This window comes from Haliotis rubra, unplaced genomic scaffold, assembly GCF_003918875.1.
Source record: "Haliotis rubra isolate DU_JTF1 unplaced genomic scaffold, ASM391887v1 Scf1372, whole genome shotgun sequence".
In the NCBI taxonomy this organism is placed as follows: Eukaryota; Metazoa; Mollusca; class Gastropoda; order Lepetellida; family Haliotidae; genus Haliotis; species Haliotis rubra.
In genome coordinates, this window is record NW_025765306.1 from 108,186 (window position 1) to 180,274 (window position 72,089).

At 38.7% G+C, this 72,089-nt stretch overlaps 3 protein-coding genes across 3 annotated transcripts; all 3 read right to left on the bottom strand.

Annotated features, from left to right (window-relative positions):
• Nucleotides 1-6,642: 6,642 nt before the first annotated feature.
• Nucleotides 6,643-11,402, bottom strand: LOC124268348 (acyl-coenzyme A thioesterase 2, mitochondrial-like). Its single transcript, XM_046703324.1, has 6 exons — nucleotides 11,246-11,402; nucleotides 10,803-10,916; nucleotides 10,403-10,491; nucleotides 9,534-9,615; nucleotides 8,208-8,409; nucleotides 6,643-7,002 (listed from the first exon to the last, which is right to left on the bottom strand). Exons 1-6 carry the CDS (start codon nucleotides 11,384-11,386, stop codon nucleotides 6,875-6,877), a joined length of 756 nt encoding a protein of 251 aa, XP_046559280.1. The 5' UTR covers nucleotides 11,387-11,402; the 3' UTR covers nucleotides 6,643-6,874.
• Nucleotides 11,403-11,506: 104 nt separating this feature from the next.
• LOC124268349 (acyl-coenzyme A thioesterase 1-like) lies at nucleotides 11,507-46,473 on the bottom strand. The gene is made up of 6 exons (XM_046703325.1): nucleotides 46,333-46,473; nucleotides 45,421-45,534; nucleotides 45,076-45,215; nucleotides 44,330-44,553; nucleotides 11,754-11,984; nucleotides 11,507-11,511 (listed from the first exon to the last, which is right to left on the bottom strand). Exons 1-6 carry the CDS (start codon nucleotides 46,471-46,473, stop codon nucleotides 11,507-11,509), a joined length of 855 nt encoding a protein of 284 aa, XP_046559281.1.
• Nucleotides 46,474-64,805: 18,332 nt separating this feature from the next.
• On the bottom strand, nucleotides 64,806-70,845 carry LOC124268350 (acyl-coenzyme A thioesterase 1-like). The gene is made up of 5 exons (XM_046703326.1): nucleotides 70,593-70,845; nucleotides 70,156-70,325; nucleotides 69,649-69,762; nucleotides 65,859-66,060; nucleotides 64,806-65,320 (listed from the first exon to the last, which is right to left on the bottom strand). Exons 1-5 carry the CDS (start codon nucleotides 70,843-70,845, stop codon nucleotides 65,220-65,222), a joined length of 840 nt encoding a protein of 279 aa, XP_046559282.1. The 3' UTR covers nucleotides 64,806-65,219.
• Between the last annotated feature and the right edge of the window lie 1,244 nt (nucleotides 70,846-72,089).

A 72,089-nucleotide genomic window follows, 5' to 3' on the forward strand; every position in this document is an offset into this window, starting at 1 on the left:
CAGAGTGGAAAACTCAATCAAGTCCTCTTTGATCAGAGGAAAGTCGGTTGTACACGACAACAAGCACTCTGTAAGTTCATTTGGGTTCATGTTGTGAAGTTTTACGCTGAATTCGATTGGCCCAACATTGATAAGGCCTGTCCACAGTTCGTCCCGAGTTGCATCTGTGTATCCACACACAACTACGGCGTGCGTGAGGGGGTCATCGTACATCATCCCACACCGATGACACAGACCTGCTTCACATAGGTCTCTCACTGTAGCACAGGCTTTGATGACAAAGTTAGCTTGCCGTCTGAGTGATGCATCAAGCAATGACACCTTCCATGCAGGGTGGACTTCAAGCTGGCGATGTATCCGCTGGAACTTGTGAAGATCAGAGTCATCTGCCAACCGACTGTTCCATTGTGCTACATGATACTCTCTGACTGAAGTCTTCACTATTCTCCTCCACTTCGAACGCCCTAGGAAGGACCCTGATTCTAGGAATTTTTCCAAGTGACAATAGAGTAGGTACTTCTTAAGCACCCTGACTACATCAGGCACATATCCAAACGATGACGATGAGACGTTGTGCAAGTAGCCCATCAACCGGGATATGAACAGCTTGTGAGGTAGATATCTGTGGTCCATATTCAAGAGACCACCCAGGAAACACAACTTCCGCTAGTCTATAACTGCCTCTAGAGGCAACACTCCAAGGAGTCCAAGACAACTATCAGTTCGAGTGGTACGAGGCAAGTCTTGGATTGATTTAATGACGTGTCTGTAAGATCTCTCCAGAATTAAGATCTCAACTTTGGAAAGGTTAGCCCACAGTTCCGACCCGTACAGGGCTTTGGGAAGAAACACACGGTTAACAACTGTCAGGCTGATGATTGGGTTTGTAAACCGTGGGTGAAACCCACAAGCTGTCAGTGATCTCACACCGGACCGCAAGGAAATGGCAGCTAGCGTCACATGCTCTATGCTTGACATGTTTCCTGACAAGACTATCCCAACATGGCGGATTGATTCCTTCCACGGGAGAGGTTGGTCATACAACCTGACTTCAACCTGCTCTAGCTGCTGAGATCTCGGCCGGTATGGAAAAGTGACAATTTCACTCTTGGAGGAGGACAGTACGTATCTCCAGTCGTTGCTGTATTCCTCCGAAATCCTCACCATCGATCTAAGGGCAGAGAGCCTTGATGAAATGAGTGCTACATCATCTGCTTGAGTGGGAGAACACACGCTTAAGTCCATCACGACAGCGCCGAGATTCGACTCAGAGAGTTTCTGGAGTAGGAGTTTATGTACAGCAGGTACAACTTCCTGACAGCACACCACCTTGTCTGATACCCTGCATCATGGGGATAGGCCTAGAGCACATTGAGTCAAGGAAAACTCGACACATCATTCCCGTGTACATGTCGTCAAGAACAGTCCACAAGGAGCCTTTAACTCCACACTCGAATAACTTGTATTTGAGACCACTGTGCCATACTGTATCAAAGGCCTTTGATGTATCCAGGAACACAACATGGGTATCCTCCTTCCGCTCGTGGTAATGGCGTATCGTCTCTTGCAAGTTGAAGGATGTGTGAAGGGCAAATAACTGAGATTGGTATGCCATTTGTTGTGGGTGAGGGAAGGTATCAGATTGATTAAGTCCGTCCAGTCGAGACAGGAGCACCATCTCAAACACTTTTGACAACACAGGGGAGAGTGATATGCCACGGTAAGAGTTCGGGTCTTTCTTTGATTTATTCCCACCTTTGTACAGAGGCACCAGGATGCTCTCGTGCCAAGCTGTCGGGATATGTCCGGATTCAAGAATGATGTTGTAGAGGGTTGCCAAGTGAAACATCAAGGTTCTGTCACCATACTTTAGGTGCTCGTACACGATCTTGTCAGCACCACCAGCTTTATTGTTCTTCAGCTTGGCACAGCACTCAGCGACTTCCAACTCTGTGAATTTCATTGGCTGTGGATCACGTTCTTCCTTGCATTTAACGCGGATCTCCTCAACTAGGGATTCTATCTGCTCACAGAAGGAAGAGTTGAAATTGTCGTGGTCTTTGGCAGCATATACATCCTGAAAATGGTTAGCCCAAGCATCAAATATAGCCTCTGGATCACTGTGCATATGAGTACCTTTCTTTAGCTATAATATATTTTTGACAACCAATGCAGTTCTATCGCTAAACGTGTTTCTTTTCAGTATCGCGGACAGTGTTTGTCACAAAACATATTTCGGGAATCAATGACATGGTTAACGTAAAATGCATTTGAGTAATATGCATTTATATTGAATTAATAAAACTATTAATTAATATACTGCAATTCATAAAGCAGCCATGTGTTACCAACTTTATCAAGTTGATGTTCTATTCATATTTGGCCACATTGACTCTGTCATTTCCCTTTTCAATAAAAGTATGTAATTCCAAATTAGAATATTTTTGTTTGTTTAATTTGTTATTTATTTTCTAAATACATTTGTTCTGCATCAGCAATATTTTGCCAATTTAAATATATTTATATTTGTTAGGAACTATTTGAGATCAAATAGTTTCTAACAAATATCAATATTGATATGTGCAAAATAGTTTTTAATTTGGAATAGTTACAAAATATTCAATAGAGACAATTGGCTTTATGCAATGTAAAATGCATGTGTATAAATACTTGAGGTACTAATATAAGCACTATGTAAACTAGTTGGTAGGCTTAACAATTTTACTCTTTTCAAGTCCAAGGGATGACTGTATGCCAGTTCAGGTGACAGAATGACTCAAAGATACATGAAATAAATTGTTTGTTGTTTTGCAAATGTGAAAGAAAATGCATTATAAATTTTACTTTGGATAGATGACAGGGATCTGCATGTGTCAAATTGTTTCTTTGCCATGCTGTAAATATACTGATAATGATATATTGAATACAGGGATTGGGATGGAGACCTTCGACATTTTCAGGATTATTAGCCATTTTCTGAATTTAGAATGGGCCACTGCCCTTGTATCAATAGTAAACTTCAAAATTTTAATGGGGCATTTTTCTTCTAATGTGCAAAATGGCCACTGTCTTTCCCAATGCCTGGAATAAATAGCAGTTCTTGTAACATTATAATTTTTTTTATAAATATATGAACTTTCCCATTTATGATGACGTTTTTATTCACACAAGAAGTCATAGTGTCACGAATCAATCAACAGCTCGACAAAATAACCTTGATGACATGGTTACAATTATTTCGGTTACTACTGTCAGATATTCAAAACAAAAATGTGAAAACCCTCAGCCATATGAATATTCATCATGAAGCAATTATTTATCAAATTATGTAAACATTATTTTAGAGGTGATTTATAAAAACTGGTTGTTGCACAATATTTATTACACTTTGTACTGGATGTCTTGGAGTGAGTGCACACTGTACTATGATCTAAAGTACATGAGTGTTACTTAGTTCTTGGTTATGCAGGGGTGAGGTTCTGCTATGCTGTAAGCAAAATATGAAGCAGCACACAACACCTTCAAGTCACAATTGGCAAAAATGCAAGACCAAATACACTCAAAATTTGGAGTAATCACTCAAAGATATTTCCTGTATTGTAAAATATACTAATCAATACATGGGGAAACTAAATGTGCATATATACTATGTCATGACTGTAGATTCTGCAGACACTGGCTGATAGCAGCATGAGTATGATTACTTGTCATGTATTGTAATATAGTGTTTTTCACCCATATTTAGTAACTTACATATTCCAAATATTCTGCCGATGAGGCCAAGGTTGGTAACTGGCATTCCATATTTTCCACTATACAGTTAGACCAATATGTTTTAAAATAATGGATAAGAATAATGTGTACTGGTTATTGTGCTATGAACCAGTGTTGTAATCTTACAGCAAATAAAAACAAAGAATTTCATATTTCAACAAAATTCCATGTCATGTAGAATCACATGCCTATGCCATTGATTAAGTTTAACTTTTCATTGGAAAGCATGTTTTTTTCATGGAAACTGGAGTAGTAGGGTAACCTAGTGGTTAAACTGTTGACACTCGTCACACTGAAGGCCCGGGTTTGATTCCCCACATGTGTGCAAAGTGTGAAGACCATTGCTGCTCTCCCCAGCATTATGTTGCTGGAATATTGCTAAAAGCAGTGTAAAACCCAACTCTCTCACTTGGAAACCTTTGCTATATACACTGAAAATCTAATCTCCTACATCCATCGTTGTATATTTACTGTCAAATCAATATCATGGCTAAAAGCAAAAATCTTCCAAACCATTCAATTTGTGCTTGCTTTATCCACACTTAAAAAACAATAAACAAGTTTTAGAACTATTCTGCAAGTTTATTCCCAAGACATAATTACTCGTAACATATCAAACATTCTTTGCATTTCCCAGATGCTAAACCTGAAAAAATACTGTAACAGTATCATCTGGAATACAAATGTTCTTTCATGGTCACTCATCTAAATTCTCACTGAATTATCTGAGAGTCCCAAGATGTCACAAGACTTTCCAAAACACCTTGCTGGTTACAAGCATTTCCTGTTCCAGCAAGTTTCCAAAGGATGATGTGTAGAGCTTTAATATGTTTTATAACTGTATATACAACACTTCAATGACTTGCCGTTTCTTCATTTGCAATGTATATTGCTTGACCACCAGATGTTAAAAGAAATCTGAAGATCTGTTTCAGTTTGTGTTGCTCTTGATGCCAATGGTAATTGTGGTGATAAAGAAATCTATTCCTCCTTCTTTCTCCTCTTAAAGATATGCATCTGTTCCAACTGAAAAAAAATACATAACACACGTTAGACCAAGTATGATATACTAAATAAAATGTAAACACTAAAACAGTTCCTTACAATGTTGACATCAAGCATGTGGATGTTATGTTTAACTGAACATGCTGCACCATAACCAAATGCTAAATGGGGTTGTAATAATACATTAATCAAGCTCATATTACAGAATACATTTGTGAGAGACACCTATTCAGAGCTATTGGTATCAATCAAAGTGTGGATATAATCATCATTGTTTACGCACTATTAAATTATTATTTAATTCATTACATTTATTTTTTTAGAATTACACCTGGATTTTCATTGCACATTAAGTTATCTTCTGGATAATTCCAACTGCAAGATACTTTACTTATTAACACAGTTTTTTGGGTACACATGCATTATACTGGATACCTGCCTGTCCTATTTTATTAGGTCCCCTCTCCGGGGGGACAATAAAATCCCACTGTAAGATATCAAATGCAATCAAACGATTAACTAATCTGCATATATGTCAACTCCACCCTTATTGTGCGTGCCATGCTTAAACAATACCAGCCTTTAAATCAAAACAAAGAAATCCATGTAACAAACTTACCTCGACTAATGAACAGGACCTGATGAATGGGCCAGCCTGAAGACGACGCTGTGACAACTCTGCATCTGTTTGGCAAATATTCACGTGCTGTTCATGCAACATTGCCTTAGTGCTTTAGCAGTCCATAGTCTGTTACATGGCATAGGTTTATGATTCACACAGCCAGTGTCGAGTATGATTATCCACGGCATACCCCATGTAACAGTGTTATCGCCATTGAGGAAAAACGTTGTTTGTCACCGGAAGTACTAAACAACGTAATCTCTCGCGAAGTGCCGTGACCTACTTACGGGCCCTATACTGTGACACGTCCCTGTGCATAGCGCCAATACTCAGAAGAATATTATATACCTGTAATACTGCGACGATCTCAAGCACTTACTGCAATACTGCGATACGCCCCAGTACTTAGCGCCAATACTGCGAAGAACACCATACCATCAAAACTGTGACAAATCCTAGTATTTTGTTTGTGTGTTTGATGTTGAACGCCGCGCTCAGCAATTGTCCAGTTGTCTGTTAATATCCGAGTCTGGACCAGACAACCAAGTGATTGACATCATGAGCATCGATTTATGCAATTGGGATACAATGACGTATGTCTGCTACATCAGCGAACCTGACCACCCGATCCCGTTAGTCGCTTCGAACGACTTGGGTTGCTGAAGACAATTCTAAGTCGTTGCGAGTACTTTACGTCAATACCATGTAGATCCCCAATACCTACCGCAAAAATATCATAACTCCAGTACCTAGCTCAATACGGACAGAAACAAACACATGTATTTGACACAGCAGTTTCATTAATTTACATGGCAATGTTTACACCAGAATATTCCATGAGAATTTGTCGAATATGTCGAATTTTATCGTATTTCCCCATCTGATCATCCCTGATGGCAGTACGTGTATATACTATACAACCCATCAAAAGTTTAGACTCTCTTAAAGCAGTCACTATGTGTTATGTATTTATTTTTTATGTGGTTACATCGAATATGAATTTCTCCACTAACTTGGGTGAACTAAGTGCAAACCTTATGCAGATGAATTGCACGAAGATCATGCATCAACTTGCTGAAGAGCATGTGCACATATCGTCCATGTAAATAGCTGCGTTTTGGTGTAAAACTTTGTTAAGAATTCACTAATTTTCACTGAGTTTCATCATTTATTGAAATCATGGCAATAATCTTTTCAACGTTACGAATTTGTTTTACAATACATCAGTTCATGTATAAACAGTTCCTTTAAACAGTATGGAATAGTTTGCAAAATCAAGTTTAGAGCAGTTGACTGAAGTAAGTGGCTACATTTACACTAGTGAGTGTAAACTTTTGATAGGTAATACAGTTTGCACTCGAAGTGACGAATACAGTTGGATGTTTGTTTATAGATCATGACCACACAAACAAGCGATAAAAAACATTGACACCTTTTGTAACGCGCTTCAGACGATAGAACAGTGTCTTTAAGCTATATTCGACTGGATGTGTGATGCTTCTGTGGCAGGTGCTTGTGGAGGAAGTGGAGGATTCTTTTCCAGGCATCCTCCTGGGCTGCAGCATGGGCTTCAGGTTGTCCTCCCATTGATATCGTCATGCCTGTTGGCGAAACGAACCCAGGGCCAAATAACGAACAAGGTGTTTTTTTTAAGAATACGTCATCATGTTTTAAACCATCAAATATATCCACAGGTAGTAAACGTGACTTTAATTCTGAATAACTGCCTTAATGTGAGCAGAAAGATAACGTGAGTGAGTGAGTTTAGTTTGACGCCGCACTCAGCAATATTCCAGCTAAAAGTCGGCGGTCTGTAAATAATCGAGTCTGGACCAGGCAATCCAGTGATCAACAGCATGAGCATCGATCTGCGCAATTGGGGACCGATGACATGTGTCAACCAAGCCAGCGAGCCTGACCACCCGATCGCGTTAGTCGCCTCTTACGACAAGCATGGGTTACTGAAGGTTCATTCTAACCCGGACCTTCACGGGTGAGAACGATAACGTAAGGATCGTGCATATTTCCAGGGATAATGGGTTTTTTTTCGGTTTTTTATTGTTTCGTGACGCTGAACCTACCGCTATAACAGGAACTTGACGGCGGTCTGTAAATGATCGAGTCTGGCACAGATAAACCAGCGTACGACATCATGAACATACATTAGGATACGATGACATGTGACAGTCATGTCAGTTAATATGGGCACCGATCCCATTAGTCGCTTCTTATGAAAAGCATGGTTAACTGACGATTAATTCTAACCCGGATCTTCACAGGGTCGAGTGGTAAAAGTCACAAATTGTTTTAATATAGTGTGTCTGCTATCCACAAAATAGATGCACAAAACTCATTATAATCGTCCTTTTGCAGAATTGAATCATCTGTCGGTCCAGATTTGAATAAATCATTTTATGACGACAAGACACCAGCCATACCAGATATACACATGATCAGTTATCAAATAAAGCAGAACTACAGAAAATTATACTGTAGTTGCTGATAACCTATTGCGCTCTTTTATAAGGTTTTGTAACGTTTATGGTGATATGATAGTTTGATGTAATATTCTAATTTTATTTTACAATCGTTTGGTTACATGTTTTCATGGGATATATGTAGTTATTAACATATTTTCAATTTCGTATGCTAAAACATGCATATATGACATTAGTTATTTTAGCTCACTCACTGCAAGGTTGTTCTGAGTGATTGGATTGTTTCGTATGGTACTTCGATATCTTATACGCAACATCCACAAATAATTGTATCCAATAAGTTGGCATGTCTTGATACAAATACTCACCAATGGCTTTCATGAATAATGATGTGAACAACGGCGTATATGGCGGTTCGATCTCATGTCCTGCCCCTGGATAGATGATGAGTTCAATGTTCTTCTTCTTCTCTCCAGGACATGTCTCAATAACTGTGTTAGCAAAGTCAGTTCTCCATAAGTCGTCATCTTCTCCACACAAGTATAAGATCTTGGCATTATTAGTCCAGGCCTGAAAACATGTCAGCACTCTGCCATATAATCATGAAGCATCAGTATCTTATTTCCCAGTTTACAGAACACTTCAAAGTGAAGATGTGAATTACAACTTATAGTCACATAGCAAACTTTCAGCCATATCTTGTCTACCACAGAACATATGCTACTAATAGATACTATTATAGTATCATAAAATCTGTCGTCAAAGGATAATCAAATAACAAGAAAATCACAGATATTTAAAACAAATACAATATGGAAACGGGCTATTGATCCCCAGCAACCGAAGGTAGATTACCACACAAGGGACCGTGGGGACCCATAGTACTTTTGGTGCCTGCATGGACCCTCAGTGGATTTACATTCACAGAAAATGAAAACTACTTTACTGCAGCAGAGTTGGTAATGTTTGACGGAGTTGAAGTTTGATCTGTGGGCATTTTTGGCATCAGGGTACGAATGAAATGTTTTTGTTGGACATTTAAGTTATTTTATTTGTGATTACCTTTGCCACAGGAGGCAGGATGGGTGCCATCACATTTAGCGCACTTACATGTCATTGATCCTTGTATAATGAACTTTGCTTTTTTACAAAGACTTATTTTGATTGTGAAAAGTAGTTTGGCGACTATTTGTGACCAGTTTAGCATTTTGATTAAACCTACAGGTGACAGTTATAAATAACTAGAAGCATCTCTAATGGTGGTGGTGGTGGATTTGGGTTTAACGTCGTGCTTGAGAATATTTCGCTCATATGACGACGTGCATGCGTGTGTATGTGTATGTGCGGCTGCTTGTACTAGCCCAGACTGAAGCTGGTTTTTTATAGTGCTAGCCCACTGAGATACCATGCCGCAGAGAAGCATGAATACCCCACTAAGACACATTATACTGACTCCGAGCCGACCAGTCCTTGTTGTACCCATTAATGCCGAGCGCCAGGCAGGGACCAACAAGTACCATATTTTAACGTCTTGTGGTATGATGACAGGTTTCTGTTAGTTCTAAGTGACGCAACTCGTCACTGGGGATTGGGGCAGGTGAGCTGTTCTCCCGAAATATGTTAAAACGTATAGAAACTAATAATGCAAGCAATATGCTTTTTAACAGATAAATAATGCAATCAACGCTACTGACCGGAATGATCTCATTGTCATAGGAGAAGCTGTTTTTCAGAGAAACACCTTCATCCCGGTGCATCATCTTACTTTGATTTAACCTGGAAATGAAATTTAAAAAATCATGTCATTTTACATCTGCTTTGTCACAGTATCAAGAATAATTTAATAAACGTTAGATCTAAGCAAACCAATGATGACGGAAAGGTGATCAGATAATTTGACCCATAATGTTATAATTAGAAACTGGGCGCAGAAAATTTGAAAATATAGAAAAGTATGCATGAATCAAGGTGTGTGTGCCAACAGTCAGGTAAATTTGTCATGCGATATTTTATGGCAAAGGTTCATAAACTCACATATTTGTTTTCTTGAAAGTTCGTTCTTGATTTTGAAAATGCAGAGTTGCGAAAACATTTTTTACGCGTTTGACACTAGGTGTTCTCTGGCAGTTTGGTTTTGAAGGAATATAGCGATATGTAGAAATGTAATTGAGATTATGAAAGAATCAAAAACGTATTTCATTCGGATATCATATAATACGATAATACCTTCCTCAGTTAAGTGTGATTTTTTCTGTGTGATTTCTACTTAGAAAAATAAACCACACATTCATATTTGTCCACCGTATAAGTCACAAGTTGTAAACATGATACAAAATATGACTACGATGCAATGGCTGAGAGGTGGACATTGCAATATGAAGAGTTTCCATTTATTTATGTTTTTACTACCACAAGATGGTTATTCTATTCCATAACCATTTCAAAATAGAACAGTTGTTGTGTAAACATATTTCGATGACACTGAATTAACCATTTTTATCCATTTCAAATAATAACCATAACCACGGGACATACAGTACAAACCAAACGTGTAAATACTTACTTAAACCCTTTCCAAAAATACTCTCCAGACTTCTTTACATCGGCAAGTGAATACATTGGGACACCACTAAGATTCACCAAAGCCTTCACCTGTTGAACAAATGTAATGAATGTTTACATTGTTTGTCCTAGCCCTTGTCATATTTCGGAAAAATGAACAGAAATAGTACATGATTTTCTTAATGTAATTGATAGTTGTTTGTTTGTTTGCTTAACGCTGCACTCAACAATATGGCGTCAATATGCGCAATTGGGATAGGATGACATGTGTCAAATCAAGTAAGCAAGCCTGACATTCCGATCCTGTTAGTCGCTTCTTACCACCAGTTCTTACACGGATCTTATCAGGTCTAAAAATTCATAGGTGAAAAGTGTCTGGTCTAGTGATAAATCCCGCTCACCTTATCAGTTGACATGCCAAGCAGGAAGGCCAGTTCACCTCCTTTGCAGTTACCAACCACACCAATACCCCCGGGCTGGACATCGGGATGAGAAGCGAGCCAGTTTACAGCATCCTGCGCCAAAAACACAAATATTATTGATACGTCATCCAGATATCTTCAGCCGCAGTGATGCCTTAATATATTCCATGAGATCTTTTTTCCCTTCTTATGGTACCTTATACCGCCAACATTACTTTGTGTTAGAAAATACCGTTTAACCTTTTGAAATATATAATGTTGGCTGCACATGATGCAAGACACACACACACACACACACACACACACACACACACACACACACACACATATAACGCTAAGTATTTAGCTTTTCGGTACGATTAATTTCACAGTAGCATTCCTGCAGTCCACCGTCTAAGCATGTTCAGGGTGAAATAACTTACAAGAAAGTAATCAAAATCAATGTCTGCTATTGAAGTCGGCAGATCATCATATCTAAAGTAGGCAAGAGCAAAGGACGCAAAGCCTCTAGAGGCCAACAAGGCAGCACGGAACTCGGCCAGACCTCCCGTTATCCCAATCATGTCGAGCACTCCAGGAAATTGGCTTTCACCTGTAAACAATCTATGATTAGTAATATAAACTGTGATGTAAAAGTATAGAATCATTATATAATTAAATTGCATTCTCATTCAAATTATTAATCATTCTGAGATGTGAATGTTCTTTGTGACTCAATATATTTCATATAAGACATAAAGGAGTGTTACATTGGATTGGTCTTCAGGGACCCATGCTTGTCGTAAGAGGCAACGAACGGGGTTGGGTGGTAAGTCTCGCTGACTTGTTGTATAGCTATTGTACAGCTAATCATTGTTGACTGCGGCGTTAAATAACAAGCAAACAAACAATAAACAGAATTAGGCATAACTTGGACTGTGTGGGCCTTACCTGCAGGCAAGAAGAGAGTTCCTCTCAGGGAACCTTCACGAACGACAATTCTCCTCACAGTATTGTGTTTGTACCAGCGTTCTAACCTGTCTGAGGCCAGCACCACTGTCGTGGCCATGTGGAAGTCAGCAAAGGGAACGTGGTCATCTATCACAGACAGCTTCAATACAAAAGGTGTCGTCACATCTCGCTTTCTAAGAAGCGGATCCTTTGAAACTCCTGGATCAACACCTGAATAGAAAGTAATGCATGGGGAAACACGTCATCAAATGATTTAATTCTGACTCACAAAAGTCCAGAAACTCTCGGGAGCACTGTGGGCACTTTCATGTGACAAGGGATTTGACCTCGCAAAATTAAACATGCAGTTGTTATCGAATATATGCCAAGGATGTTAAAAAATGAAAAAGAACATTCTTTCGAAAACTTTAAATTTACTGTGGGCACTTTCTGACTCGCCCATGCAGGCAGGCCCATGGGCGAACAGTGGCCCATGGGCCGGCCCATGGGCGAGAATGTTTAATTTCGATCAGAATTCATGTTTTGGAGGTTGTAAATGAATGAGTGTATGTTTGTAAGCATCATGAAACAAATTTCAACTCATTTTGACTTAATTCGACTAATTTAGAGCGATATTAAAAAATCTCGCCCATGGGCGAAAAACATTTTGGCCCATGGGCGAGAATATTGACTTTTACTCAAAATATGTGTTTTTCCATGTTTTGGAGGTTGTAAATGAATGAGTGTATGTTTGTAAGCATCATGACACAAATTTCAACTCATTTTGACTTAATTCGACTAATTTAGAGCGATATTAAAAAATCTCGCCCATGGGCGAAAAACATTTTGGCCCATGGGCGAGAATATTGACTTTTACTCAAAATATATGTTTTTCCATGTTTTGGAGGTTGTAAATGAATGAGTGTATGTTTATAAGTACCATGAAACAAAATTCAACTCATATTGACTTAATTCGACTAACTTAAAACGATATTAAAAAATCTCGCCCATGGGCGAAAAATAGGTAGGCCCATGGGCGAGAATATTGACTTTTACTCAAAATACATGTTTTCCCATGTTTTTGAGGTTGTAAATGAATGAGTGTATGTTTATAAGCATCATGACACAAATTTCAACTCATTTTAACTTAATTTGACTAACTTAGAGCGATATTAAAAAATCTCGCCCATGGGCGAAACACATTTTGGCCCATGGGCGAGAATATTGGCTTTAACCAAATACATGATTTTCCATGTTTTGGAGGTTGTAAATGAATGAGTGTATGTTTATAAGTACCTTGAAACAAAATTCAACTCATATTGACTTAATTCGACTAACTTAGATGGATGCTAAAAATCTCGCCCATGGGCGGAACACATTTTGGCCCATGGGCGAGAATATTGACTTTACTCAAATACATGATTTTCCATGTTTTGGAGGTTGTAAATGAATGAGTGTATGTTTATAAGTATCATGAAACAAAATTCAACTCATTTTGACTTAATTCGACTAACATAGAACGATATTACAAAATCTCGCCCATGGGCGAAAAATAGGTTGGCCCATGGGCGAGAATATTGACTTTTACTCAAAATACATGATTTTCCATGTTTTGGAGGTTGTAAACGAATGAGTGTATGTTTATAAGTATCATGAAACAAAATTCAACTCACATTGACTTAATTCGACTAACTTAGAACGATATTAAAAAATCTCGCCCATGGGCGAACACATTTTGGGCCCATGGGCGAGAATATTGACTTTTACTCAAAATACGTGATTTTCCATGTTTTGGAGGTTGTAAATGAATGAGTGTATGTTTATAAGTACCTTGAAACAAATTTCAACTCATTTTGACTCCATTTGACTAACTTAGAGCGATGTTAAAAAATCTCGCCCATGGGCGAAAAATAGGTTGGCCCATGGGCGAGAATATTTACTTTTATTCAAAGTATATGGTTTCCATGTTTTGGAGGTTGTAAATGAATGAGTGTATGTTTATAAGTATCATGAAACAAAATTCAACTCATATTGACTTAATTTGACTAACTTAGAGCGATATTAAAAAATCTCGCCCATGGGCGAAAAAGAGGTTGGCCCATGGGCGAGAATGTATAATTTCGATCAGAAGTCATGTTTGGGAGGTTGTAAATGAATGAGTGTATGTTTATAAGCATCATGACACAAATTTCAACTCATTTTGACTTAATTTGACTAACTTAGAGAGACATTAAAAAATCTGGATTATTTACGGTAACATGGATTAGCTAATAGCGAATTGCCGGGAGACCCACTTTCACTCAACCATACCCATTGCCGGTTGAGCCAAACCATTTTCAACTCTTGTTCTCTTAAAAGTGGCTTTCCCGGACTATAGCTATCAGCACACCCCAATCCGACCATCTGTCATTAATTACCTGTCATGAGCTATCAGTTGTATTGAAAGCTCTCGCCTATTGTTTCATTACTTAATTGTTTCACGGATTGGTATGTAGTCACTCCAAATTCACCCATATGTGCGTGACTGTCCTCTCCGACGTCCGCGCCCACCTCTCAACCTAGCAATCTCGATCCACTTTCTGCTCACTATCAAGCCATCTACAACTTCACCTCTCTCTCCAACCACCTGTCTTCTCAGAGGTCCGCGCGCCTCTATATTCCTTCATTTTTTCACATCAACTCTACCTCCCAACAACTACTGTCTCCTCCGAGGTCCGCCGCCTCTCAAGTACCATCCATAACAAACTCCACGGTCAAGGCCGCCCATAGCCCCTCAATTACTACATTCGCTCAGCCTGCCTTGCCCCCCTCAATGCTCCCATACCACCCCTTCACCCCACCCACCCTAGAAGGACTTACAAGGTCCTTTCATACGTTGGCGACTGTGCACAAATTTAGCCATCACTTAAAAACACAAGTATCCTACTATTATAAACCTGGTGTATCTAAATTTACTTCAAATGTTTTTAGACATACGTACCCTCTCAAGAAGACAAAACTGTGAAACCCGTGAAGGTCCGGGTCAGAATTGGCCTTCAGTAACCCATGCTTATCGTAAAAGGTGACTACCGGGATCGGGTGGTCAGGCTCGCTGGCTTGGTTGACACATGTCATCGGTTCCCGATTGCGCCGAACCCGTGAAGATCCGGGTTAGAATTGATCTTCAGTAACCCATGCTTATCGTAAGAGGCGACTAACGGGATCGGGTGGTCAGGCTCGCTGGCTTGGTTGACACATGTCATCGGTTCCCAATTGCGCTGATCGATGTTCATGCTGTTGATCACTGGATTGTCTGGTCCAGGCTCGATTATTGGAATATTGCTGAGTGTGGCGTAAAACTAAACTGACTCATCCAACTGCTTAGATCGATGCTCAATTTGTTGATCACTGGATCGTCTGGTATAGACTCGATTATTTACAGACCGTCGCCATATAGCTGGAATATTGCTGAGTGCAGCCTAAAACTAAACTTACTCGCTCACTCACTCCAAACTGTGAAAATTAGGAACACCTCTAGCTACCAACAATGTCAACAAGAACATAATGGAGTCCCTGCATCAATACATCTTCAAGACTAAACGAATCGATAAATTATTCTAGACCAATATCTGTACGCAAATAATTAAATGTAACTGCAAGTTCAAGGTTCCTAAGCACGTACGTACAATGCACATTTACCCTACCTCATGTAATAATGTCCATCTCTGATTGATTCACGTGACCTTGAACAAATGGTGGACGGAAAAAAGTCATAGGAAAAAAAGTCATGAAAAAAAAGACATAGAAAAAATAACTATTATAAAACATCATGTCCTCCAGTTATTTACTTTGTTTATACTATTTCAAGTTAATTATTCCTTTAGTGTGACGCTTTAAGCAATTGGATCTTATCAAAACAGGAGAGATGAACAGATTGTGGGATTAAAAGTCACAAGTCACCTGATTGTTTATTTAACTAGCTTTGAGCTTGACGATATCACAGCGATTAATGAACTCATGGGATTATCAGTTAATGCTCTTACTCAAATGGCTCCCTTCTAGCAGCTAATATAAGACTCGCTGGCCGTCAGACTGTGATCCAAACTCTTCATGGCATTGGCTGGAACATTCGGTTAAATATAATAAAAATATGCTGGGACAACTGACTGATGTAGTGCTGTTGCAGATTAAAGTGTTATGATGACAGTGCATTTTCTGATGTCATGTATTTTACTTGAATGATTACATTAATTTTATAAGTTAGGTTCAAATGTGGTAGTGCTGTTGATGATAATATTGTTATGACGTGTTAAAAAAAATACATCATCAATACTGACCTTTTTGAGTTTATGACTTTTTCCTATGACTTTTTTCCTACCCAAATCTATTACTTTTTCCCTATGACTTTTTCTACAACCGACCAAATTACAATGTATGCCGGGTGCACGGTTGTGCACTGCTTGGGTGGTGTTGTACAAATCATTAGGCAGAATAAATCATTTATATCCCGCCCCATTGAAAAAACGGTATCTTCCCATAAGACAGACAAAATAGTTTATTTATGTGTCACGTGAATGTACATAAGATAGACCTCCCAAAAAGACAGACCGCTTAAAACAGCACGTTTTATGGTTGGTTGCATAAGGCTTAATGAAGCTGTACCCTTGAAAATGTGCATCCACGGCAGTCAGTAAACCGTGAAGCAGTGGTTCAAATCGACTGGTCAATACCTTGTTAGTGAAATATATGACTGAATTTCAAGCTATATTTACATGAAGAGAGATTTAAGATATTTTGCCTAAGGTTATGTATAAATATGGTTTTATAAAAATCTTTCTATGATGTATATTTTGACCCTCTAGATAACAGTGTTTCATAAGCCTGTCAAGGCTGGATGTATGTAAAACATTATGCGTTTATGTTATATGTATTATATATCTTGTTTACATACATGGGGCACTTTGATAAACTATGTCTAGCTGTCTGTCTGTCTTTAAACATTCGTTAAGATAAATTCTGTTTACTATTGTGATGCGGTGTATTCGAGGATTTTTGCGTCCCGTTTTATCCACCTAGCCGAAGGCGTCAGCGACAGTTTGCTACTACTTATGATAGGAATTAATTTGACGTTTTTGTTTATCCAGTTCTTGTGTATTCTGTTATATTTTATATGTACCGGTGAGGTATTAATAAAAGCAATGTTTTGCTTGTTTACCAAACCAGATTCTCTGATAATATAAATATGTTTAAACCATATGTTCAAAACTGAAATACAATATGAACATGCACACAATAGCAAAATTGAAAAGCACATCTTGCCAAACAAGGTTTTCAAGAGCATATACGCATAAATGTGCACGTCTTGAGAAAGGTCAAAGTTCCTATTCCTGTCTCAGTAAACAGGGTTGTTCAATCACACATATATACACACCAATTTTGCATGACAAATAAGTTGATGCACAAAAGAGAATTTAACACCATTTCGACACCTTATAATACAATCAATTCGAGATTTCCTTAGAATGTACGATATTTGGCTGCGCGATAAGCGCAGTCAGTCTTTTTTAAAAAAACACCCTCACGAGCACCTGTACATCTCACACCTAGCCCAGAGTGATCAATGGATTGTATATATTTGGAAAGCAAAATACACTTGAAAGTCGTGGCTGTATAACTCCAATACACAAGACCAACGGATGGGGACACAACGACTTTTTCGACGCAAATTGCCGCAGGCGCTTTGCGGAAATTACGTAACTGAACGCGGAGATACACTAAACGTCATCGTTCCGCTCCGTGACCTCGTCTTTGCGAGCTACACTGAACTACTCAACTGAGGTGAAACTCAGAATGATGAAATTGGAAATGAGGAAGAAACCAGCTAAATCAACATGTGGATGACAACACAATAACTTGAAAATCTCTCTTGAATTCTTATGACAATGCAATATCTGTTGAGACCATGATAATTTGAACAACGGAGAAAGTTATATGGATATACAACTTCTTTATTATATTGTAAGCGGCGTTTCGGCGCTGTACCCCCAACAGGCAGCAGGGGTTACCTGGGATACGAGGACACACATGAATGAGCGTGCAGGGCAGGTTGTTCCGTTTGTAATATGGTCCAGGATATTTTGGCTGCCCATAAAATTGACGCTGTGACTTCATTCATTCATTTATGTCAATATACATATTATCATCATCAATCTCATCAACAGTATTATGAAATACAACCATTAGGCAATGTTAGCACTACCACCATGATACAAACATACATTATTATAAAATATCACATTATACACAATATCACAAGCATACATCATTATTCATAGTCCCACAAGGTGAGACACACCGTAAGCAAGTGGAGTCTCGACATCATCTTGCAGCAGTCTACCCTAGCCGTTCTTCAAGCTGGCGATATTTGTTTTTCTTAGGTCTCACACAACCACGACCCTGCAACTACATCAATGTTATTTCTGTGTAGTTCTGTTATGACCTTATCAGATTGATATGTCAACGAGATAAGTGATGTGTTCAGTTTAAACATAACACCAATCATTAATTTAATGACTCACTCGTGTTAGTGTCAGTTCAGGTGAACTCTGTTCACGGGCTCAGCGCAGTGGTAAGGTGAACCGTAATCCCATAAAACCAGTGAGGCATGAAGTCCCACATAGCCTAATGAGCGGTATCTGCCTAACTGGATAATTTTAGGCCTAAAAAGTGTATCACCTGTTGTTTCAAGAGATTAGCATGGTTCAGTGACCTGAGACCTTTAAAAATATCTGCTGGCAAACTGGGGACACCCCGTTTCGGCGTAGCTGCTAAAACCGTTATCAAGCAACTGATGTCTACTGGGTAGACTCAGAAAGTTAGACCAGAGACCATATAATAGATCTATTTTATGGTCTCTGGTTAGACCTTTGGGTCGAGGTAAAAATCCTTGGATGTTTGATGTTGTGACGACGGTGTTGTTTTAAGGGAATAGGACACTAGCTTTCTACCAAATGTAAAATGTGTTAATTCAGCTCACCCTACATTTCGTGGTGAAAGATACCTTTGTGTAAATGGTTATAAGTTCATAGTGAAAAAGAGGAAAAGGGGAGAATGGATCTCGTGAAAATGCATGCAGAAAGACTGCATACAGATCAACACTCTCAACTGGCTTAACGACATAGTTTCTAAAATACCGAGAGACCACATCCACGGACCTGTGCATAACGAGGTCAAGGTAAATCTTTTCGGCTGTTGCAAAAATATTGACAATTTTAAAAAGGTAAAATCAAACTCAGTCTTGAATATATTGTGTATTCCTCATTGCCTAATGTAAAGACTACATATTAATACTATGGATAGTTCAATGTATAGTTTAAACATGTTTTCTTCAAGTAATCATGACGGATTGGCAAACAAACATAAACATGCATGTCAATGCCGCTCCATAACAATAATACAATTACATAGATAGTGATGTACACTGTCTGCAAAACATAATGTGTGCAAATCATAATGGCAATCCACAAGGGCAATATTAAAATATTGCATGCAACTTACTCTCTGGTGTCCTCCGATCAGTTAGACGTCCCAGACACGTCAAATCAACATAAGTTATGGTTGGTTGCACGCAGGTACACTGCACTGTTACCTTTAACAAAGTTATGTGCTTAAGAATATATTAAGCCATATAATTAATAGGGCTGTAATGATGATCAAACTATCGATGAATTGCAATTATTCCGAAAGCAATTAATCGATGGTAGAAATGAAAAATTATCGATCCATCAATAGAATGTGTGACTATCGATAGCTTAGTGATGGTTATTTATTCTTATTAAATATTTGTGTTGTTTTGATTTTTTATTGTTAAGGTGCAAACCTGCAGCTTCATTGAGTTTATGTTTTAACTGTTTACTCCATCTTGGTTTCAAGTTTCTTGTCAGTTATTCATAGGGGGAGCAGAGGAAGCCCAACAGCCATTCGTATCCACCATTGTACCGCTGGGAGTAACTCAATTAGTTACATGGGAAATCTATAATCCTGTTTTGATCAAAGTGAACATTATGAACACAAACTGTGAGAAGCCGAAGTCAATTAATATTAGTATTCTGATCAAAGTATTTCTGCACAAAAAGTAACAAACTCATAATTAGTGTTAAAATATACCACTAACCACTAATATGAAAACATCTCGTTAGTCTATGGGACGGGTCTATTACGCCACTGGGTAAAACTAGGTTTGTAATCACAGTCACGCCTGATTGATCCAAAGTTGTCTGATAATTGGCGTGTCTGACAAATGGGATGTCTAACTTATGAGAGCAAAAGCATACATGGAATTTGAGACCCCCCTTCTTCATCTCGGTTAAATGTGTGTTTAGCAATAATAAATCCTAAATAAAAAAAAAACCCAACTTGCTTATATATACAGGATGTACAGGAGGACTGCAACAGTCACAATGGATTGACATGAGAGTGACGATGAGAGCTATCGGGATAGGTTTGTATGTTAAGGTACAATATCTTCTTATAAGTTTTCATTACTATCAATGCATCCCACTAATAGATGATAACATTCATGATAACAGCACTCCGTGTCCAGCTCGTTAAACGACACAATAAAAATACAATTAATATAATAGACTCACTCCCTTAAACCTCGGACGAAGAATAGCCGTGACGGGCAGACGGGAATTACAAAATAATTGATCACAAAATATTAAAACGAAACGTGCGAACCTGGGTAGGTACACCTCGCAAGTGTGGGGTTGCCCACGATAGAAGTTATTCAACAATGAATACTATGACGACATACCGAGTGTCACGTAGAATAAAAACACAGTTTTGATGCTTTTTGTTTCCTTTGTGAGGAGGTTTGACAAGGCCATTCGCTCCCGAGTGGTGACGTGTGACGTCCTGGGCAGGAAGTGACAGTGTATTGACTTCTCTCCTTAATTACCCAGTTGGGGCTCCCTAATTGACCTTTATTTGTTCTGAAGCAGCATGGACTATTTATTTTATTTGGAAGTGGTTATTGGCAAATGTCAATAGGATTGACAAGACATATTTCAATGCAGTTACATTTTTAAGCTCTCACAATACTGTTTATGTTCCAAGAATTACAAATTAACAGTAATATTTCATATTCAACAATTTCTTAATTTTGACTGTTCTGACGTGTATGTTTTGATATTATCCGTTCGTACACGCATACCATTGACGAGCCACATTTCATGGCATTACTTCTAATGTTTTAAGTGCCTAGTGACTACATATGATGAGGTAGGTGAGAGCTAAAGTAATAATTAATATGTTTATAATTAGGGATAAACCACCATACCCCCAAAACATGGAAAACATATATTTTGAGTAAAAGTAATTATTCTCGCCAATGGGCCAACCTATTTTTCGCCCATGGGCGAGATTTTTTAATATCGTTCTAAGTTAGTCGAATTAAGCCAATGTGAGTTGAATTTTGTTTCATGATACTTATAAACATACATTCATTCATTCATTTACAACTTCCAAAACATGGAAAATCATGTATTTTGAGTAAAAGTCAATATTCTCGCCCATGGGCCAAACTGTTTTTCGCCCATGGGCGAGATTTTTTAATATCGCTTTAAATTAGTCGAATTAAGTCAAAATGAGTTGAAATTTGTGTCATGATGCTTACAAACATACACTCATTCATTTACAACCTCCAAAACATGGAAAAACACATATTTTGAATAAAAGTCATTATTCTCGCCCATGGGCCAAACTGTTTTTCGCCCATGGGCGAGATTTTTTAATATCGCTCTAAGTTAGTCGAATTAAGTCAATATGAGTTGAATTTTGTTTCATGATACTTATAAACATACATTCATTCATTTGCAACTTCCAAAACATGGAAAAACATATATTTTGAGTAAAAGTCAATATTCTCGCCCATGGGCCAAAATGTGTTTTCGCCCATGGGCGAGATTTTTAATATCGCTCTAAATTAGTCGAATTAAGTCAAAATGAGTTGAAATTTGTGTCATGATGCTTACAAACATACACTCATTCATTTACAACCTCCAAAACATGGAAAACATATATTTTGAGTAAAAGTCAATATTCTCGCCCATGGGCCAAAATGTTTTTCGCCCATGGGCGAGATTTGTTTTTTAATATCGCTCTAAATTAGTCGAATTAAGTCAAAATGAGTTGAAATTTGTGTCATGATGCTTACAAACATACACTCATTCATTTACAACCTCCAAAACATGGAAAACACATATTTTGAATAAAGTCATTATTCTCGCCCATGGGCCAAACTGTTTTTCGCCCATGGGCGAGATTTTTTAATATCGCTCTAAGTTAGTCGAATTAAGTCAATATGAGTTGAATTTTGTTTCATGATACTTATAAACATACATTCATTCATTTGCAACTTCCAAAACATGGAAAACATATATTTTGAGTAAAGTCAATATTCTCGCCCATGGGCCAAAATGTGTTTCGCCCATGGGCGAGATTTTTTAATATCGCTCTAAATTAGTCGAATTAAGTCAAAATGAGTTGAAATTTGTGTCATGATGCTTACAAACATACACTCATTCATTTACAACCTCCAAAACATGGAAAAACACATATTTTGAATAAAAGTCATTATTCTCGCCCATGGGCCAAAATGTGTTTCGCCCATGGGCGAGATTTTTTAATATCGCTCTAAGTTAGTCGAATTAAGTCAATATGAGTTGAACTTTGTTTCATGATACTTATAAACATACATTCATTCCTTTACAACTTCCAAAACATGGAAAAACATATATTTTGAGTAAAAGTCAATATTCTCGCCCATGGGCCAAAATGTTTTTCGCCCATGGGCGAGATTTTTTAATATCGCTCTAAGTTAGTCGAATTAAGTCAATATGAGTTGAATTTTGTTTCATGATACTTATAAACATACATTCATTCATTTGCAACTTCCAAAACATGGAAAAACATATATTTTGAGTAAAAGTCAATATTCTCGCCCATGGGCCAAAATGTTTTTCGCCCATGGGCGAGATTTTTTAATATCGCTCTAAATTAGTCGAATTAAGTCAAAATGAGTTGAAATTTGTGTCATGATGCTTACAAACATACACTCATTCATTTACAACCTCCAAAACATGGAAAACACATATTTTGAGTAAAAGTCAATATTCTCGCCCATGGGCCAAAATGTTTTTCGCCCATGGGCGAGATTTTTAATATCGCTCTAAATTAGTCGAATTAAGTCAAAATGAGTTGAAATTTGTTTCATGATGCTTACAAACATACACTCATTCATTTACAACCTCCAAAACATGAATTCTGATCGAAATTATATAGATATTATAAAACCTGCCGACGAAGGACAGTAAAAATACTAGATAATCACAGATATGAAAATATAAAACTAGCAAACAAAGCTAAAATATTCCTATGAAAGAAGACAATACAATGTAAAATGGGCTATAGATCGCCAACACCAGAAGGTAGATCACCAAACTAGGGACCATGGGGACTTACAGTACCTTGGCTACCTGCATGGACCCTAATTGATTTACACCATCCCTTCAGCTGCTGGCGATTGTAAGGAATGTTAGCTACAATTAAAATTACAAGAATGCTACGATTAAAAACCTGGTACTCTTAAATTGACTTTGAAAGTTTTGGGACTTACGTACCCCCTCAGGAGGACAATAATTTTACGCTACGTCAACCCCCTTTGAGGGTACAGCCACTAACAATCTCAGTTACTAATTTAAACTACCAATAATAAAATATTTAACTATTTACAAATCAGTCAACAAATCTAATTTTTTTAAAAATGCAATAATTAAATGAGGACTGACATTATTAAAAAGATCCTTCAGAGTTTTGGATGTGAAATAGATATCCCTTGTGATGGAATATTCAATGCAGTCAAGCAAGACATGCTTGACTGTGATCCTTTCATCACAAGGGATACAAAACGGAGGATCTTCGCCTTTCAATAAATATTCATGAGTATATCTGGTATGGCCAATGCGACATCGTCGCATAATGACCTCCTCAAATCTGGACTGACAACCCAAGTAGGTGTAACCAATGTAGGGTTTTATTGCATGTAATTTATTAATACCTACTTGGGTGTCCCACTTCTTTTGCATTAGATCGCGGATGTATGTTCTAATGCTGGCTTTATAATCAGAGTATGGGATAAGAAGTGGTGTCACAGATTTGTTGAGTGCTGCCTTAGCAGCAATATCAGCCATTGTGTTCCCAGAAATTCCAACGTGGCTGGGTAACCAACAAAAGACGATGTCGCATTGGCCAGTAGCAAGTTCATTGTACAATTCAATAATTTCTAATAAAAGTGGATGTTTGCAAGAAAGATTTTTAATAGCCTGAAGACACGAAAGAGAATCTGAAAAGATGATATATTGTTTATATTTACGGTGTTTATTAATATATTTAAGAGCTGTTAAGATGGCGTTTGCTTCTGCTGTAAATATAGAGCTGTTATCCGGTATTCTAGAAGATATTGTTCGGGATCCCAACGACAGTGGCACATGCCACTGCGCCACCATCCTTGGACCCATCTGTAAATAAGGATTTGTATGTATTATATTTATTTCTTAATTGACTAAATTCTTGTTTATACTGTAATTCATTTGTTTCTGATTTTTTAAATGTAGTTAATGTTAGGTCAACTTGTGGCCGAACCAATTGCCAAGGCGGAGAAGAAAGAAAACGGGAAGGAGCTATATGTTCTAGCTCAATGCCAGCAGCAGAAAGAAAAGGTTTCACTCTTATACCAAGAGGCGGAACAAGAGAAGGCTTCTTGTTATACAGATCTTCATATAGTGGATTAAAGACACAGTTATATGCAGGGTTTGACTCATTGGAATAAAGTTTTGTAATATACTGTAAAGTTAATTTTATGCGGCGTTGTGTAAGAGATGGCTCATCAGCCTCGACGTAGAGGCTGTCAACAGGTGAAGTTCTAAAGGAACCAAGACATAGTCTTAGACCTTGGTGGTGGACAGAATCTAAAAGTTTTAAATTACTGTTGCAGGCTCCACCATAAACGATGGAGCCATAATCAAGTTTGGAACGTACCAATGATCGATATAATTGTAGGAGGGTAGCTTGATCCCCTCCCCACTTAGAATTGGAAACGACTTTCAACAAGTCAAGTGCCTTCAAGCATTTAGTTTTTAGGGACTTGATATGGGGAAGAAACGTTAGATGCGAGTCAAAAATTAAACCCAAGAACTTGGCCTCCTTTACAACCTTAATGGGAGTGCCATTGAGAAACAGTTCCGGGTCTTTATGCGGTTTATATTTTCTACAAAAATGTATACAATTAGTTTTGGATTTAGAAAATTTAAAGCCGTTTTCAAGACACCATTTATGTATTTTATTTAAACACAGCTGCATTTGCCGTTCAATAGTATGCATATTCTTACCACGACAAGAAATATTAAAATCATCCACAAAAAGTGATCCATCAATTGAATCATTTAAAACCTTGGATAAACTATTAATTTTGATGCTAAACAGTGTTACAGACAAAATACTGCCTTGCGGGACTCCCTGATCCTGATTATAATGGTCAGACAGGGTTGAACCCACTCGGACTTGAAATTGCCTGTCATTTAAAAAGTTGGATATAAATTGAGGCAAACGGCCTCGTAATCCAAAGTCATGTAAATCCTTTAAAATCCCATGTTTCCATGTTGTGTCGTATGCTTTTTCTAAATCGAAAAAGATCGACACTGCATGCTGTTTATTAATTATGGCATTTTTCACAAAAGATTCTAAGCGCACTAAATGATCGATGGTACTACGGTTTTTTACGGAAACCACATTGTATATTAGTTATAAGGTTATTGGTTTCCAAGTACCAAACAAGTCGATTATTTATCATGCGTTCCATGGTCTTGCAAACACAGCTAGTTAATGAAATTGGCCTATAATTGGAAGGATCAGTATGATCACGTCCAGGTTTAGGGATGGGCACAATTATAGCATCGCGCCACGACGAAGGAAATTGTCCAGATGTCCAAATGACATCAAAAATAGATAAGAGCGTCTCTAAACATGATTCAGGTAAGTGTTTCAGGAGTTGATAATGTATACCATCAGCTCCTGAAGCAGTATCGTGAGCTTGGTCAAGAGCAGTATGAAGCTCATGTATCGAAAAGGTTTCATTGTAGTCTTCCCCATTGTCTGAATTGAAATTAATAGATTTCTTTTCCTGCTGTCTTTGATATTTCTGGAATTCAGGTACATAGTTTGATGAGGAAGAATGTTTGGCCAAAGTTTCTCCAAGTTTATTTGCTATGTCAGATTTATCAGTTAATAATTCATCTCCATTTTTTAGATGCTTAATGCTAGATTTAGAGCCCTTACCTTTTATTTTCTGAATCATGTTCCACACCTTTGATATTGGAGTGCGCGAATTGATGTTTGAGACATAGTTTCGCCAAGATTGGCGTTTATTTTGTTTAAAAGTACGACGTGCTTTGGCGTTTAAAATTCTAAATTTGTTTAAATTGTGGACCATAGGATGGCGACGGAAATAATGTTCAGCTTTCTTCCGTGCCTTGCGAGCTTGTTTGCATTCAGCGTTAAACCATGGTTTACGTACATGAGGAACTGCAGAGGATTTGGGGATACACTTGTCAGCTATGTGTCTGAGCTCATCTGAAAAACATTTGATGGCATCAGGAAGATCATGAAAAAGTTCAGGTTTGAGTTTGTCAGCACAGAAAGTTTCATATAAAGGCCAGTTAGCCTTCTTAAAGTTCCATCTTGATGATGGAGGAACATCAGATGGATTCACGGGTTTGAGAATTGTTGGGAAATGGTCACTTCCACACAGGTCGTCGTGGACTGACCACTCAAATTCATTCAGTAAGTCTGAGTCTGTAATTGATAAATCAAGGGCTGAATAAGTTCCTGTGCCAGGATGTAAATATGTGCTCGAACCATCATTATATATGCATACATCATTATCTGAACAAAAGTCTTCTAATAGTTTACCTTTGGCATTAGTTGTTGTACCACCCCAGAGCGGGTTGTGGCCATTTAAATCTCCCATAATGATACAAGGTTTTGGGAGTTGGTCATATAAATTTTGAAGGTCAGACTTCCGAAGAGTTGAAGACGGTGAGAAGTACAATGAGCATAATGTGAACGCAACATGTAACGTCAGTCGTACTGCAACCGCCTGGAGACCAGTATTAAGTATCACAGGGCTGTGGATAACACTTTGTTTGATAAGGATCGAAGATCCTCCAGTTGCCCGATCACCTGGAGGTGAAAAGGAGTGGTATGCATTGAAATTACGTAATTCAAATGTATCCGTCTGTTTTAAATATGTCTCCTGGAGACAAATGGCTGATGGTGTGAAGTCCTGGACTAAGAGCTGCAAATCATTGAAATTATTCCTTAGCCCTCTGCAGTTCCACTGTACAAGATTATTAGAAGACATTATCTTTTGGGGGGATTTACTGGGGATCTACCCCGCACTTGTTTGGAGGGCGACAAGCTATGTGCCCTAGAATGGACGTTTTCAGATACGTCCATGGCCTCAAGAGATCCATATTTGTTGTATAATTGAATTTTGTTTTGCGACCCTTTTGGGGCTCTGCCACTCAGTTTTTTAGATACATCTGGCTTGTTACTTTTGGGTTTAGTGATATCTTGTTGAGACTTCGTTGACGACTGAGAAGATGGTTCATGATCACGGGAGGACGTCTCTGACTGGATTCGAGATGGACCAGGAGGTGAGTTTCCAGTTTGTGTAGTTGTAGCAGTCGAGAAAGGTTTAGGAGATTCTGTATTTACCCAAGTTAAGTTTGTCTGACAACTTGTAGACACTTTAGTTACCCTAGATGGTACCTCAGCCGTTGGTCTGGCAATAGAAGCATAACTTTCTGTTTGTTCTGAGCTGTGGACTAGCTTCTTGGCATCCGCAAAACTAATGTTTTGCGTGAATTTTATTCTATTAATTGCCATTTGGTCTTTCCATACGGGGCAGTCCTTAGAGTAAGATGGGTGATTCCCTGCGCAGTTGGTGCACTTTTTGACATTACTGACACAATCTTCAGTTGTGTGTGTCTTTTCACTACAGTGAGCACACACAACAGACAATGTGCAAGTATTCACGCCGTGGCCAAACTTTTGACACTTGAAACACCTAAGAGGGTTTGGAATATATGTCTCAACATTGAGGTTACAATAACCTGCCTTCAGTGATTTTGGAGCATTTGGTAGAGAAAAGGAAAACAGATAGGTGTTGGTTTTAATAGTTGTATCATTTTACGTGTTGAGAAACGTTTGACATACAGTACACCCTGATCCTTCATCTCGGATACGATATCAAGTTCCGACATGTCAGCCAGCAATCTATCGCGGTCTCGCACGATTCCCTTGCTTGTGTTAAGTGTTTTGTGGGCCGTGACGGTAACCGGAATGCCAACAAAAGTGTCAGTGTTCAACAGGTTGGTAGACTGTGGTTTTTTGCTGCACTCTATCAACAGCGCACCAGAACGTAGTCTTTTGATGTTCTTTACTTCGCCAGCAATGCCTTGAATACCCTTAGACACAGCAAAAGGATTTAGCTTTAAGGGTGTGCTATCTTTCGTGTCAATGACAACAAAACGGGGCCAGTAATCAATTTGTTTGGACAGTCTGAGGTCGTTGTCATCAGGATCAATTTCCAGAGGACGTTTGCTTTTTTTTGTTGGGGTTTCATAAGCCATGGTAAGTGTTTAGATTTCATCATCCGAGCTCCCCACCCACCACGGAGTATCACAAAGGACAATGCTAAAAACAAGTGGGTCTCCGACTTGCAGCACCAAGGATACTCGGATGATATACTCAAGCAGAAAAAACAAAAAGTAATTTTTCCACCAGATTGGCCCATGAGCCACCGCCTTCTGGCACAAGCATCTAGGCAAATTTTCACAAATTTGAAAATCCATACATCACATAGTAGATATACAAAATCAAAACATGTCAATATTGTTACCAAATAAAACCAAGCCAAATAATATTAGAGCAATGAAATTTAGTGCTCAGGGCTCGGCATGACCAGCCGATTGGTTGAACCGGGCCAATTCAACCACCCGTCTAGGTGAAGTTAGGGCCGAAGTGGTGTGTTGGGCAAAGGAACACTGTTCCCGGAACCAGTGCCCTCAACCACCAGAATCCCTTCCTCCACCGACACAGGGGCGCAACCCACGGCAAACAGGTTGGTGGACCTAATATCCCCCCGGATCCACAACAGGGGTTGAAGGGCTCTTAGCGTGACCCAGCACCCACCACGAGGAGGTGGCCCTTCACGGGTGCCGTGATAGACGTATGAGTGTTTTGGAGTTAACGTTTTATAAAATCTCTAGAGGCAAGAAAATAGTTAAACGATGACTTGAGATCATTTATACGACCTTCAGCGAGAACAATTGATTTACCAGGTGTTGCGCAGTAGTAATATCCCTAATTTGAAAATAAGAGAGATAAGCTCAAGTCATCCTGAAAGGTTGCAGTTATTGTATTACTTAAATGTATCAAGAGCCATATGAATCAAAGTATGCACAATGTGTATCCGACATCGGAGGGTCCCCTCAATGCTAATTAATATGATTCGTGTCTAAAGCTGTCTATCATAACGATTATTAGAGTGTTTAAGTGAACCCGCCCTTTTTGCATACCTCTGTATGTTCCACCTAGAGAAGCATGTTGGGAAACGTTGACCTGTCCCTGTTGGTCTGCCAGAAAATGGCCACATGACTTGAACACTGCCTTTCCTTCTTCCACCCATAACAGTATCGTCACTGGCTGTTTTGGACGAAGACCGCTGACTGTGATGGAGACTTTTTCGTCAACAAGTGCCACACGAGGGTTGACATTCACACACACCATGCTGGAATATCTTTGGCTTTGACTGGCGATGAGCCCTGATATTGCCTTAATGTAACACTTATTCCGCACCGCAAACATGACACATGCATTAGAAGCAACGTCATTGGTTCTAAATACGAGAAAAGCATGCATGTGTACCTTGACGCGCTAATAGTGAAGTATAATATATGAATAAATTACATTCACGCAAAGCATGCTGGAGTATGCTTGAACCCAGCTGGCGAGTTCAAAGTTCAAGCACAATATCCATATTTCCATGACATACTAAAACATATTAGTAGATCCATATCAGATCCAATGTACTTTTATAAGTTAAGGTTTGGGGCATTTTGTTGAAACGGCAGCAGCCAAATCACAGTGCCATAACCACTGAAATTTTCATGCAAAACAGAATGTTCCATCAAGAACCCATAATCCTATAATCAATAACATTCCCACAACTGAAAGGACATACTGTTTGCGACCCGCGAAGGTCCGGGTTAGAATGAACCTTCAGTAACCCATGCTTGTTGTAAGAGGCGACTAACGGGATCGGGTGGTCAGGCTCGCTGACTTGGTTGACACGTCATCGTATACCAATTGCGCAGATCGATGCTCATGATGTTGAGCACTGGATTGTCTGGTCCAGATTCGATTATTTACAGACCGGCTCCATATAGCTGGAATATTGATGAGTGCGGCGTAAAACTAATCTCACTCGCTCACTCACATACTGTTTGCGGAAAGCCAGCAGCAGTTCCAAAGCTACTCAAACGACATTGGAGTCTGGAATGGTATCATATGATGCAATGATGACAAAACATGTTATGCATCTTTTCTTTCTCCTTGAATATATACAACTGGGAAAGACTTAGGTAATTTTTACAAAGTTGCATGTTTTGATGTTCACTCACAGTATGTTGGTACAAAGCCTTATTTTCTGTAAGATCATGTCCATGAGATAGAATTAGCTTTCATCCGACCGTTGTATTTTTCAACAAGTCTTCTGATTCAAGCGTTGCAAACGTTGTGTCAAACGTGCTTGACGCTGATGATAGGTCAGTAGGGGATGTTGAATGACCTTTCTGATTCCAGACTCCAGATGATGATATATTGTATGGTTACATGCTAGTTTGAAATCTCTATCTGGGACCATCTAGTTATTTTCCTGTCCTTTGTTGACAGGTTTTAGTTTGAAATGTATTGTTTGAAAATATCATATTACGGTATAACTTGATTAAGTCACAATAAGGCTGAGATAATGCCGACGTTACTGAAATTAAATTCACTCAATGATGCCTGTATCATATTTACTTCATCTGCCGTGCCTCTATATTTCCAATTGCGGCGGTGGAGTAGCCTAATGGGTAAAGCGTTCGCTCGTCGCGACAAAGATCCGGGTTGGATTCCGCACATGGGCACAATGTCTGAAGCCCATTTCTGGTGTCCCCCGCCGTTATATTGCTGGAATATTGCTAAAAGCGGCGTAAAACTAAACTCACTCACTATAATTCCATTTTGAAGGATGGGTCAATTATTTAATCAAATATTTTGAATAAAATATGTCATAGTGCAACTATTGAAAATGATTCTTCGCAGACTATTATGATTATCGAAACTGTTCTCTGACATTTAAGGTATGCCCTGTTTTCAGCTTACATTCATGTCGGAAGACCAGGACGAATAGGAGCGGACTCGTTATAACTGAACAATCTTCCTGTGCACATGTGCCACAGATGCATATTGGAACAACAAAATATATGCTTCATGTTTCCTCATTATACCAGGCATATGATGACAGGATTCCAGTGTAACAGCCATTTAGGGAGATTCATTAAATCGCCATGACTCATTGTCAGGCAACAGCTGCGTGTTGATATTGGAATTTACTTATGCCTTGTTAGATAACTGGTTCTCACTCATGAGGGCAGAAATACAGATCTGGCAAAATCTTCTGACGAGTAATCTGTATTAAATGATGTCTTGGTAACGATTTCTGGTAGTTACGGAATTGATGGCGAGCACCTCAACATCCTCCGATTTGGAGATCTAAACTCTATTCTCATATGGATACATTGCGTGAAGCACATTTATAGTGTTCCCCGCCGTTATAGTGCTTGAAAATTGCTAAAAGCAGCGTTAAAAACCACAGTCACTCACTAACTACAAACGGTTAAAGTGGCACTGCTGAAAACGTCTCCAATCGCCATGTCGTGACTATATAAGTTACACAGTTAGACAACAAAATTTGAAATTAAAGGAGAGTGAAGTTTAAACATTTTAAATATTATTACACTTGTTAAAACTAGTGTGCTAACATGAAAAAAGATATCGCTAAGTGCCCATGGGAATGCCTACATCATGTATAAATGTTTTACTTCCAAAATATACATATGTGAGGAAGTCCAGCATTTCACATACTTCAAGTTTATATAATATTTTGTGAGTGCACTTCAACATGAATTTTAAATGTGCTGACACAAGGAATTTTAGTGTTAAAGTGGTATTATTTAACACATGCTTTTAAATGCTGCAACAGCAGCAGCCATAGTTTTGAAAATTCACACAATATGCTGCAACTAATCATCTGTCTAATTTTTACGGCATGTCGGTTGGTAATAAAGCATACTGAATTTGCAATAACCCTTCCCATGGATAAGCCCAAACAGGCGCATTTGAATACCGTATGATATAGTCTATATAATTACAATTAAACAGCACATTATCAGTGAGTGAGTGAGTGAGTTAATATTTAACGTCACATCGGCAATATTTCAGCCATATCGTGACGAGAACATGCGATATTAGAATGAAATATATGTATATTATAAAAACCTGCCGACGAAGGACAGTAAAAATACTAGATAATCACAGCTATCAATATAAAACTAGCGAACAAAGCTAAAACATTCTAATTAAAGAAGACAATACAATGTAAAAATTGGCTATAAATCGCCAACAACTGAAGGTAGATCACCATACTAGAGACCATGGGGACTTACAGTGCCTTTGCTACCTGCATGGACCCTAGTTGGATTTACACCATCCCTTCAGCCATTGGCGACAGAAGAAAAATCTAGCCATAAATTAAAAACACACTTATTCTACGATTAAAAAGCAGGTACACTTAAATTGACTTTGAAAGTTTTGGGACTTACGTACCCCCTCAGGAGGACAATAATTTTACGCTACGTCAACCCCCTTTGAGGGTACAGCCACTCACAATCTAAGTTGCTAATCTAAACTACCAATAATAAAATATATACCTATTTACAAATCAGTCAACAAATCTATTTTTTTCAAAAATGCAAGAATTAAATGAGAACTGACATTATTAAAAAGATCCTTCAGTGTTTTGGATGTGAAATAGATATCCCTTGTGATGGAATATTCAATGCAGTCAAGCAAGACATGCTTGACTGTGATTCTTTCATCACAAGGGATGCAAAACGGAGGATCTTCGCCTTTAAGCAAATATTCATGGGTATATCTAGTATGGCCAATGCGACATCGCCGCATAATGACCTCTTCAAATCTGGACTGACAACCCAAGTAGGTGTAACCAATGTAGGGTTTTATTGCATGTAATTTATAAATATCTACTTGGGTGTCCCACTTCTTTTGCATTAGATCGCGGATGTATGTTCTAATGCTGGCTTTATAATCAGAGTATGGAATAAGAAGTGGTGTCACAGATTTGTTGAGGGCTGCCTTAGCAGCAATATCAGCCATCGTGTTCCCAGAAATGCCAACGTGGCTGGGTAACCAACAAAAGACGATGTCGCATTGGCCAGTAGCAAGATCATTATATAATTCGATTATTTCAATTAAAAGTGGATGTTTGCAAGAGAGATTTTTAATAGCCTGAAGGCAAGAAAGAGAGTCAGAAAATATTATATATTGTTTATGTTTGGGATGTCTTTGAATATATTTAAGAGCTGTTAAGATGGCGTTTGCTTCTGCTGTAAATATAGAGCTGTTATCCGGTATTCTAGAAGATATTGTTCGGGATCCAATAACAGTGGCACATGCCACTGCGCCACCATCCTTGGACCCATCTGTAAACAAGGATTTGTATGTATTATATTTATTCTTAATTGACTAAATTCTTGTTTATACTGTAATTCATTTGTTTCTGATTTTTAAATGTAGTTAATGTTAGGTCAACTTGTGGCTCAACCAATTGCCAAGGCGGAGAAGAAAGAAGACGGGAAGGAGCTATATGTTCTAGCTCAATGCCAGCTGCAGAAAGGAAAGGTTGCACTCTTATCCCAAGAGGCGGAACAAGAGAAGGCTTCTTGTTATACAGATCTTCATATAGTGGACTAAAGACACAGTTATATGCAGGGTTTGACTCATTGGAATAAAGTTTTGTAATATACTGTAAAGTTAATTTTATACGGCGTTGTGTAAGAGATGGCTCATCAGCCTCAACGTAGAGACTGTCAACAGGAGAAGTTCGAAAGGACCCAAGACAAAGTCTCAGACCTTGGTGGTGGACAGAATCAAGTAGGTTTAGGTTGCTTTTGCAGGCTCCACCATACACGATGGAGCCATAATCAAGTTTCGAGCGGACCAATGAGCGATATAGGTGGAGGAGTGTAGTTTGATCCCCTCCCCACTTTGAGTTTGAAACAACTTTCAACAAGTCAAGTGCCTTCAGGCATTTAGTTTTAAGGGATTTAATATGCGGAAGAAAGGTTAAATGGGAGTCAAAAATTAAACCCAAGAACTTGGCTTCCTTCACAACTTTGATGGGTGTGCCATTTAAAGATAGTTCAGGGTCTTTATGCGGTTTGTATTTACGGCAGAAATGAATACAATTAGTTTTGGATTTAGAAAATTTAAAGCCGTTTTCAAGACACCATTTACTTATCTTGTTTAAACACAACTGCAGTTGCCGTTCAATAGTATGCATATTTTACCGCGACAAGAAATGTTAAGATCATCCACAAAAGTGATCCATCGATTGAATCATTTAAAACATTGGATAAACTGTTGATCTTGATACTAATAAGGTAACAGACAAAATACTGCCTTGTGGAACACCCTGATCCTGATTGTAATGATCAGACAGGGTAGAACCCACGCGGACTTGAAATTGTCTGTCGTTTAAAAAGTTAGCTATAAATTGAGGCAAACGGCCTCGCAATCCGAAGCCATGTAAATCTCTTAATATGCCATATTTCCACGTAGTGTCATATGCTTTTTCAAGATCAAAAAAGATAGACACAGCGTGTTGTTTATTAATTAGCGCATTTTTTACAAATGATTCCAAACGCACTAGGTGGTCGACAGTACTTCTGTTTTTACGGAAACCACATTGTATATCTGTTATAAGGTTATTAGTTTCCAAGTACCAAACAAGTCGATTATTTATCATGCGTTCCATGGTTTTGCAAACACAGCTTGTTAGTGAAATCGGTCGATAATTAGACGGATCCGTATGATCACGTCCAGGCTTAGGTATTGGTACTACTATAGCGTCACGCCATGAGGAAGGAAATTTCCTGACGTCCAAATATCATCAAAATGTGTAAGAGCGTCTCTAAAGATGACTCTGGTAGTGTTTCAGGAGCTGATAATGTATGTTATCAGCACCTGTAGCAGTATCGTGAGCTTGCTCAAGAGCAGTATGGAGTTCATGAATAGAAAATGTTTCATTATAATCTTCCCATTATCCGAATTGAAATTAATAGTTTTCTTTTCTTCTTGTTTTGATATTGTTGGAATTTAGGCACATAATTAGAAGAGGAAGAGTGGTTGGCGAGAGTTTCACCCAGTTTATTCGCAATATCTGATTTATTTGTAAGTAATTGATCTCCATGTTTAAGATGATGGACACTAGATTTAATACCTTTACCTTTAATTTTCTGGACCATGTTCCAAACCTTTGACATGGGCGTTCGAGAATTTATCTTGGATACATAATTTTGCCAAGATTGGCGTTTATTCTGTTTAAAGGTACGCCGCGCTTTAGCATTTAACATTTTAAATTTATTTAAATTATGCACCATAGGATGGCGACGGAAATAATGTTCTGCTTTTTCCTTGCCTTCCTAGCTTGTTTGCACTCATCGTTGAACCATGGTTTTCGGATATGTGGATTTGCAGAGGACTGTGGTATACACTCATCAGCTATGGTAGTCAGTTGATCGGAAAACAGTTAATAGCATCCATAACGTCACTAAAAAGTTCAGGTTTCAGTTTTGTAGCACACAGTGTTTCATATAAGGCCCAGTTAGCCTTTTAAAATTCCGCCTTGATGATGGAGGTACATCAGATGGAGTTACAGGTTTTAGTATGGTAGGGAAATGGTCACTTCCACATAGGTCATCGTGAACTGACCATTCAAATTCATTTAGTAGTTCTGAATTAGTGAGTGACAAGTCGAGAGCAGAATAAGTTCCTGTACCAGGGTGTAAATATGTGTTGGAACCATCATTATAAAGACATAAATCATTATCGGAACAAAACTCCTCCAGTAATTTACCTTTAGCGTTTGTATTTGCACTACCCCAGAGTGGGTTGTGCCCATTTAAATCTCCCATAATAATACAGGGCTTCGGGAGTTGGTCATATAGAGCTTGAAGATCAGTTTTGTGAAACGTTGAAGACGGAGATATGTAGAGAGAGCATAATGTAAACGCAACGTGCAAAGTTAGTCGCACTGCAACAGCCTGAAGATTAGTAGTAAGAGCAACAGGGCTATGGATAACGTTCTGTCTGACTAGGATTGAAGATCCCCAGTGGCCCTATCACCCGGAGGTGAAAAATAATGATATGCATTGAAAGAACGCAGGGCAAAAGCATCTGTTTGTTTTAAATAGGTCTCCTGCAGACAGAACGCTGATGGAGTTAAATCCTGACTAAAAGTTGTAATTCACTGAAATTAGTCCTCAGTCCTCTACAATTCCACTGTATAATATGATTGTGATAAACTATCTTTGGGGATTTATTGGGGATCTTCCCCGTATTTTCTTGTTGGGCGACAAACTGTGCGCCCTAGAACGGACAGTTTCGGACACATCCATGTCCTCAAGGGAACCATATTTGTTATACAAGTTGATTTGATTTTCTGACCCTTTTGGGGCTCTGCCACTGAATTTTTTGAAAGAATCTGGCTTCTTACCTTTGCCTTTAAGGGGCTGTGTAGACTTTGATGTCGACTGAGATGATGCGTCAAGATCAGAGGATGTTTCACATTGGCTTTGAGACGTACTAGGAACTGATTCAGTTGTTTGGGTCGATATTGCAGGTGAGAATAGCACAGGAGATTCAGATTTAACCCAGGTCAGGTTTGTCTGACAGCATGCAGTTGACTTTGTTATTCTAGTGTTTGCTTCTGACGGTGTTCTGGTGATAGAAGCATAACTCTCCTTATGCTCTGAACTTTGAACGAGCTTTTTTGCATCGGCAAAACTAATGTTTTGGGTAAATTTGATTCTATTTATCTCCATTTGATGTTTCCAAACAGGACAGTTTTAGAGTAAGATGGATGATCCCCTTCACAGTTGGTACATTTTTTTACATTACTGTCACAATCTTCTGTTGTATGTGTCTTTTCACCACAGTGAGCACATACAACAGACAATGTGCAAGTATTGACGCCATGACCGAACTTTTGACATTTGAAGCACCGTAGAGGGTTCGGAATGTACGTGTCAACATTGATGTTACAATATCCTGCCTTTAGAGATTTTGGAGCATTTGGTGAAGAAAATGAAAACAGGTAGGTATTTGTTTTGATAACAGTATCATTTTTCCTGGTCGTGAAACGTTTGACATAGAGTACGCCTTGTTCTTTCATCTCAGAGACGATGTCAAGTTCAGACATATCTGCAAACAATCGATCACGGTCTCTGATGATTCCCTTGCTCGTGTTTAAAGTTTTATGAGCAGTGACGGTGACCGGGATGTTCACAAACGATTCTGTACTCATGAGGTTGGTGGCTTGGTGCCTTTTCCCACACTCAACCAACAGAGCACCGGAACGTAAACGTTTAATATTCTTGACATCACCAGCAATGCCCTGTATACCCTTAGATATCGCAAAGGGGTTCAACTTCAATGGAGTCTTATCAACAGTTTCGATGACAAGAAATCGTGGCCAGTATTCAATGGACGTGGACAGTCTTTGATCAGTATCAACTGGATCAGTGTCTAGTGGACGTTTGGTTTTTTTATGGGGGTTTCGTAAGCCATGGTTAATTTTTCAAGGTTCGTCATCCGAGCTCCCCACCCACCATGGAGTATCACAAGGACAATGCTAAAAACAAGTGGATTTCCAACTTGCAGCACCAAGGATACCCGGATGATATACTCCAGCAGAAGAATTAAAAGGTTAATAATTCCACCAGATTGGCCCATGAGCCACCGCCTTCTGGGCATAAGACTCTAGGCAAAGTTCATAACGTAATAATTCAAAATCACAAACGTTTTAGATAAACAAGTAAGCCCGAAATTAAAACAATTCCAAATGTAATTTGTGCAATGACATATATAGATATAGTCTATACACAGGGCTTGGCGTGACCAGCCGATTGATAGAACCGGGCCAGTTCTACCACCCGTCTAGGTGAAGTAAGGGGCAAAGTGGTGTGTTGGGCAAAGGAACGCTAATCCTGGAACCAATGCCCTCAACCACCAGCCTCCCGTCCTCCACCGACACAGGGGGCGCAACCCACGGCAAACGGGTTGGTGGACCAAATATCCCCCCGGGTCCACAACGGGGGGTTGAAGGGCGCTTAGCGTGACCCAGCACCCACCACGAGGAGGTGGCCCTTCACGGGTGCCCATTATCAGTGTATAATACTTTGTTTAAATCAGGTGTTAGACATTTTCAGAGGCAGTCATCTACAGTGCTTCCCGTAATGTCTTCCAATAAATACGAATGCACATATATCATAATCCAAGTCAGACCTAAAATTCTCCTCATAAAGAATCTCGCTTCTGACAACACCAAACATTCCGGGGAATGTTTACCCACTGTTCCTGCATTGCTTGTGCCAGTTGTTGGAGGTTGGGCGATATTGGCAAAAAAAATCAGTTATTTTTAATAAATGCGCTTAAGATAATGATTCATTTTGGAAGTGTCATATATACTCCAGGGCACAGAGAAAACATTATAGCATGGTCAAATATGATACTTTTATCCATTGTAAAATGTTACATGTATCATCTTACATGTGAGGTGACATTCCTATAACAGGGGTAAGAGTAATTACCCCAGTTAGGTTTCAGTTACCTGTAAATAATGAAATCTCTGAAGAAATAGAAAATGATTCTTTGACTAATTTAGTACTGTTTCATCTGATCAATCTCACTATATGAAGAGTCACACATCCTTCAATTTCAAATTGAATACAGAACAACATTTCGCAGGTAGGTGAAAGCTTTGGCGAATATATCTGTCTCCCCGTTTTACTCATTTGAAGGTCACGATCGCCAATAGCTGAAGTGGCGATGTAAATTTAATAAGGGTCCATGCAGGTGGCAAGGGTACTGTAAGTCTGTATGGTAAATAGTGTGGTGATCTACCGTCAGTTGCTGGCGATCTACAGTCCGTGCTAAAAAAAAAAAATACTTGTTAGTTTTAAGTTCTATATCTGTGATGTTCTAGCTGATTTACAGTCATTGGTTATTGGACTATATAATGTAATTTTATCTATTATCAATTTCTGACTTCATTTAGTCATGATATGGCTGAAATTGGACTATATAATGTAATTTTATCTATTATCAATTTCTGACTTCATTTAGTCATGATATGGCTGAAATAGTATTGAGGTTACTTAAAATTGTAACCCACTCACTCATTTGAAAATCTTAAGACATCACGAAAGTTGTTTTTCTCTTTCACTGTGTTCTGATTGAAACAGTTGTATTGTCGCTAATAAATTAAATTGAGAGTGGGTTGGTCAATCTGGTTATAAAGTGCTTCATTTTGCAACAGTCTAAAAGATATATACTCATTCCAATAATGGTTGTCACCCCCTCCCCGCACACACCTCACACCCCCTCCCCCTCTCCAATTAAAAAAAATTGAAGGGGGTGACAACCATTATTGGCATGAGTATACATGTACACACAATTAATGAGTTTCAACGAACTACATAGTCGAAATCTTGTTGTGGAAGGACATTCCATTGCTTAAGCTGCAATCCAGGGAGGATTTATATAATGCACAGTTTCCACGTGTGGCGAGATTCTTTTGATGGCCAGTAGATATGTGCGGAATACTTGGTCTTTGTGTGTTCTGAACTTTTCACAAATAATTGTCGTCATCACGATTTGATTTAAGCTTAAGATATCGCACGAATCTTATATTAGACTTAAAGACACACGATTGTTGAATCTCACAGACATAACAAATCATTAGGAACATCTTGGTACAATTTCGATTGAAGCATATTTCATAGTTCATTTCATTCGCAACTCTCATAGTGCGTCTGATCGTACAGTGCCTGATGAAAACAATGTTCTCTTTCTGTCATAGAACGTCATGTTTTAACCCCTTTTAAAGTATATGAGTTAACGACTTCCACATATGAGGGTCCAAATTGCTCGAAAGGCAACGCATTATGCGGAAAATACAAAAAGAGTAAGTAGCATTTTTACATTGTTTAGTAGGATGGTTCGTCAATACTACAGCGTTCCTGACACAAGGAAGTTTAAATTGACACCTTTTATGGGCCCTTCGGTGACCATAGAGTAAACCAGACGGGTTGTATCATTTCTTTGATGTGATACAAACATTTGCTGAGAAGAAGATTTACAGTTTACATTCTGTGGGGGGTATGTAAGTCCCAAAACATTCAAGGTAAAGTTAAAGATACCATTGTCTTTAAACGTAGAATATATGTTATTTTAATTTATTGCTAGTTTGTGAAAAATTGCTAATAGCGGAAGGGATGGTGTAAAACTAGCTAGGGTCCATTCATGAAGCAAATGTACCCATGGTCACTAGCATGGTGATCTACCTTCAATTGTTGGCAATCTTTAGCCTCCTTATATATTGTGTTGTCCTCTATAGATAAAATGTTTTAGATTTAATTACTAGTTTAACATTTATATCTGTCATATTCTAGTTGTGTTACTGCCCTTCGTTGACGGGTTTTTCGAATTTACCTTTAATTATTATAAATCTATAACTTGATTTAGTCACGATATGACTGAAATATTGCCGATGTGACTTAAATTTTAAATCACTCACTCATTCATTACAGTGTACATTTCTAAATATTGATGTAGTAGTGATCGAAGTAATGTATGATTATTCTGAACCTACCATAATATGATCAAGTGTTTGTTCGGTGGCATGCTTGACTTGCATGCGTTTGTGACAGGTGCAGAACAGTTCCAAATGTTCATGCATTGGTGACAGATGAAATATGAGAGCATTTATTATAGCATAACATACTCTAATGTTTCACTTGCCTTTGCATTCCTTAAACGGTACGGATAATATTTTCTCCCACCCCTGGTATAATCACTAACTGATTATTCATAAACACATGCATGTCGGAATCGAACAGTGGACACTTGATCATAATTATGAAAATGGTTCAGTCGGCATTAATGCTTGTCTTAGATTTCGGTAATATGTTTAAGTGGGACAGGGCTATGTATTATATCTCGCCGCACTAAAATAGAAGCGCCTCCAGTAGCTTTATCCCCTGAAGGGGAAAAGGAATGATAATCACTGCACTGTCTTAAGTTAAAGGTATCAGTATTTTTAAGATATGTCTCCTGAAGACACAGTGATGACGGTAATATCTTGTATTAGTAATTGTAATTCATTAAAGTTGGTCTTCAAACCTTTGCGATTCCACTGAATTATATTGGCCAACTGAGTCATGGTGGCTCAATTGGCGATCTCTCTCGAGAATGTGAGTTGGGTAGGCTCCTCCGTCTGTCCTGTGAGTACGGAGTAACCTCCATATCTAGAGGTCCAAACGAGTTTTGTGTTAGAACCTCTGAAGGTGATGAGACATTAGGCGATTTGTCTCTATTTAGTTTTTTGTCCCTTTCGTCTTCTTTTGTTGATCTCCAACTGGTTTTAGAGTTGAGGATTGTGACGGTGTAGAGGGCTGAACTTCTGTCAGGGATCCAGACGTAGACTGGGTGACTCGGGAAGTAGGTGGAGTAAGTAAAGTGATTGATGTAACAGGTTTTTCTGACGGGTCAAGTCAAGTCAGTCTGACATGCAGTTGAGGACATTGCTACAGAGCGGGATACTGCAGCTGAATATGTGATATTCTGAGGGGTTGAAGGCTGATTATTGAACAGTCTTTTCGCATCAAGGTATGGACTATTCTTTTCACATTTTATCTTCATAATTTGTGATTCCCTTTGATACACGGGGCAGGACCTGGATGAAGCAGAGTGTAGGCCATTGCAGTTTGCGCATTTGAAATCATTCTGACAATCTGCACCATCAAGATTGTTTCCCACAACGGTGACAAACTGCAGAATTACGGCATAAGTAGCTCCCATGACCAAAATGCTGACACTTGTAACACCGGAGTGGATTGGGGATATACACATCCACCTGCCTTGATCGACTGGGGCAGAGATGATCTGGCAAAAGTCAAGAGATAAGTGTTGTTTTTTATTAATATCCCTTCTTTTTTTATCGTAAAAGGCTTCACCGCCGTAACAGCCTGATCTTCAAGCTCTGCCGCTATGTCCTCCTCTGACATGTCAGAGAGACAGCGAGCCCTGTCTCGTATAATGCCACGGCAAGAATTGAGAGTCCTGTGCACGGACACAGCAACCTCCACATGGGCAAATGTTTTGACAGACAAAAGATTTAGAGATTGCTGTTTCCGCGCGCACTCCACCAGAAGTGAACCACTACGGAGCCGGGTGACATTTTTAACCTCATCACATATCCCAAGGATAGCTTTGGATATGGCAAATGGGTTCAGTTTTATTGGTAGAAAATCCGAAGCTTCAATTACTAGGAAACGAGCCCATGAATCAATGTTTGGCGAATTTGTTTCAGTAGAGTGATCAAGTTCATCTAGTCGTCGCTTTTTCTCGTATCGAGATGAACCAGCTTTTTGGGATGCCATCGTGAAAGGAAAAGAATTCAGCACCCCTGCTCACCACCCACCATGGAGTGTCAGCAAGGACGGTGTCAAAGAGCACCGGATATCCAAGATGCTGACACCAGGGATACAGGAGTGTTATACTCCAGAGACAACTACACAAATAGCTGTATTTATCTACTAATTCAGGCTGGTTCGGCCCATTACATTAAATTGGAGACATACACCATTTGAAGGTCATTATCACCAGATTGGACCAGGAGCCACCGCCTTCTGGCATAGGACTCAAGGCAAGTTAACATAATAATTTGAACATTGAGGATAAAAAAATAACCAACGCCCAAAATAAGTAAAGGTGCAAATAATAGATTCACCATGCACAGGGCTTGGCGTGACCAGCCGATTGATAAAACCGGGCCAGTTCTACCACCCGTCTAGGTGAAGTAAGGGCCAAAGTGGTGTGTTGGGCAACAGGAACACGGTTCCAGGATCCTATTGCCCTCAACCACCATAATCCCGTCCTCCACCGACACAGGGGCGCAACCCACGGCAAACGGGTTGGTGGACCAAATATGCCCCCGGGTTTACAACGGGGAGTTGAAGAGCGCTTAGCGTTACAGAGCACCCACCACGAGGAGGTGGCTCTTCACGGGTGCCCGTTCTCGATGAACTAAAATAAACAACATTACAGCAAACGTTGAAGACTATTTCATGCTTTTTTACATAATAAACGTATTTCACAGATAATAACCACATTTTATACTAAATACCATCCTCAACGATACCATAATGAACAATAAGGATGGCCTTTCGTGTATTTGTCAAAGCACTGATTGTATTTCTTTCATAAATTCACACATTAATGTATTTGAGTTCTATAAAGAGATACCACTGTAATATCCCTGTATCGTTTTTATGACATTTCCCAGCAGTGGCCCTCTAATCAGTTTTTCTAATTATTAATGATTATAATGTGCATTGAAAACATAAAATCCCATGAGGGCCGATTCGCCACAAGCTCGCAGTTCAAGTAGGTTCAGTTCATCCTTAGGACAGACCAAGGAACGACCATCTTTGTACCCTCAGAAAGTATTTGAGACATGTATAATTAATACCACGTGGATTCTTGAAAATCTTTGTACGCCCAATAAAGAATGAAATACGATTTTTTATAGGCACTTTTATTAATATTATACAGTACCACTGCACACGACAAGGAAAGGCATAAATACGTAATATATCCATGGATCATTTACCGCTATATCTGATGAGATTAAGTAACATCTCTGTGTTCAAAGGTTCAAGAGAAAAGTGAAACTGTCTCATTTGCTTCACATTAAAGTATATGCATAAGCATTCAATCTAACAAAACATATACTCTCCTCAAGACGGTTTGATAATGTACCCTTCCAATGGTTAGCTTTCCCTGTACGGCGGGCAATATTCCTACATCATCACCCCTTTGTTGTCTTCCAACCCGTGAAGGTCCGGGTTAGATCTGATCTTCAGTAACCCGTGCTTGTCGTTGGAAGTGATTTGATTGATGCTTGTTATCGTATCCCAACTGCGTAAAACATTTTCATGAGGCAAAAACTGGATTGTCTGGTCCGGATTCCCTAACTCAAATTATTATTGCCTTTGTAAAATACTCACCAAGGGTTTTGTTGTTCCAGGATGTAAACACAGGCACATATGGTGGCTCAATGAGATGTCCTGTTCCTGGATAGATAATGAGCTCAATGTTCTTTCTCTTCTCTTCAGGACATGTCCCAATAAACGTGTTAGCAAAGTCAGTTCTCCATACGCCATCATCTTCTCCACACAAGTACAAGATCTTGGCATTATTCGTCCAGGCCTGATGCAGCAGTATCTGATTCCTGAGACGACAGAACACATTTTAATCTGATACATATATCAGTTAAGGATTCTTTGTCAATGTGACAATACAGAAGAAGAAAAGGTAAATTCATATATTTCTATGTTCATATTCACTATCTAAAGGTGTTAATGACACTTCTTTATTACTTTTATCACAATGTTATTAAATATACTTTATAATACAAATATTTTCAATTATAAATTGACCCGTGAAGATCCGGGGTAGAATAGGTCTTCAGCAACCCATGTGCTTGCCATAAAAAAGGCGACTATCTTGTCGTAACAGGCGACTAACGGGATCGGGTGGTCAGTTTCGCTGACTTGGTTGACACATGTCATCGGTTCCCAATTGCGCAGATCGATGCTCATGCTGTTGATCACTGGATTGTCTGGTCCAGACTCGATTATTTACAGACCGCCGTCATATAGCTGGAATATTGCTGAGTGCGGCGTAAAACTAAACTCACTCACTCACTCACTCAATTATAAATTACAAATTACAAAGACATATAAATACTTACTCAAACCCTTTCCAAAAATCTCTTCCAGACTTGTATAAGTCATCAAGTTGAATACACCGGGGCACCACAGAGCCTTCACCTATTGAGGCAGCTGACGGAATATTTACATTGCTCGTCCGTAGCCGTGAAAACTCGGAAACCTGACAATAAGAAATCACCCTTTAAATGTTTTCGATCTCAAGCACTATTACACTCATATTTTGTTACAGAGTGTTACATCATGTTCACCTAATCCGTGAATGTCAGTTCGGAAAATTTAAAAAGAGATTAATTATGTTTTATGTTATTTATGTTTTTTATGTTTATAAGTGAAAAGTGATTGATTCAGTGTTGAATCCTGCTGACCTGATCAGTTGCCATGCCAAGCAGGAAGGCCAGTTCACCTCCCTTGGAAGTACCCACCACTCCAATACCTCCAGGCTGGACACTGGGATGAGACGCCAGCCAGTCTACAGCATCCTGAGCAAAACATATTTTCAAAGAAATCCCAAATTTTAAAATACATATCTCACAGGAACATCACATATTGTGCACTGCTTGATGTGTTATCAATTTTAATTTCTTTAAAAATCAACATACCTGTGAATTAAAACAAATCACATGTTATAGTTGTCAGAAACGGCGTGTCTACACACAGACCATGGTAGTGTTACAAAACAAGCATAAAGAATGTCTCAAGTTATGAAGTTTTAAACTTTCGAAGAATGATGATAATTTCATGGATATGCAACTTCCTTACTCTGTGAAAGGCGACGTTTCGACCTAGATTCTAATATCATTGTCATTGTCAAGCATGACTGTTATAAAAGCAATGTTAAGTGTCAACACATACCTCTGCCTATTTCTCGTAACACGTGGGTCTTCAAAACAAAATACTAACTACAATTAGCTTTAACATCATGAATATCTGGTACAGGACCCATTGTGGGTTCAGATAAAACTATTTAAACATTTGTATCACACTATTCAGCATTCAGTCAACACTCACTGAACATAAAAGATAATTACAACAAATCACTTGCTATTTATGTCTAACATGATGTGTACTGGGCCCTCAGCACATGACGTTTTAAAAGGATCACGTGACCTGCCTCAACAGTTAAGATAAGTTTCAGCCAAGATCAGTTAACAAGCCAGAATTACGGTAAACACTTAGCAACGAATCCTTAACTGATCAATAAAAGTCTAGCCATTTATAACACTTATGTCCCAAAATTGCCAATTTACAATGGTCAGTATAGCACAACAAGAAAGTACGAGAAAGTAATCAAAGTCAATATCAGCTAGTGAAGTGGGCAGGTCATCACATCTTAAGTAGGCAAGAGCAAAGCAAGCAAAGCCTCTAGAGGCCATCAGAACAGCACGGAACTCCGCCAGACCTCCCGTTGAGCCAAACATGTCGAGCACTGCAGGAAATGGCCCTTAACCTGTATAAAATCAATGAAGGGCTTATAGTGAGTGAGTGAGTGAGTTAAAATTTTACATCGCATCGGCAACATTACAGCCATATTGAGGGGCTTATAAATGATGTGAACACATTCAGACAATTTATCATGATTGGCACACATGAATGCTTCCAATGATTCAGGTATAATATATATATATTATCTTTTTCCTGTAAACCTTTTCCGAAAACCTTTAATACACTAATGTTTGCCGCAAATATATCCACTATCGCGTCCTTGATATTATAAAAGGAACCTAACTAGACTGATCAAAAGCACTACATGAACAAATGCCATAAACTTTCAGACTGTCGGCCTTTCGCCTGCTTTTTATAGGTTTATAATATATGATGCTGCTACTTCAGGTAAATATCCAGCAGGCAGAAAAAGTAACAGTAATAATAGTTTTTTTAGAATTAAATGAAGCAGATGTTCAGTGACATATGACATATCCTCCAGTTTTAAAAATTGTTTCTGTCTTGTAATATTTGCAGATTGGATTGTTTTTCCGTCATTTGTATAGTATTTCCAATTACACACCGATATCTTTAACCAGCTGCGTCTGTAAAACCAAAACGAATTAGAGATAACGTCATGTGTTGGCCAATTTCCGGGTGTTATTGAGTATTTGAAGCACGGGAATTGAAGCACGGGAAATCATTTGGAACCGACGGCGTCAGCCGGAGGTTTCAAATTAAATATTCCCGTGCTTCAAATACTCAATAACACCCGGAAATTGGCCAACACGTGATGTTTATCGACATTGTAAACACAAAAGTAAACCAAAAGGTCTACACACGTTTTTGTGTCTGCACTCATTGACACCGAGTATGGGTACAGCAATGAAATGTCATCAGCCGGCCGTTTCGGCTGTCTCCCATGGTAGCATCTGGAACTGTTCACTTGTGACGTTATTCGGACTTTACGTCACAATATGATTTTAATGACGTCATCACAGCTGACGACGTAACAATACAATGGTGTGAGCGATGTTTGTATGTATTAATACGCAGCGAATTTCCGGGAATCGAATACCATTTGATCATGTTTTTCAACCAATCAGATTAAAGAACACAGTGACTTTTGGTTTACAATGGTAAATAACAGATTAATTTGGTATCTGGAAACCAATAACCTCATTACAAATATTCAATGTGGTTTTCGGAAGAATAGAAGTACTACTGATCATTTAGTACGGTTAGAATCCTTTGTCAAAAATGCTACTATAACTAAACAACATGCTGTATCAATTAGGAGATAAACATCATGCGTTGGCCGATTTCCGGGTGTTATTGAGTATTTGAAGGACGGGAATTCATTTGGAACCGACGGCGCTTTCGATGGATTCAAATTCCACCCTTTTCACGCATCATCAGACCATGTGGCAGTGATTGGAACAGGAAGTGCTGGGTGAGTTGAAAATTTGGATGGAGGTACGAAACGAAATGTGATCTTTAAATATATCAGATTATGAATTCGGACGCTGTTTAATTAATTCCTTCAGCATAATGAGTGACTATATACCTATTAAATGTTCTGTATCACTCGTGATACGTTGAGACATCCACTTTTATGTGAAATTATTGAATTATATAATGATCTTGCTACTGGCCAATATGACATCGTCCTCTGTTGGTTACCCAGCCAAGTTGGCATTTCTGGTAGCAAATGGCCGATCTGGCTGCTAAGGCAGCAGCACTCAACAAATCTGTGACACCACACTTCTCATTCCATATTCTGGTAACAAAGCTGTTATTAGATTGTTCATCCATGATCTAGTGGAAAAGAAGGACACTCAAGTAAGTACCAATAAATTACATGCAATTAAACCAACTATCGGTTACACCTACTTGGGTTGTCGGCCCAGATTTGAAGACGTGATCATGACGATGTCGCATTGGCCACAGCAGGTATAGTCATGTGTATTTGTTAACAGGCAAGGATCTTCCATTCTGTATCCCTTGTGATGAAAGAATCACGGTCGAGCATGTCTTGCTTGACTGTATTGATTTTAAAAATAGTGAAGGATCTTTTTAATCATGTTGCTCCTCAATTAGTCCTTGGATTTTGAAAAGAAATTGAATTAATCAGTAAATTCTGATATTGTGTAGATAGTTGATTTTTAATATTAGTAGAGTTTAAGTTGCAACGTAGATGGTCAGAGGCTGTATCCTCGAAGGGGGTTAAAGCATTGTAAAATTATTGTCCTCTTCAGAGGATACGTAAGTCCCAAAACTTTCAAAGTCAGTTTCGACCTACATAATTTTAACCGCATTGTTGTTTTAGATGATGGCTAAATTTCACTACAATCACCAGGGGCTGAAGGGATGGTGTCAATCCAGCTATGGTACATGCAGGTAGCCAAAGTACTCTAAGTCCCAAGAGTCCCTAGTATGGTGATCAGCCTTCAGTTGCTGGTGATCTATAGCCCGGTTTTATATTGAATTGTTATCTATAGTGATATATACGTTTTAAAATAAAAGCTGTGATATTCTAGTAGTTTTACTGTACTTCGATGACAGGTTCTTTTTTCTCAATTTATACATTGTAGTTTGTATAAGTAAAGACAAAAACTAATCAGTAGTTTTATTCTAATAAATAGGTAATAAGTCACTGTCTAACAATATTTCAGTTAAATACGGCATACGGACACGGCTTCACAAGCAAAAATACAAAAGAAAAGCAACTTGATATCGTTACAATTATAATTTGCCATCAGTTAACAGTATCTTACATAGTTTGAATTGTGGTTAACGAATGGGTTAAAATTTAAGGTTGCATCGGCATTGCATCAACCATATAGCGGTGAGAATATTTTACTCATGTACACGAATGAATCACGAATAATACGTTTGTCATACACATATTTTCATTACAATATTAAGTCCGACAGAACTGCTCCTAAAACAGGACCTATACGCCACCAGCATCTAAAGGCGGGTCAATTCCGGTTTAAGCATGATACCCCAGCAGGATTTGCGTCATAACGTTTGGTGCAAGGTGGTTGTACGAAAATGCTAGCTAATACTTTAAGAATGCTTAGCAATGCGTACGCTTACAACAATGGTTGATGACAGTTGAATCAGTTATGATAGCAATTAAGCGTCAGCATGATTGAAAACCAAAACACCTTCTAATTTGATCAAATCTCTAATAAATCAGAGTCAATCGTACGATTTCGACAAGTATTTGTTTATAAATTATTATCAAATAGTATTCACAGAAAGAATATCATATTCTGCTTCACCAGTGTCATCCATCAGAAATGGTTCATATAAACGGGGTCTCCTTATAGTGTAGGCACCTTTTGTTCATAACTACTGAAGCAATCAGGCATGTCAAATAGCAAAACAAAGTGATTACTGGGGCAACGTATCAGTATAAACCTGTGACACAAAGTTAAAACTTATATTTTTCAATACAGTAGCATATAAACAAAACACGCGAATAATGTCTTGGTATCATATGAGATTTGCCAGATGTGAAAAAAACACTCTATTGAGCACACTGCCACATAACAGGAGTCGACTTCATCAATATATTCCTTTTTTTTATTTTCTTTTCGGAGTGGTTTCGTCATCAGCCCTAATGCTGCTAATGGGTGGACAAGCTGAAGCCCACCAGGTTAACATAAATCTCATATTCAGCACATCCTAAAGACCATAAAGTAGAGTAGACCTACCTGGAATAGACTTCTCGCTGCCCTCCACTAACACCTTGAATGCATGTGTACCATGCACTTCTAGAAAATGTCCAGTTCAGTTTGGAAGTAAGCAGGACAGATACGGGACCACTGACTTACACAGATGGATCTATAGATGGATACCGAATTGCCGAAACCGGGTGCAATATCTGATGGACGTATTTAACTAGCGTCCTAGATAGGACATGATACAGGTCCCTTTTGACCCCCAGATGCATATGGAAGGAACTAAACACACGTTCGAAACATGAAATGAAATAAATACATGTTCATTTACCAAAGACTAAGACCTTTTTCATTTCAGCAGGATACGCACTGAGATGCGTTTCAGGCTAAAATGTATCAAATGATAGGGTTTGAGTAACGTGTTAAGAAAGTCTTTCACTCAGTCAGATGATCTCAGATGTAGACCAAGAATGTAACATTTGGTGAGCCATTCAATGTTTGTTAGGTGCTTCTCTTTTTAGATGTTTTGTCCATTTCAGTTAGGATTAAGAAACCATGTTATCATTAATACAAAATTGGACCGAAACATTATTTAAACATATCTAACATAAAATGTGACACATACAATGACCTGAAAGAGCCCCGGTTCAATCTCGTGCTCAGACAGGGACATTTTCCAGCCAGATCTCCTGTATATATATCTGATGTTTGGGACTGAAAGTGTAAGCGCTCCAAACCTGTTTCTTGTAGTAAAGGTGAAGGCCCTGGCACTCGTTTGCTTCAGATGTCTCATTATGGAAATTGCCAACCATAATATTTACAATATCTGTATAAATCATACCATTGTATCACGTTGTGTGTCCTTTATTACCTATACAAATTCCAATATTAATTGGCGACATGAAATTGTTATTTCTTAATCAGTGAAATGCACAAAACAACAAGAGCGAAGCAGAGGTAGGAGAAGTTAAGTGAGTTAATACTTACTTGCCGTCAATATGTAAGCCATATCGTGGCGAGAAGAAATTCGACACTGATAAGCATAACATGTATTTTAAGAGGAAAGCAGAAGAACAATACCCTGATTAAATGTCAAACTGATGACGATGTTCAGTTTGAATTGAGAGTATACCCCACCAATGTTACATAAATGTTTTCGTTAATTATATCTCTCTCAGAATTCAAATAGCCCGACCCTTTATGATGACTTGTGTGACATAAAACATGTCTGAAATAAATATTGGCATAGAAAAGTGTGTTTACACTAACGACTTTTAACAAACAGATATACATTGATTCATGACTAAGTAATTTTTCCAACAAATTAAAATATTTAGTTGAAGTATCAATCGATATTAGTGCATGTTTAATGTGTTAATACATGTACATAAAATTTCATTTCTAGGGATGAGAGATGAACACATTAAGGAGCTGCGATCTGAATTCACGTCTTGAGATGAATTCTAAATGTAAATAACACTTTATCGGCGATTTCAATTGTTTTTGAGATTCTGACAATAAGATTCTGACATAAGATCATCACATAATGACTAAAGCAAATTAATGTCGTCTTTCACACGTTTGAAATTGTTCACCGCTGTATGAATGGCTTGCCCTCATATCGCCTACAATAATTATAATGGGCAGTTTTACCACACCTATCATAATAATGGGTATTACCCAACTGGCTGTTAACATTAAACAAATAGATCTTGTACATTGTCTGTGTGACATGACTTACTCATCTACTTACATTAGTATCATTTGATCAAACATACATGTTTTCATCGTATAAACGAACTCACCATATTAATTGGGATACTTTGATCACCTAAGCTGTTTGTCTGTGTTAACAAGACCTGCTCATCTCATCTTATTCTCTTTTGCAATGTCGTATTTAAACCTCTGTTTCACACTCGGCGTCAAAATGGCAAATCTTCAGAGAGCTGAGTTCGTTACTTCACAGAGAGGCGGTCAACAAATGCTTCTTGCTGGATACCGATACAGACGCAAGATTTCCTGTAATATCTGGAACCAGCAGCAGGCCTCGCTCAAACAACCACATGGAGGGGTTTCACAATCGACTAAAGAAGAGAATACCCCGGTCACATCTAAACATTTGCCAGTTCATAAAAGAAATCAAGAAGATTCAGACAGCAGATAAACGGTTTAGATTACAGACAGGTCTGTGTGGTGCTGTGAAATACCGTGCACGAATTGGGAAGGACAGAGATGCCCGAACTGAGAGACTAACTCTTTACTTGCAACTGAACGAAAACCTGTGATGCAGTTTCTAGATGTTGTTGGGCGCTTAGTGAAATTACATCAATTGTTCTGTGACTGAATTATCACCTCTGATGATGATGGATGTGATTGACGTATGTGACTGACCATGGTGATGATATTAGTATTTACACTTGTTGAATATATGACCTATTAAAGTATAAATCATCAAAGCAAGAGTTTATTTTCATTAGTGGAAGTATATCTCATTAGTGGAAGAGTCTACTTTTCTAAAGGTATAACAGCATTTACGTGATGTGCAGTGAGCCCTAAATTTGTTTTGATAAGGGTGTAGGCGAAATGAGGTGAGTGATTGAGGTCATACCGTATAAATAGAGTCGGTAATTAGAAATCGTCAAAATCATATTGATGGTAGTCCGATCACTTGACCTTTGCCTGTAAAATTATGAAGGACTATTCTTTGAAGATGAGATCAAACTTTGCAATTCTCAAATGTTTGCTCATTATCATTGTCAAACATGTACAGTACGATATTATCTTCTTGTACAGGTACAGGTAGATCATGGCAAAGTGGTACACCTCTCTTTAAGCAAAATGTACCATAATCTGTAGTACTTTGTCAATTCATAAAGTAGACGACACATGGTGCTGACAGATTCTGGAGTAACAGCTATTGCAGATAATAATACATTATTCATGGAACATAAATAATCAAGAATTCTTTTTTTTTAAATACAATGCAATCTACATTGTTTTTCACATTCTTGACTCCAAGGCTTTGTTTGCAAAATGAGCAAGCAGTGTCTGATGCCACTTTCAACACAAAAGGCTTTCCTGAGGTAAGTTAAAAGTCATAAGCTATAATATTCACTGGACAGGATAACACAAGTGATGAAAGTTACCCACATGTGATTTGAACCACTTTCTCACAATACTAGATACTGTACTTACATAACAACGTGTAATCCCAGATATGACACATTTCACATTTGTCCATTTTGTGAAAGCATGCTTTCGGCAATTCGGAGCGGGCTAATTTACATTTGTCAGAAGGAGACACAAAGTACAGCGGTACATGATATGAAAGACCTGTTGCAAGATTTCTATTTTGTGGACACCACGGTGGTTGTGTGGGTTAGATTGCAGCGATGTTACTGTGCAATTGTTGGTTCGAATCATGTCAGAAAATACGGGAGATTTTATTGCATGTGGATCTTGACAAACACATAAAAAATACCCACCAGAGTTTTATTATTTATATCAATTGGTTACCAAGGACAGACAAGGGAACATGCTATACGAGCCATTTCAATGGTCCTACTTTTGTCAAGACGTATCTATAGAATAGAGCGAACTCATTGCAGAAGGATTTGCCTCAATATCAACCCTAATATGGCTTTGGTCGACGAAATAATCTCCATCACAGTCACTGGTCTTCGTCCAGTACAGAGAGTCACAGTACAGGCATTATTGAAGCAAGGAGAGAATGAGTTCAGATCCAATGCTCATTTTCTAGCAGACCAGAAGGGGCACATTGATGTTTCACAACATGTTTCATTTGGTGGGACATATACAGGTGAGTAAATGTGAACATTTCTTTTAGTCTGACAAGAAATTCCTTGAGCATATGAGTGCATTCATTTCTTTAAACGCCCGAAATACTTATGGCTTGGAGTCATGTTTGAGCTCTGCCCTGGTATCTCAGTTGGAGTGCACTTATCACTTACATTCATATTAATTATATTCATTCCATCGTCCTTTTCTTGTTAGGTGTCGAAAAGATGGGTCTATTCTGGAGTCTGAAACCAGTTCCAGGGGTGTCCATGCAGAAAGGCATTATGAAGACGGATGTGATGAGGCCTCTGGACTTCACAGTGTCCGTCATAGATGACCACATTCCCTTTGATGACCTCCAACTGACCACGACAGTGAAGATGGTCACAGGCGAACTTAAACGCTGGTACAAACATCCTACCGTGCGAAGGATTGTCGTACGTGAGGGTCCCCTGAGAGGAACTCTCTTTTTGCCTCCTGGTATGCATCCATATTACTCAAACATAGCTGAAACCCACAAACTGACATATCCATCAAAATGTTCAACCGACATCATTTAACCTTTGTTTCCAATTGAGTACCAGATATGCTTATTCTCCATACTTTGGACCCACAACAGAGATAGAATGAAGGTCGTTTGGGGAGGTCACCATGACACTTTAATGGCAACATCCTATGCCCTTTTTCTCGAATGAACATTACACTGTACATACAGATCTGTTTTGTTACACCTGCAAAATCATACACCTTATTTCCATGATATGTGTAGGGTTCAGTTATTGACAAGTGGCAATTTACAAGATCTGTCAAAGCCACTCTCCAATGTACCATACAACCCTAGTCAAAGAGGTAATAACCAATAAATGCATGTATGCAAGCGAATGACTCGTACTGATCATTACGGTTTGTGACAGTTTATCATTTCCCTTAAACACGACACTGTTTACAGATGAAGGACGTTTTCCTGGAGTGATTGATATGTCTGGTTCTGCTGGAGGACTGGTGGAATACCGTGCTGCCTTGTTGGCGTCTAGAGGCTTTGCTTGCTTTGCCCTCACTTACTTTAGATATGATGATCTCCCAACTGCAATAGGTGACATTGACCTTGACTACATTCTTGTAAGTTTTCCAACCACAAATAAGCATATTCTCCAGTCAATAAACCAGTCCAATGTGCAGTTCATTCGCATTTACAACAGCTACAAAAGCTGGTTTTCGTAACACGTGATTGTAATGGATTTACAATTTTAATACCCGATATACATTTTCTCTACCCCAAGTGAATTCTTCGCACCCAGGTCTAATGGCATCAAATTTCAAAATGTCAAAAGATGTATATTTGCAATTTGTATAAGGTGCAAGTAGTGGGACACCCACGTAGATATAAATTAAGTATACGAAAGTAAACCAACCCTCGTTTGAACCTACTTGGGTCGTCAGCCCAGATTTGAGGTCATATTACGACGAAGTCGTGTTGGCCATTCTGGATATGATAAAAGGTGAGAGTCCTCTATTTTGTGTTCCTTGTAATGTGAGAATCGCGGCAGAGCATGTTCTGTTTGACTTCATTGGTTTTTCCATCACAAGGGAAAAGTATTAGAAATTATCATCTGTGAAGGATCTTTCTTGAAAATATTCTCATCTATTGTTTTTAAAGGAAATTGAACTCGTGCAGAAGATATGCTGTACATGGATGTTTCTTATTTAACTGTCAGTGTTAGTGCCTATACCCTCGAGACGGGTTGAAGTAATGGAAAATTATTGTTCCTATTATAGGGTATGGGTGCTGCACATCATTCGACGTATTTTTATGCATGCCGTGCTTTTAAATGTATCATTATTGTCGTTATAAATTTTAGCTCAACTCGTCATTTATCGCCGGTGACTGACGGGATGATATAAATCCAGCTTGGGTGGCAAATATACTGCATGTCCCCACAGTCCCAAGTATGGTGATCAGCCGTCAGTTGTGTGTGATCTACAGAACATTCTAAAATGTATTGTCCTGAATAGTGATTTAGTCCTAGGGTTACATACTAGTTTTAAATTTCTATTTGTGATAATCTAGTAGCGTACTGTCCTTTGTCGACGTATTTTATAAAATCTATCCATTATCACTGTATGACTTGCGCTTGTCACAAAATGGTTGACATATTCTGTATGTGAGTATAAATCGTAACTAACGTACTCACTTGAATGATCAAATTACTCAGGCACTTTGGTCAAAGCGCTCGCTTGTCGCGCTAAAGACCAGGCATAGGTTCCACGTAAAGGTATAATGTGGGTATCAGTGACGTAAGAATGTTCAGCGGGGCTAAAAACCATATTCTCTTATTACATGTAATTCTCTTCCAGAAGCATGAACTTTTAGTCTAAGTATGTTCTATAAAAAAGTAATCTTTACTCCTGTTTTGGATGTTAGTTAGTATGTGTTTTCCCAAATTCCAAGGGAAATACACCGTTGAATGCGCAAATGTTGTTTCTGTTACTGCAATTACTAGTAGAGCTTTTTCTGTTAATTATGTTCTGTTCACACTATCCCGAAGCACCGACGACAAAACTGACAACTGATTTTGTCATGCATTTTACGGTTTCTGAAGCAAAAGTTAAACTAACATTTTAAATACTTTTGTCACTAACTGCAGAACACGTACTCAATAATACGTGTGGAATTCGTTTAGGACAATGGGAAACGATTTGAAATACATAACTGCAATATTTGTTTATACATAATTACAGGGGGCTGTTGATTGGTTGGCTTCTCATCCCTGCGTACAGAGTGGAGGTATTGGTGTAGTCGGATCCTAAAAGGGAGGCGAAATAGCCTACTTGCTTGGCATGACAACAGATAAGGTGAACATGGCTTAACAAAGACTGACTTTGTTTATAAATGTCTCAAAATTGACCAAACTGTCAATAAATATTGGTGTGCATACACCTCATAGTTAAGGGGACACATTCCTCATCGCTAAAACACAGCAAACATTATAACAGTGATAATATAACATTTTCAAAACTTCACCATGATGTTGTGACTGGTTCAGCTGTTCAACTTCATACGTCCTCCCTTTCTTCCAGAATATTCAAACAGCATTCAGTCCGTGTGTTGTTTAACGCCGTATTGTTCAGTATATGTAAACCTGAAGGTAAATTTTGATTTCGCAATTGAGGTGAAGGCTCTGGCGAATATCTGTGGCCTCCCGTTTTACACACTTGATGATCTTAAGAAGTCGGGACAGGTGTTTTGGAAAGGGACGGGGTGAGTGTTTTGTCTCTTGCACTACGTCAGTAACAGCTGTAGTTTAAAGTTGGATATATAATACTGCAACGTTCTTGTTGTTGTTTCCAGTTGGAACTTCAGTAAACTGAACTACACCGATGAAGGTTTTATTGCCAGAGACGGTGCCCACTATGGTGCTGAAGTCATTCCGGTGAGAACGTTGCTCACTCAGTCTTATTCTGCACAGATGTGCATCAGACGACTTGACCATCGATGCTCCCACAGAAAATAGGTTTGAACACAACGGTAACAGTTATTATGAATAATCAACGGATAAAAAATGACTATATAATACTGCAATGTCTTTTTCGTTAGGTGGGACTTAAGTAAAATGAACTACACCGATGAAGGTGTCACTGCAAGAGGCGGTGCCTGCTATGGCGCTGAAGTCATTCCGGTGAGTTTGTTTTTACGTGTCCATATTCTCTGGTTATTACGTCCCCTATAAGTAGGCTATCAAAGCATGCTGATTTGGAGACAAAAGGATATGTTATGTTATTGAATGGCACCAGTGGAGAACGATTTTGTGCCTTTTATGTGCAGGACGTGAAGTTCCTCTTTACAGTTCAGGTTCCTGGTATGGTGATGTCTTCAGTTGCTGGCGATCTATAGCCCGTTTTATTGTATTGTTTGCTATGGAGATATACTTTATGATATCATTTTAACCAAATGTGATAGTCTGTTAGTTGTACTGCCCTTTGATGATAGTTTTTATGGTCTATATTTATTGATATTCAATGTATACATTGTTCTCATCACGATTTGGCTGAAAGATTGCCGATGCGAAATGAAATATTGAGTGAGTGAGTTAAGATTTTACATCGCATCAGCAATACTACAGCCATATGGCGATGAAAACAAGGTAATCAATTTAAAATATCTGTCGACAAATGACAGTAAAACCAACTAGACTATCACAGATATATATTTAAAACTAGTAATTAAATCTAAAATATTATAGAGGACGATACAATATAAAAACAGGCTGTAGATCGCCAACAACTGAAGGTAGACCATCCCTTCAGCCACTGTCAATTGCAGGAAATATTTAGCCAAACTTTAAAAGAACAAAAATACTACGTTTTAATAATCTGGTAAGTTTAAATTTAGCTTTGTGGGATTTACGTATCCTCGTTTACTCATTCACTCATTTGCTTCAGAAAACCAAGCGCAAGAAAACCGTCTCGGTATTATACTTCGAGAAAAACTAAATGGTTGCCGAAATGTAATGTCACAGTATTGGCATGAATGGTTTACAGTAACTTTTAGCAGAGTAACTTCACAATGAAATCTAACTTTTCCCCTTCAGGCTTGGAAGAATAACGCCCACATCTTATACATCCATGGTGAAGACGATGCCGTGTGGCGAGCTGATGAAGCTAAACGTTTCATTGAGACCTGTCCTGAAGAGAACAAAAAGAACATTGAATTTCTCTCCTATCCTGGAGCAGGTCATCGCATCGAACCTCCATACATGCCTATGTACAGAACACTGTACCACCCGTTGTTTGGTGAGTAATCAGGCAAACACGATGTAAAGGTGAACACAGAGGTTAGAATTGGTCTTCAGGAACCAGTGTTAGTGATTGGATGATCGGGCATACTGACAGTGCTGATGCATGTCATCGTATCCCAGTTGAATAGATCGATTATGCTGATGTCAGTCAATGGATAGTCTGGTCCAGACTCGGGTATTTATAGACCGTTGTAATATAGCTTTATTAACACTAAGTGCAGCATTAAACACCAAATCTGGAGAAAAGAGAGTTTCAGCGATTATCGTCACTCTACATCAAACCTTCAGGCATATAACCATATTCCGTATGTAACGTCTCTAATAATGAGAGACTGAAGTTTAGTTATTAATACGCTGCCGTTAATATACGATTAATATGCAGAAAACACAGAAGCATCAATGAGCGATGTTATAAAAAGGTTGCCTAAGTGACCGCCGCAACAGCGTTTTGTGCAGGCATATCTTCGAAAATGCATTCGCAGTACATGGCGAAAAAGGCAACGTTGTACAGTTGGGTGTACACTTAAGATGACGACATGAAACTTTATTGATAACTTCTTCAATGATATACGTGTACGTTTCATGACGGTATGTCTTTCAAACAGTATGAAAGATTTAGGATGAGTATACCAAGACGAAAACATTATTTCAGCTAATTGTGTTGACAAATTCTTTACACGGACCTCAGTACCCTAATTCACCCAGTACGTGTTTCCCTAAACAGACTTGAAACTGCTGATGGGAGGTCATCCTGTACCTCATGCTGCAGCCGAGGAGGACGCTTGGAAAAGACTTCTCCACGAACATCTGCCACATTAGTATCACACACCCTACTGTCAAACACAACGTAACTGGTGTACTCTCATGGATGGAGTACCAGCTCCAGAACAGGAAGTAAACGGGATGATGGGAACTCGGTTACCTCCTCGGCCTTGGTTGTAGACGTCTCCGACGTGTATCTGTCTATTCCACCAAGCCTTACGGATAAATGTATTCCAAGCAGACATTACTCGATATAATTCGTTCTAATATTTTAGCACCTCCTAAATGAAATTAGGAAGAAAATACAGATATATTGTCCTATGACATCACAGTGATATAGGTTACAATTCAATGGGTGTGCTGAGTCATGTTTATGTAAAATGGCAAGACCCTGAACTGTGTAGCTCTTTATCCATGGGATCAATTCATCCTCAAGACCTAAGGCTTTGCCTTGGTGCTTTCCAAACTTTTCCCTTTAATAGCATACTGTGGAGACTGATGAGCCATCACTAAATCAACGGCGCGAAATACTGTCATTATATATTAATAAACTCTTTTCAAATCGATGTAATCCAGCCTTTGATTGTGTTTTATATGAGTATCTGTATTGTACGAAACAATCCCTTATTTATTTCTATTTGAATGAATAAAACCCCGAAAACCTTTCTCCTACAAACATTCTGTCATCATCTCCGTGAAAACTGGTAAGGCAACAAGTAGATCATTCATTAACACAACTAAAAATCAGACACAAATCAGGGGCGGTGGGGTAGCCTAATGGTTAAAGCGTTGGCTCAGTCACGCCGAAGACCCGGGTTCGAATCCCCACATGGGCACAATGTGTGAAGCCCATTTCTGGTGTCCCCCGCCGTGATGTTGCTGGAATATTGCTAAAAGCGGCGTAAAACCAAACTCAGTCAGTCAGTCAGACACAAATCAACTTATTTATTCGCAACAGCAGCAGCAACATCAATTACGAAAGAGCTGCAATGCTTACAAAACTATGTGTAATTCTGGCTCCTGATACCCGGAAATGTACTAGCTCCACTGTCGTTGGGTCCAGGATAACATCATCAAGATTACCAAATGACAGCACCATTGTAATGCCGAATCAAAGGCTACATTAACAGCTTTAAAAAAAGGGATGCTCAATTCCCCGCCGACTTGCCAGTACGACATCGCCCTCTGTTTGCTTTCCAGCTACGTGAATTACTGGTAACAATACCTGATGCCGTTGCAGCGCTCAACAAATGAGTCTGTCCACTTCTAATCCTTGATGTGTCATGGTGAGGGTGTGCACGGGGTGGCCTCTGCACTTGTGTGGATCGCTGGTTCGGTCAGGTCTTGATGCTGTTCCTTTGGACTGTTAATATCATTTGTCGTTCCATGTAGTAACATGTCATTCGCGGCTGTAACCCTATAACACATTCTATCTGTTGTTTGTGTGTCACTCATACCTTTGAGTATGCTTTCAAGTGCCTGAAGTGTCTTCCACATGCACTGGGCTGTTGTGTTTGGGAGTTTGAATCAAACATGGTTCTGGTGCGTTTCAGCACCCTTGTTCTTCGCTGTTTTTGACAATGTTTGATTCCACTCTAACTCAACGAATACTGAATCATTTGCTTCACTACATGTTCCAACATGTCGTTTAAAGTGCTCATTCAGCACTCAAAAAAGTTGCATTTACCTCAGAGTATAAATGACCACGCCACTATTAAGTTATACATGACTATCACATTTTATGGTGTTCCCATGCTTTGTGTTTCTGGCATATTTCAGTGTTAAAATCAGTGAAGGATCTTGTTAAAGTTCTCATTCAATCACTGACCATTGACGACAGGTTTTAACATCTATAAATTGTTCTCGTCACGATATGGCTGGAATATTGCCGATGTGACGTTAACTATTAACTCACTCACTCACATGTAATAGCGGTCAAATGTAAAAGGATGACAGCAAAGAAGCGTGAACTATTACCTGGGATTATTGGGGTGACATTAGGATCCAATGTTAAAGTAACTTTAAGTGTGATAAGTGTCAGTTGAAACCTGGCTAAGCGTATTCATAATGAAAACCTAGAATATTTTGAGGTTTGAACAGTAACCCTCAAATACATTTCAACTCAGGTTGAAGTTTTGAGTCCTGAAATATACAGACACATTCTATCTCAGCATGTAGTTTTGAGCACATCCTAATGACTCTTTTTGACTCGTAAACGAAACAGAAAAACTGACACTCACTTGTCAATGCACTGTGTTGTATGGTGATAGTTGCATGTTAAGATGCCATTTGTCAGATAAAAAAATCTCCAAACTTACATGCATGCAACATGCAAAAACATGAAATAAATTGCCCCCACAAAATTTTATTGACACAATTTTTGCATTCATGTACATGAACTTGTGTCTTATCATAAGTGAAAGCATTAGCAGATTTTTATTAAAATGCCAGTCACCCATTAAACACCCCATCCATAACCGAGGATCTAATCATGTCTACTTCCTATACGTCCTCTGTACAGTATTAGTGGTGGAGAGTCATTATATTATTTGGTCAATAACCACTAACGTCCTAACAATAATACCCCGAATATGTTTGCAACTGACGAAGCTGAAGCTGGATCTCTAGAAACACCGTCCCACATATATAAGCTATGAATTCATATTAGACACACCTCCATGGTAAAAAAACTGTCAATATGTCACATTGATTTCCATAATTAATACTGTAATGGTATCAGTCGTTACTGAATTGCTCTACTTAAAGTGTAACATGTGTAGTCCCTGAACCACACTCGCTCTTCCAAGTATGAGACATTCATGACAAACATATACTCTGAGAAAAGGTAGAAAAGTAAGTAGAACAATTATAAATATCTGATGTAGTTTTGCTGACATTCAATCATCAGACGCAGACCTCCCATGATAAAAACGTGACCTACTCAGATCCAGTCCATCACGTGTAGGACACAATCATACTTGTTGCCACCATTTTTATCTCTATAGTTATAGCAATATATACAAACACCAGGATTGCAATGGATTTCAACACAGACAAAGAGGAACCCTCAGCGCGTCCGGTACGACCAGTTCGAGGCGCCGTTTTCAACACGACTAAACTCAACCTCTAACGGTAAGACAGAACGACCTTTTTAATGAACCACAACATCTTAATACTGCCATTGCCCCAAGGTCTCCAGACCTAGGCTCCATTAAACTTTATGCTCTTGATCAACGTCTTCGATCACGTCAGCAACAGCCACAGAACCTCTACCAGTTGGCGGCAACACTGCAGGAAGAGTGGGTGAACATTCCCCAGGCCCCAACTCGTAATCTGATGGGGGCCATACAAATACTGAGAACTTATGACCATCACCTTGACATTCGATTGTGTCGTGATGATCCTCGGTAGAGATTGATTTGTGGCAAATGTATACAATGTATTATGATCTGTTGACACTTATTGTAAAGTATTTATTTAAAAGTCACTTTTGCGTTTCTTGTTTTTGCAGAGCATATATTTCTATGTTTTTTCAGGTAAACATTTTACATTTCAAAGTGATTGTCGTGGGAGCCAGGGGTGGACGGGCAGGATACCGTCACCTTTAAAAAAACAGGTAAACATCACTATTTTACACTAATCACAATGTGGAATCCTGCATCATTTCTTCTGTAGTCTGGAAGGAATGTCGTCTGTTGTTTATTCAGGCTAACCACCGAAATCAAAACTGTTTTCAGTGGTCATGGAGAGTGAGTGAGTGAGTGAGTTACTATTTAACGTCACATCGGCAATATCTCAGCCATATCGTGACGAAAACAATCCATACAATAAAAAGTGGAAACATTTTGAAGATTAAAACCTGTCGACGATGGACAGTTAAAAGACCTCTAGAATCACAGATATAAATATAAAACTAGCGACCAAAGTTAAAATATTCCAATCAAAGAAGACAAAACAATATAAAATACGGGCTATAGATCGCCAACAACTGAAGGTAGATCACCATACTAGGGCCCATGGTGGTCATGGAGAGAGAGACGACCATCCGGCAAATGGCTAATATGAGACGACGAGTCGAATTACAGCTTTTGGCCACTTGCTTGTTGGAATATGTTATGTAGTCAATAAACGGAGGTGAATAATAACCATAAATCAAAACGTATTCGAGATTGTGACACATGGTGTATGTTTAAAACATGACAAAGATGATATTTTCAGCTTTATTCCATTAATCTGTCCACCATATGCATTGACTCCTGAAAATAGATAGCAGTAGCTATCAGATTGTTATATTGTTTGTCGGTTATAACGGCATTAAGGAATATTCCACATTTGTGACGGATCTATCGCACTGACATTTGATCCCGGAAATGTGTGGCAGGGCTGGCTACAGTAATTGTATCCATAACACCATTCTTGATGAAGCCAATGCTATCGGTGCATGCGGTGTTTTAGTATACTACATATTTACCTATTCATAGAAGCAGCAATATTATTTATGACTGATGTCCACGTTAATATCCATCCATCCTTTCATTCATCCATCGTGTCATTTTAATTGGAGAAAATTCTTCCATAGTTCGACAGTCATGATCATTTCCGAGATATGATTTGTATTTCAGGAGATGGATATGATATTGTTGCTATGGATACCAAAGGACATGCTCCTGGAAGGGGGTAAACTGTTACATCTTATAAATATGTTATTAGTACATTTAGTCTCCCTTAGTCAGATGTCAGCAGCATGAGCTTCAGGATGACCTTCCATTACAATTGTACTGGATGTTGATGGAAATACATTCGCAACCAAGTGAGTGAGTTTACTTTTACGCCGCGCCCAGCAATATTGTAGCTATATGGAGGCGGTACATAATCGAGTCTGGACCAGACAATCCAGTGATCAACAGCATGAGCATCGATCTACACAATTGGGATACGATGACATGTGTCAACCAAGTCAGAGAACATGACCACCCGTCCCGTTAGTCGCCTCTGACGACAAGCGTGTGTTACTGAAGATCAATTCTAACCCGGATCTTCACGGGTTCACAGCCAAGTGAGGTAACACCTGTCAATGATGAATAGCTCACAATTTGAAATACACACTAATGAATGTACCTAATTGAATATGAATGAATCAGTAATTCCCAGCTATTCCCAACGAGTACTAGTAACTATGAAGTCCAACATAGCCAACATAAAACGACACGCGTCTGAGTGCACTAACGTTATAATAGTTCAGGGCGAAAGTGTGCTTTATTACACTATACATGGTGGTAGAGCGAACTGTATTTCTTAAATAAGTCATTTCGATTTCCTTTTACAACAGAATGAGTATAGAAAATCCTGTCATTCCAAATTTTATTATAATTGGAGAAAATGAAGAAAACATGAGCTATGTCTGCAGGAGGATCTTGATAATCTTGCGCCTGGAAAAGTTGACATCAATGTTGGCTTTGTTCTTCACTGAAAGGGTCCAGGGTGGAACGGCGATTCGGATGAGCGATGAAGCAGGTGTAGGTCCTGGCTAGGATGTCTTGAGGGCCGAATAGTTTATAACACAAGATGGGCTAGGGTAACTGCTCAGTGAAGTGAATGTTTTCTTCAGACTGTTACTAAGTTTCTCCTTTATGCAATAGAATAGATACCAGCTATGGGTATGTGTTCGATATGTTAGTAGCATATCTGCCTTGGCTACGAAACATGTTTGAGGAGGAAATGGAGTAGTCTCGTCCAAGCATCTTCCTGTGCTGCAGCATGAGCTTCTGGCTGTCCTCCCATCACCAGCATTATGTCTGTAAAGGACAGACATACACAATCGCATTCTTAGTACATTCTACACATATAACCTACAAGTGCCTTAAATCTGCGAATGATACGTCAGTCCCAAAACTTTCAAAGGAAATTTAAGCTTAACATTTTTTTTAAACGTAGCATTTTCCTGGTTTTAAAGTATGGCTAAATTTTCCTACAGTCGCCAGCGGCTGAAGGGATGGTGCAAATCCAGCTTGGGTCCATGCACAGGGGCGTGTCACGCTTAGAAACAGCGTTAGAAAGACATATAGGTATATAGATCCTACCCAAGTACTATATAAAAGGAAAGGGATCTAACGATGGAACCACCCCTCCTCAAACAAAGTTAGCTTTCACAACGTAAACTATTTTTAACGACATTTAATTAAATGTTAAAGTCTTTTATCTGATTTTAATAACCTCAAGCTTGACCCTACAACAGTAACAAATGAGTTTTGAAAACCCACGGAAGCTGTTCAATGATATGTATGGGTAAATGTATAACTGTGGGTCCAATGAGTTCATACTGTAACTACTCACCTAACGTTTTATGGTACATTGCTCTACACACAGGCGTATATGGTGGTTGGATAAAGTGGCCTGCTCCTGGATAGATGACAAGTTCAACGTTCTTCCGCTTCTCTTCAGGACAGGTCTCCATGAACTTTTCAGCGTATGTATCCATCCACACGCCATCATCATTGCCACACAAATACAGGATCTTGGCATTGTTCTTCCATGCCTAAAGAGATACGTTTAAGTTCTTGATGCTTAATGTACCTGACACATTTGCCTAAACTGGAAGAAATTAATCTCCTCCTGGCAAGTGTAAATCATGGATAATAAGAATACATAAAATGAATCTTTACATTTCCAAATAGAGAAAGAGGTAGGTTTGTTTATGTGCGAGTAGATTTGTTTATGTGCCAGTGGTGTTTGTAGTATCCTTTTCGCATTAACAAAATTGTTCAATCCATATCTTTGCATGGATTTCGTATACCTTGATCTAAGACTGTCTCCTCTAGGATTCCCGACAACAGTTCCATTTTCACAGCCGAGGCCAAAGCTATCTTTTCAGCTTTGACCTATATTAAATAGCAGAATCATTCAAAAAAATTCATCGTTTTCACAGATTAATTATCTTGCCTTCAAGCACTTCAAAATGTTACTTCAAGTCACCCAATCATTCTGGACATTTTAGAACTTTACAACGACTCTCTACTGGCCAATGTGACATCGTCCTCTGCTAGTTGCCGGGTCACGTCGGCATAGCAGGTAACACAAAAGCTGCTTTGTGATGAGGTTTTCACCATCAAGCATCTTCTGCTTGAATGCGTGGACTTATCGTCTGCAAGGGACTCACATTATGATGCAACAAACCTTAAAGATCTGTTCTCCCGCGTGAGCGCTCATCTGATAGTGAACTACCTGGAGGGAAGTTGATCTGGTATCATAAATTGTAACTGTGAAATGTAACTATCATAAATTGTAACTGAAATGTGACTAACAAATTCCTGCCTTTAAATTTGATGCTATGACTTTGTCTGCTTTTAAATGACAATGTAATGAATATATGTTTTTGAAATATGTACTTACAATGTTTATTAATGCAAACTTGTTCTCATCACATATCAAGATGTGACGCTTCCAACCTTACCCAACCCAACCCTTCCAACTTCAAATGCCTATTACACATAATATGTCCTGCCTTGTATTCACACAGCAACGTCTCAGGTTGATAATCAGAATACCAACAACGGACATGAAATGACAAAATGTACTAACCGGAATAATTTCCCCATCACTGGGATCGACGTCTCTGAGGTAGGTGCCTTCATCTGTATGCTTCAGTATACTTGGATGTACCCTAAAACGAAAATAGAACGCTAACAAAATCCTACAAGCTTACTTCAACCCTTTCCACTTTGCACTTGCCAATGTCAAGAATTACAAATTGAATACATAAGTTGCAATCTACATCACTGATCATATGTAAAACAACTGACATTTAAAATATATGTCATTGATCAATCAAAACGATTATAATTGGCACAAATATAGTATTCTGTTCACGGAAAGAATTGTACCCATAAGTTCCCATGAAGACAATTTCATCTAAAATTTATTGCATGCAATATTTGCCTTATAATAACGACAAAACACAAAGGCACGGAATTAAATATATTGGCTATTGTTGAAAGTTATAAAACATTAAAAATAATGTTACATTTATCTCATCATACATATTACACAGTCCGAATTAGACAAATGGTTTAAAGTACTTTCTTCACCCCTTTCCAATACACCTGTCCACTTCTTTTCAGATCACATATGGAATAGTAAGGAGGACCAGATATATTCACCAATGCCTTCACCTGTTAAGAAAACAACATGGTTTGTGAGGTTGTGAATAGAGGGCATCATTGGTTTTGAATCAACATTGACCCACTGTGCTCTGTCTCTGGTCTAAAAACATTGTTTGGCAAGGTGAAAATGTCACACAGTTGTGTCCTTCTTCCTTTGGTCCATGTCGGTAGCAAAAGTACTGTAAGTGGCCATGGTCCCTAGTATGGTGATGTACTATCAGTTGCTGGCGATCATTAGCCCTTTTTTATTGTATTGCGCTTTATTGTCATATATGTTACTGAGTTAACGTGCTAGTTTTAAATCTCTAACTGTGTTACTGCCCTTAGGGGTGGGGGTTGGGGTGTCACACTTTATCATATATCTTACCTGTTATTAACATATGACCCTATTAAGTCATGATATTGCTGACATATTGCCGATGTGTGTGAATTCTCCATCGTAAGGGATAGATATTTCAATGTGAAAACAGTTAAGAATCTTTTTACCTCTGTTACTTTTCATTTAATTATTGAATTTTTTAAAGAAATTGATTAAATTGATGAATTTTGATTAATATGTTGTGTAGATAGCTGTATTTTACTGATTCGTAGTTTAGATTGGTAACTCAGACGGTTAGTGGCTGTACCCTCAAAGGGGGTAACAAGTATCGTAAAATTACTGTCGTCCTTCGAGGATACGTAAGTCCCAAAACTTTTAAAGTAAACTTTAAACTTACCACATTTTTTAAAGTAGAATTTCTGTTATTTTACATTTAGGCTAACTTTTCCCACAATCGCCAGCTGCTGAAGGGGTGGTGTAAATCCAACAAGAAGACAAAGTCATCAATATCCCCCGCAATGGCAAAATACTCTTCATGAATATGTCTACGAGTTACTATGTCAAATGTTTTGGCGTGTATATAACTAAGTGGAAGGAGAGTACTGAAAGGTATCAAAGTTCTGCTCCAGAAAGGAGCACTACCACCAATTTCAGTCTAAGTCAAACTTGTTGCCATGGAAATGCAAAATATATTTTATTCAGAAATCCTAAACTAACAAAAGGCACCAGTAGACCACCAGGTCTATATGTGTGCCAAGTTTGGTGAAGAAACATTGAACGGTTTTAGCGTTATGCTCCGGAAAAGAGTACTACCACCAATTTCAGCCTAAGTCAAACTTGTTCCCATGGAAACACAAAAAATATTTTAATCAGAAATCCAAAACTACCAAAAGGCACCGGTAGACCACCAGATCTATCTATGTGCCAAGTTTGGTGAAGAAATAGTGAACGGTTGTAGAGTTGTGGTGGATAACTAGGGTCCATGCAGGTAGCAAAGCTACTGTAAGTTCTCATGGTCCCTGGTATGGTGATCTACTTTCAGTTGTTGGCGATCTATAACTTGTTTTCATATTGTATTGTTGTCTATAGGGATTTATTTTTGTGATAGCGTACTAGTTTTAAATTAAGAGCTGTGATATTCTAGTAGTTTCACCATCCTTCGATGACATGTTTTTATTTTCTCAGTTTATTGTTTTTCATATTGATATAAATTGTTCTGTTTCATATAATTGTTCTCGTCACGATATGGCTGAGATATTGCCGATGTGACGTTAAATCTTAACTCACTCACTCACTTACTCCAGCAATATCACGGCGGGAGACACCAGAAATGGACTTCACACATTGTTGGGAATTGAACCCCGCTCTTTGGCGTGACGAGCGACCGATTTAAACACAAGGCTATATCCCACCAGAATATATGCGATTTGAACAAAGTAATGGGGTAATTGTAACAACATCCATCGCAGCATTGGCAAAGGTCTTCAAATGTTTTGTTGTTTTTTAAACAATTTGCTCCCATATAATGCGTATGATATAAAATGCAGGCATCTTAACTTGTTGGTGTAGTGTCAATTTTTGCATTGACAGTTTATATGGGGATTTCGCAGTATAATTATTCACATGATTTGTAAAGCACATTTACCTTGTTAGTGGCCATGCCAAGCAGCAAGGCGAGTTCCCCTCCCTTTGAGATACCAACCACACCGATACCACCTTGACGTACACTTGGATGAGAGGCAAACCAGTCAACAGCATCCTGAATAAAACCAAACAAACTTATTTTTGTAAGTTACACTCCGAGGTGCGCTTTCACGAAAGTCTTGTGACGCTACGACCACCTGAGCGACGTCTTACACAATGTCATAACTATTTAGACCGTTTCACAAGGCCATTTTAGTTTAAAATCCCCCAAAGTCAGCAACATTGCAAAGGCTCACTTGCAACAGAGCAAAGGCTAGACACGAAAGTCATGGTAAATAACATGTTTAATATCACAACAATCTAGTTGGAATCATATTCAGCGAACCAAAAACACTTAAATAAATAATCAAATGTTAAACAATGTTTAAAGATTAAGTCACTCTATTGTGAGTAAGGCTGTAGCAAAGGCACTTTCAAATACATCCCAGTTTAGTGTGCAAGAACATACCAGTACGTAGTCAAAGTCAAAGTCAGCCAATGTCGGTGGGAGATCGTCATATCCAAAGAAAGGAAGAGCATAGGAGGCGAAACCTCTGGACGCCAACAGGGCTGCACGGGACTCCTTCAGCCCTCCAGTGGAACCAAACATGTCTATTATCCCGGGAAACGGACCTTCGCCTCACATTTAAGAAACATTTCATTAGGAGCATTTTCGTCACGAAAACATTTGAATGTTTAAACGTGGTTGAAGAACGAAACAAGTGGATGGTTACAATTTTACACAGCTTTGCACCTTTATACATAAATAATATTATTCCCAATTGTGTAACGTCCTGTGTTTTACGATTTCAGCCTTGGTGAAAGAAAACAATTTCAAACACAGGTTGACAAGTTCAGGTTCAGGTAAATCTAACACTGCTGAACCTGGACAGGCCTGGTACTTACCTTCTGGCATGAAGAGAGTTCCCCTTTTGGAACCTTCTCTCACGACAGTCCTTCTCACAGCATAGTGCTTGTACCATCGTTCTACCTCCTCTGTTGCTAGAACTACTGGTGTGGCCAGCTGCAGGTCTTCAAGGGGAATGTGGTCATCAATTACAGACAGTCTGAAGACCAGAGGTGTCGTCACGTCACTCTTTCTTAGAAACAAATCCTTTGATATCCCTGGAACAGGCTTCATACTCCAGAAGAGTCCCATGCTATCATGACCTGTATCAAAACCCATATCCCACCGTGTTACAGAGAACCTTTACAGTGTTAAGGTTTCATGACAATGCTATGATGGCAACCAGTTCAGGACAAACTTGTGATGATTGTTCGTTTGTCTGTGCATATGTAGGCCCAAATATTCCTTTCAAGTGCCAACAACTTTTGGTTTCACACCTTTCCAAACATAAGATATAAATCCAATGATTGATTTGAAACACTGAGTTCGAAAGTTTTTTCAGCGAGACGTCCTTACTAAGATACAGATCTTAGTGTCCTGTAGTTCCAAATACAAAGGTGCCTGTATTTACTTAAAAAATTCATTGACAACAGAAATCGTCGCTCTTACAGGACCTGTGTCATGTGTCATGCAAATGAAAAAAACATAATTGAAAATCTGTTGGGCAGATACGTTTTCGTAGGCAACAAAAAACATTTGACCATCAAATAGTCAAAACGAAGAGGGAATCTACAAACGCAAATGGGATTGTGAATTGTGGAGTTTTTCTTTGTAGATGATTTCCAAAATGAACTAAAACACACCCCGAGGTAGGCTTGCCCGAAACAATACAATAGTTGGTTTCAGACACTGATAGATAATTCAAACTATATTTGGAAGACTCCATATTCTCGATATTTATTTCTGAACCTTGGTAAATAACACATTCATTCTTTGTCAGTATTTAAGATGTTAATTAGGAGCAAAATTCCAAAAACCTATGTTTATGTTGGGTGAGTCTGTTATTCTCTCACCCTTGTATGTTCCCCCCGTTGAAGCATGCTCAGCTATATCGACAAGTCCTTGTTGGTCAGCTTGAAAATGACCGCATGAGCTGAACACTGCCTTTCCCTCTTCCACCCATGCCTGTACAGTCACTCGCTGTAGTGGCCGAAGATCGTTGACTTTGATGGAGACTCTTTCATCAAAAAGTGCCACAAGGGGATTAACACTGAAATATGCCTTACTTGAGTAAGGTTGACCTCGGATGCTGATGTATCTCATAAGTGCCCTAGCATAATTCATTCCCCGTAATTCAAACATCACGTCCGAAATAGTGTTGTTCTGAAGAAATTATGTGTAACTGCTCACGAATGTATAAACTGGAGCTTTTTCATTTGAAAAAAAAGTTAAAATGCAAGCTGACTCTTATAATAACTATAATTAAAAATATTTTTCAATGGCACTCCATTTATGATTTATGTTCTTGACAACATCTGTAATTATAAACACCATGT

Coding starts and splice junctions, on each gene's coding strand:
- LOC124268348 (XM_046703324.1), bottom strand. CDS start 11,386: ATGATTGGGATAACGGGAGGTCTGGCCGAGTTCCGTGCTGCCTTGTTG. Junction 8,410..9,533: donor ATGACAATGAGATCATTCCG/GTCAGTAGCGTT, acceptor ACATGTTTTCAG/GCCTGGACTAATAATGCCAA. Junction 7,003..8,207: donor ATTATTCATGAAAGCCATTG/GTGAGTATTTGT, acceptor TTTCGCCAACAG/GCATGACGATATCAATGGGA.
- LOC124268349 (XM_046703325.1), bottom strand. CDS start 46,473: ATGTTTGGCTCAACGGGAGGTCTGGCGGAGTTCCGTGCTGTTCTGATG. Junction 45,535..46,332: donor TTGACTTTGATTACTTTCTC/GTACTTTCTTGT, acceptor TGTTTTGCTCAG/GATGCTGTAGACTGGCTGGC. Junction 45,216..45,420: donor TTGGCATGGCAACTGATCAG/GTCAGCAGGATT, acceptor TCTTATTGTCAG/GTTTCCGAGTTTTCACGGCT.
- LOC124268350 (XM_046703326.1), bottom strand. CDS start 70,845: ATGGGACTCTTCTGGAGTATGAAGCCTGTTCCAGGGATATCAAAGGAT. Junction 69,763..70,155: donor TTGACTTTGACTACGTACTG/GTATGTTCTTGC, acceptor GGTTTTATTCAG/GATGCTGTTGACTGGTTTGC. Junction 65,321..65,858: donor AATGTACCATAAAACGTTAG/GTGAGTAGTTAC, acceptor TGTCCTTTACAG/ACATAATGCTGGTGATGGGA.